This window comes from Silurus meridionalis, chromosome 18 (assembly GCF_014805685.1).
Source record: "Silurus meridionalis isolate SWU-2019-XX chromosome 18, ASM1480568v1, whole genome shotgun sequence".
Lineage (NCBI taxonomy): Eukaryota > Metazoa > Chordata > Actinopteri > Siluriformes > Siluridae > Silurus > Silurus meridionalis.
Window position 1 is genome coordinate 7,720,490 of NC_060901.1, and position 60,948 is coordinate 7,781,437.

At 36.3% G+C, this 60,948-nt stretch overlaps 2 protein-coding genes across 6 annotated transcripts; one reads left to right on the forward strand and one right to left on the reverse strand.

Annotated features, from left to right (window-relative positions):
• The first annotated feature begins 31,548 nt into the window (after window positions 1–31,548).
• ppfibp1a (PPFIA binding protein 1a) lies at window positions 31,549–52,896 on the forward strand. Of its 5 annotated transcripts, none has more exons than XM_046872772.1 (25): window positions 31,549–31,850; window positions 37,254–37,326; window positions 38,605–38,810; window positions 40,415–40,504; window positions 40,608–40,721; window positions 41,760–41,861; window positions 42,626–42,718; window positions 43,140–43,257; window positions 44,314–44,375; window positions 44,805–44,889; window positions 45,025–45,152; window positions 45,388–45,473; window positions 45,701–45,746; window positions 46,146–46,317; window positions 48,317–48,446; window positions 48,611–48,736; window positions 49,948–50,098; window positions 50,198–50,309; window positions 50,393–50,481; window positions 50,723–50,845; window positions 50,922–51,047; window positions 51,125–51,313; window positions 51,704–51,844; window positions 51,988–52,053; window positions 52,315–52,896. In XM_046872772.1, exons 2-25 carry the CDS (start codon window positions 37,263–37,265, stop codon window positions 52,393–52,395), a joined length of 2,700 nt encoding a protein of 899 aa, XP_046728728.1. In that variant the 5' UTR covers window positions 31,549–31,850; window positions 37,254–37,262; the 3' UTR covers window positions 52,396–52,896. The 5 variants fall into 5 exon arrangements, with proteins under 5 accessions (XP_046728728.1, XP_046728726.1, XP_046728727.1 ...); XM_046872770.1 differs by having other exon boundaries at window positions 31,553–31,850; window positions 41,760–41,870; XM_046872771.1 differs by having other exon boundaries at window positions 31,554–31,850; window positions 41,760–41,870; window positions 48,320–48,446.
• A 574-nt stretch (window positions 52,897–53,470) lies between these two features.
• Window positions 53,471–60,597, reverse strand: LOC124400941 (NADH-cytochrome b5 reductase 3). Its single transcript, XM_046872775.1, has 9 exons — window positions 60,434–60,597; window positions 59,940–60,065; window positions 59,781–59,853; window positions 57,887–57,993; window positions 57,298–57,427; window positions 57,008–57,091; window positions 56,452–56,537; window positions 55,567–55,666; window positions 53,471–54,317 (listed from the first exon to the last, which is right to left on the reverse strand). The coding sequence occupies exons 1-9, from the start codon at window positions 60,452–60,454 to the stop codon at window positions 54,145–54,147; spliced, it is 900 nt and encodes a 299-aa protein (XP_046728731.1). The 5' UTR covers window positions 60,455–60,597; the 3' UTR covers window positions 53,471–54,144.
• Between the last annotated feature and the right edge of the window lie 351 nt (window positions 60,598–60,948).

Sequence of the window (60,948 nt, forward strand, 5' to 3'; positions counted from 1 at the left end):
ATGCTGAGAGCCAAGAGCTGAGAGTCACACCTCACAAGGAGCAAACAGAAAGGAGACGGGTTTTCTCTCTCTCTCTCTCTCTCTCTCTCTCTCTCTCTCTCTCTCTCTCTTACATCCAGTGGTATTGGCAAGCACTCATGTGTTGTAATAAGAACTTTTCAGGCTGTTATAACATAAAATAAATTCTACTAGCTGATGAAATATACTCTGAAAACCCACCTGATGTACTTATGGTTGAAATGTCCCAAACAGCAGTAAAGAAAGAATGAAAAAATGACTAAGACATAGACAACTATTCTATGATCATTTAACACAATTACATTTTCAATTAAATTACACAGCATATATAGACAACTTTATAAAGCTACATCACCTTCTATAAACATGCAATGCAACAATTGTCACAATGTCAGCTAACTGTCAAGTTCTAACTTTACTTAAGTTTTAGAAGACACACTATTACAATGTAATTACAGTATTATTACAGTGCAATAAGAATTGATAGAGTCTCTCTCTCTCTCTCTCTCTCTCTCTCACACACACACACACACACACACACACACACACACACACACACACACACAATCATACCACTTCATACCAATTTTAGCAAAGCCAGACCATCTTCATTAGCATAAACTTGCTTAACTCCACACAGACTGTTATTACATGCTTGGGATTAATCAGCTGCCATGATGTTATAATGTTAGTGAGCCTAAAGGTTTGTTTATAAATGTTTAAGGAGCCTGAGGAATAATAGCTTAAATCAGGAATTGCCATCTTTTTTAAATGGGTATCAATGTGTTCCTTACACTACCTTTTTCTTTATTTCCAATAATTAATGAACGAACTTTTTTGATTCATGTCAAATGGAACTGTGTTTGAGCCATTGTTGCACCAGTTCTCAAAAAATATTATATGAAATAATTTCACACAGCTCAGAAAAGTGCAAATAATATGCTGAATAATATGTCTTCATGATCAAAGCAGCATGTGCTTGACACAGTCACTGTAATTTTGCCTGCAGTGTAGTTCCTTGTGTGAATAGAGTGAATGGTGTTCAGGAACAGAGGGTTCCTTCAATTTGGACCTTTACAGCACGAAAGAACACAAAGGTAGCATGAGGTGGTCCGGCACTACCCTGGGCTCAGGGATCCTAAAAAGGTTTAATTGTCTCCTTCATTGCTGAAGAGGATGGCTTAAGTGCTGAACCATTTGGCACAGAATCAAATACTGATTAGCCATCTGAGAATGGTAATTAATGTAATTAATATCCAATTATATTGATGACTGAAAACATCTGTCTGAATAGATTTGTCTTTAGCTAATGTGAATAGTGGGAAGTGTGCAATTTAGGGTTTTTCCTTGAAGCGGAGCTCATATTTAAAATTCCCTTTAGTTGAATTTACATTGATATTGAATCATAAGAGCTGTTTAAAGGAACATGAATTGTGAGTCATGCTGTACTGAGTCGTGCTCTGAGTCAGTGTATCATTTAACATCCAATTTTATGGGGCCTGATTTGCTTTAAAGTAATGCTCATCTGAGAACAGTTCATGTGGGTTGGTGATGTAAATTTCCCTCGATGGAAACTGATAAATGAAGTTATATTTAGGCAAATCCGTATGTCTCTCTTGTCTTTCTCGCGGAGTGAAAATATTTTCTCTAACATGAAAAGAAAAATCTGAAAACGCTTAATTAGTGTCATGTTATAACTTTACCGATATATTTGAGATTTGGTACCAGCTACTTCCTCCCTGTCTTCACATGAATTGCATCTATGTGGAGTTTAAGGCATAGACAACTTTCCACATTAGCCAGGGAATCAAATTAAAACCAGATCTATTACAATGAGTTGTAATCTGAAATCAAGCTTTAGTTAATCATGTTTTTTTTTGCATTGTGAATGAAATTCTAGGGAAAGTTGTACTTCTTTAACATGATTGCATGTGCTCTAATTGTTTGTTTTGAACATTAATCTTTTTGAAGTTCTATTTACTTCGGTGTTTAGTGTTCACACTTGAAATTATTGAGCTAACTTAGCTCCTGGATTAGTTAGTTAAAGATGCAATGAAGCAGCGCTGCAAGAAAACCTTTTGAGCTAATATTAGGTCTCTAGATCACTTGGTCGTCGTTTCACATTAATTCACTGTTTGGACAAGCCAGGAGAAATTCATTCCAAGCTGCTAGGACAGATTTTTATACATGTTTTCCTTGTATCTTCAGATCAAGTCTTGGCATGCTAGAGGCTTGACCAGAGTGTGGTGTAGAACAGTGTGTGAGATAATTATAATTGCTTCCAGAAAGGGGAAGGCTGGTACTTTTTTTCTTGCGTCCAATCAGAGTCTAGCTAGAGTCGAGATTTAAGCTTTAAATTTTACATTTTACAAATAATAGCAATACTTACAATAATTACAAATAATAATGTATGTAAATGATTGTAGCAAGGATATGGTCAAGTGCCAGATGTAAAAACTTTGATAAGAAGCCACAGAAAATGAGCAGGTAATCAATGGATCCACAGTGTAAATAAACACTGGCTAATTGAGAATATTCTTTATTCTGTGACATGCAGTGAAAATGCTGGAATAAAAAAGATGGTGCTAAGCTACTGACAGTTTCTCTGATATCATCCTATTGAGCCTATGCATGTGCTATTAAGTTGATGTTTTATTTTTTATGAGAATACTCTGAAAGCATGGAGAGACCAATTTGAATAAATACAGCACCTAGCAGTTTCATGTCTGCCTCCAGGGTATCAATTCCTTCACACCCACCAGGACATCACTTATATTATATATAAACAAGCAACTAAACAGGTTACAATTACATACAGATTATGAACATTTCACATTTTAATAGTTAGTTAATACTTTTTTCAAGGCAAATATCCACCATCACCTTTTGAGTGGAATTAATGTAATCTAGGATAATCCAGTAAAAACTTTTATATTACCTTACAGTTTAATTATGCCTTGATCTATATGTGTGTGTGTGTGTGTGTGTGTGTGTGTGTGTGTGTGTGTGTGTGTGCGCACACACAGGTGCTTGTGTGAGTAGGAAAGAAGTAGAAAGACAGACAGAGAGTGTGAGGGAGAGAAAGAGACTGAGAAGCAAAAACCACTAACCTTTTCATTCATGTCTACTGCACACTGCTTGCTGTTGCCTATATCTCACAGTCTAAAGGTTAATTAATTTCCCCCTCTCACTGACAGAATTTACTGGAGCACTGGTATGAATAATGCAAAGGGAGATGCAACGGGTTCAGGTGCATGCTGCTGAATGCTTACATGGACCTGACAATGTACATACTGTTCAAAGCATACTTCTCTAGTCATGTAGATAAAAAGGTTTTGATATGTACACACACACACACACACACATTTTGATTATTCTTAATTTAAAGATTACCCTGTAGATTATTTAAGAATGTCTTATTAATGTATAACTAGTTATTTCCTACCATCCTCACCACTATCTAATCCCAATCCTAAGGCTAAGCATGACTTTCACAAATACAATATGGAAAACAAATTTAAAGCGAGGCGTAATTAAAATCTTGTATACACAAGCCAACAAAAAGTAGGCCGGCAGTGGCTGTGATCACTGTCACATCTAAAAGATGAAAATCTTGCCCTTTGTGGTACGCTTAAAAGGTCAGCATAGCCAGTACTACTCCTGTACAAGGGTAAGAAAATGTCACAAACAAGCATAACAGACATTGGGCTCATGGTGTTATGTTCCTGTGTCTGCTTTCTGACTACAACCACTCACATGCTTTTGAGCTTGGTGGATTAATCTGTAGATTCGAGCAGCAGGTGATACTGTCAGATCAATCACCAACATTTTTGCAAGTTGTAGCCGGGATTCAAACTGAATAGGAAATATTATGCTTCTGCATTAACCTGCAAAAAGCGTTTAAAAAAAAGAAGCAGGGCACTGATAAAAGTGGCATGGCAAGAGCCCTAACCACCCAGTGGAAAAGCAGGAAATAAAGCGAACAGAGCAACACACACCAGGCAAATTGATTTTCTGACTCTCAACACCTGGAGCATGACGATGGTGCATCATGAGTTACATAAATGTTTTAGTGCTATGAACCAGCACAGTGGGTAAAAATCTTTTGAAAGTTTGCATCTGGAGCTATAATCCAAACTAATTCAGACTCTTCAGGCAGGGGTTTGAATGTACTTAAACAAAAAAGAACTGCATAGGTATAAATGTTAAATATATTGAAATCCAGTGCATTGACGTAAATAACTTAAAAACTTATAATATAGTTTTTATTGTATCTTTACATATATGGCCAGTCTACTGTTGTATAAATTCTGACCCATGTGTATGCAGAATGCATTTTCTATTAATGATTTTTTGAAAATGCTCACTTCTTCTAGGCTGTTTATAAAATGTATGCCTGACTATATTTGATCATTTGCGTCCCTTTCAAGAATGGATAGGCCTCTACAATCCATATATTTTGAATTAACTTACATGAAATACTTTTATACAGCAGTTGAAATAGTTACACTGTTTTATATCAGTGTTCAGAGATTCACATATAAAAATGTGTTTTTAAAATATGCATAAAAAAACAAAACAAGGCAGATGTAAGCATTTTGTGGCGTTGATCATAATTAACTTATTGATAATTAAAGGTCAGATTTTCCTTGTCCCTAATAATTTCTATTTAAGCATGTGTTCAGATTTAAAAACAGGTCATCAGATTTTGCATAAACGTGGTCCATGCCAGCTCGAGTGAACACTTTTATTAAAGCAAGATGATTGACGCTCTAAAAAGTTAAGAACTGTAAAAATCCATGCAAATATTTTGAACATTTAGTTTTCTGGTAATACCATTGCTAAAGCAATTCAAGTGGACATTTTTTTCCAAAAAGAAGTATTTCCAGTAGTGATCACACGATTGTGGATCCCATTCTAACCTTAAAAAAAAAACTTGGTTTCTTGCATGAGTAGTGGAATTTATTCTTACTGCATGAAATACCTGTCTGTGTTACAGAGCTGCATTTCTGTATAATATTGATGTTTTCTATAGCTGTGGTGTCATACTGAAAATAATTCAATTTGTAGATATTCAACCAATTACATTTGGTTCGCAAAGTTCAGTGCAACTTAAAATAAGTATATTTAAATACTCTTAATTCTATGGTATTTAAACATTAGATATTTAAGTTATATACCAGTAATAGTTTGTAATCACACATGAGTTATGACATTCAAACTAAAATCAATAATTTAAATAAACCAGGTCAAAACCAAAACATAAACCCACTCAGAAGTAAAGGCGATAGTAAAGATATTTTTACTTCAATACTATGTAATGCTACGTGTGTAATGTTTATTCGTAATGAACCTGTGTGTGTGTGTGTGTGTGTGTGTGTGTGTGTGTGTGTGTGTGTGTGTGTGTGAGATTAAATGAAATGTACAAGGTAACAAGTCATCGGATGGATTAGTTGAGTCTTGTAGATTTTTTATTTGCAGGAAATAGTATTTGTGACACAGAAGGATCAAACATGGCACAAACTATTAGTTTGAAATAAAATGTAATAATCACTCTCATTAAATAAAATTGTAGAATAACCCAAACAATTCCACCGCTGCAGTGTCAAATGTAAAATGACATCATTGCTCTGATTCTAACCTTACCAGGACCTCAGTATTATTGTAAAGACCAGACAAATTGAAAACGACCGGCCACACATTACGAGGGAAATGAAATCAAGCAGAGGAAAAGTAAGCTGTCTCTTCATGACAGGCGATATAAATGGAAAGCTGAGCCTGCGTTCCAGCATCCTTGGGCTGTTTGTGTGAAAAGCCTCTAGACGAGTGAATTCAGACTTTGACGTTCAGCTTGACAGACACCTGGCAAAGAGGAATGTCAGAGTCTCTCAATGGCCATCTATCTGTCTCACGTGTAGTGGCACTAAAATACAGCTGTCACTTAGCGCCTTGAAAAATGAGGACAATAGGATGAATGACACAGTTTGGCATTAGGAAGGATTCAATCAATGCCTCTGATCACAACATAATATTTAATAAATCACACATTTAATATCAGGGTTTAAAATACCTGCAGTGAATGTGTTCTAAACAAGCATCAGCCTCTGGGTTCACAGATTACAATGCAATAAATGGTGGATTGTGCCGTTTTGCTTTAACCATTTAAAGTACAGTTAAATGTTTGAAAATCAAATTATCGAAATGTCCCAGCTGTACCCAGCAAAATATGTTTGCATTAATGTACTCTCTTATACAAACATGTTTTTATAGGAATAGTTCCTATACAGTACAGTACACGGATTTGTACATCAGATATGTCACATAATCTAAGATTGTAGTGACCTTGTTCAATAAAGTTAAATGTGGTCTTTTTGTTATTATATATTTATTTTAATTTAATTTAGTCCTTACTACGATAAACCTGAAAGGAAAGTGTTAAAGTAAGTTTTGTTGACATGTCCTGGGACTTTGAAGTATTGATATCCATTATTGGACCAATTTAAATAACTGTCTGGCATGAAATTGTTTTTAAATGTTATGTGTCAGTATTACAATGAAAACTAGAGCAGCAGTTCAAAGAGATTATTATACATCTAACATATTAAATACAAAATAAATATCACTTTAAATATTGATAAATATTACTTTGAAAATATTCTTTAAAATGTATATGATTAATAAACATCATCTTTTTGTCTTATACCACATCTTTTGTTTATTGATTGAAGAACAGCACTGTATATTTAAAAAAAAAAAAAGAAATTAAGGTTCTGTTCTCACTTACATCATAACAGATGAAACACTCCATCACTAGAGCCTCTTTTTTTTATTAGCAAAAAAACCCCACATTTGATTGATTACCTTTAAAAGTTACAAAGCACTGACAATGGATCCTTCTGTAATAAATGCTAAACAAGCATCTCACAGAACAATGGATCATATCAGTGATTGCAAACATATTTTCAAAAATCTCACAATATGGAGCATACACTATTAAAACAAGCACATTAATTAAACCATGATGTTTATCTATTGGTAATCATTCAGATTGACTTTTGAAATAAAGTAAAAGAGCATTACATTTGGCATGAACAGCTATTCTGACACACATGCTAGTAAACATCTTAAAAAGAAAAAACTTTAAATGTTATGTACTTGCCTGTAGAAACTAGGCTGCTGAAAACACAAAAACACAGGTATGATTGCCATGTGACATGTGATCACCACACAGGTCATCACCACAAAGATGGAATCTCAGTTCATCAGTTTCTGTTAAGAAAAATAGAAATGACATAAGTATCATAGTTCTTCATAGATCGTCTGTGTGTAATGTGTGCATTCAGTTGTATGACTATTGTATTTAGAAAAAGTGCTGCATAATAACACAGAGACATGAACAAACAGTGATGTGCGAGCGCACACGTGTCTTCGCTTTCTGTTAATTAACCTTCTGTCTCCCCTCAAATCTATCCATCCGCCAGGGAGTAATCTATGGATAACCTGTCGTTGTAGCAAGCGCTCCATTGATTGGCTGCCTCAGCATTTCCTTGGCAGTAGATGCCTCTGCAAATGTTAATGAAGGCAACTGTCAACTGGGATAATGGAGTATGTTCTGAATATAATGGAGCAAAAGCTGGAAGATGTTTATGACTGTACTACCATAAATATAATCATCACAAGTATCCTCCAAGTGCTATTATATGATATTTTCCAGGATTAGATTCCTATAATTCAGCTAATGTAAATTCATTTTACTTTATATTGTCCATTTACCTGCTGTTAGCAGTGCATAGCCAGAAGCACTCATGAGCTATTAGACTAGATTGGGATCAGAGGCTAATTGTAGGTTAGCTTTCAATGGTTTGGGGGACAGTCACCGATTCACATTGCTCTACTGGTCATCTCCATTATTGTGTCAAAATGTATGAACAAAAGGAGGAGCTTTAATGTAGCAAACAAATCATATATAGAGACTCTAAGATATAGCTTGGCTATGTTTTTCCAGTATGAAGACATTTCGAAATCTCATTAATTCAACATGCAACGTTCTTTTAATATTTAAAACTATGTATTTTTACCAACATCTTTTCAGTGTGTCCTGACCTAAGGGGAGGTAAGGGAAAGGACAGAGAGGCTCTTTTTTCTTCTATAACCTGCTGGAGTCATTGCATTCCAGGCATGATTGGATTATCCAAAATGAACTCTAAAATTCATTTAATCACTCGTGCTCCAGGGCCAAGCAAAGATATGGTTGGTCAGTTCAAGGACACAGCCAAATTGTGTTTAAAGGATAAACAGAGCTTTTAATATTGTTTACCTAAATTCCAATGTGTGTAGGCTGTGTGCACACATTTCTAATGCAGCAACCAGTCTAACGAAAATATTCTGTTGAGTGTTTTAAGTCCCACTAACTACAGATAAATGTACATTTGATGGCATTGAATTTATGCAGTAATTAAGTCCTGTCATTTAGTCATCTTTAGTAACTGCTTAAACCTGGTCATGGTCACAGTGGATCTGAAACCCAATGCAGGTATTCTCCTTAAAAAGCGCAACGGTCCCTCTCAGGGCAGTTGTTTATACACTGATTCACCTGTTAATAATTAGGAAAAATATGAAATTAGCCAATCAACCTACCAGAACACGCTTAAATATAGAATTTGTATATGGTTTAGAATAGACACACCCAAACCAGGTTGATTTCAAAAGTAGTTATTAGATAAAGGAAAGACTGATAAGAAAACCAGTGACAGGAATATGCCAGCAATAAACTACATTCCCAGTTCAGCTCCTGCGTGTCAAATGGCTGGCAAATGTCAATAATAACCTTCTTTTCATAATATCTTTTCAAGTTAAACACCCATTTCCATTTTGGTCTCTGTATGTATCTTTTGTTATGCGTATGTTCCTGCTTGTTTTTGAGTCATACGTTCCCGAGTTCTCGTTTCTCTGTGTTGGTCTATTATTTTTTCAGTGGTTTAAATAAATCTGCACTCACATCCACCGCCTCCTTTTATTAGATGACAACCAGCACAAACACACCAGAGAGCAGGAGACTGTACGTCTTGTCTTAACATTACACAATGAGTATTGTGTGTATTGAAAGAAGCACATATTTGCTTTATCATCTTTGGTAAGGTCTCTTACAATAGGGATGTGTGATATTGTGACAATGTTGTGTGATAGTTCAGTGAGTGGAAATTTGATAACTGGGGAGAATGGGCGAAATATTAAATAATCTAAGCAAAAACAGTAAGAAATAATAATGTTCACAAACAAAATCATTGGCAGTTAATAATTAAACGGTATATTAAAAGATATTCAGTCTTGTTTGGTGCTTATTAAGGAACTTTCATTCCTAATCTTTTCCTAATAATCTGGAAAGAATTTTCCAGATTATAGATGGACTGTCGTAAATTTGAGTAAAGCGTCTTTTTGTAGGACAAGAAGGAATGTGAATAAAGAGTGACACAATTGCCATGTCTCTGGGTGTAAGGAATGGTATATTCTCTCTCCGCTTTCAGTCAGTGATCAACACTAGTCAATGATAGGTGTCTGTTTCCTGTATGTAAAAGGAGGCAGATAATGCTTTCTTCTCAGTGTATTACACTGCAACATAGGGCATAGGATGAAACTTGATTAGCAGGAAAGTATTAACACCCAAATTTGGGTGAGTCCCAAAACAAAGACCAAATTTTAAAATGAAGTGAATGCATTGAAATTGGATATACTGTATAAGGTAACAGGTTAAAGACCTGCATGAGATGGTTTAAGAGTGAAGGAAGGAATGTGTGAATGCAGTAGTTAAGATCAGTAAATAAGAAGGTGAAAGGCAATGGAGTGATCTGTAAGTGCTGATAAGTATTTTATTTTCCCCAACAGGGTCCAAAAAGAAACAGGAAATCAGTGAAGCTTAGTATTGTGAGCACTTAGCTGGCTCTTCTAAACACAATACAATTTTTAAAACTGGTGTAAAGATTTTAAGAAGGTTTTAGTTTTTTCAAACTGAAAATCAATTGCAGCATCATGTATGAGTCAAGTCAAGTTTATTTCTATAGCGCTTTTCACAACAGACATTGTCTCAAAGCAGCTTTACAGAAATCAACAGTCAAGGCGAATGGTGTGCATTTATCCCTGATGAGCAGCCATGGCAACTGTGACAAGGAAAAACTCCCTTAGATGTAATGAGGAAGAAACCTTGAGAGGAACCAGACTCAAAATGGGAACCCATCCTCATTTGGGTGACATCAAGAGTTTGATCATAAATCTTTCAACAATACAGAACACTGGAGAGTGAGAACTAACATGAGCACTGGAGTATAAGATTATAAGTAAATGTTATGTATGACTACTAGGCATAACACCACATGCACTTTAACATACACAAACACACAATAATTTTTTGTTCAGTTTCAGAAAGAAAGTAATTTTTTTTATATAAGGCTCAGAATAAAAAAAATAATAATCTAATTCCCATGACCACAAAGCAGCAACCAAGTCATATTAATAAAAATCACAATCACTGTTCTAGATCTCCCGACTCCTGATCACTCATCTGTTTCTGACCAAGTGACATATAAATAACCCAGACTATCACTTACTCATTGCAAAACCCCAGCATTGCACCTGCAACATTACTAAGCCTTTTAATTATTTATCATTTGTCGTGCTGATCTGTTTGTCAATCGCCTTACTATTTGATTGCTTAATGCTTTGAGTATTAACTAAAAAGGGGGAGTTGCATCATGCCAGCCTCGGTCTGCCTCATGACAGTCATAAGTGGAAATCTGATTGAAAGGGTTCAGAGAGGCTATTTTTAGCTGTGTGATTTTGAAGTCTAGTCTGTCTGTTGAAGGCAAGCAATATATTAACTAGGCTGATTGATTTCGTGACTCAAGTTTTATATGAGTTCAAGTTCACGGCTATTTTCATCACAGCTATATACATACAATACGAAATACGCAGTGAGATGAAATAATGTCTCTCCTGGAGCTGAGATACAGGATGCATGTATGACATACACCTTGCTGACAGAACACAAATAAAGTGCAACAGGAATAAGAAGCATGCAGATAGAGGGAATGGAAAACAGTGGGGATGAATAAAAAGGTAGGCAGTAGAGCATAAATACTCCAAACTCTAAACAGAATATTCAACTATTATGACTTAGTGCATGTTATTTTACCTTTAACTGGTGTAAAGAGCTCTTTACATGCTCGCTAGACATATCAATTTATTAAATGCTCTCCCAATGTATTGATGAATATAATTCATGAATATGTAAATATATTTTTATATTACATATTAGAAACATTAATATCCACCAATGAAATGGCAAGCAGGAAAACTCCACTGGCAAATAAGAAATCCACCCTGGTGGTCTTACTTTAGTTATAGAACCATGGTCACATGCATAATCTTTTATAAATAATCCAAAACAAATATACAGTATATGGAAAAAAGGTTGTGGACATTTGCTCATGACATTAGTACAGTATGTGCTTTCTGAACATCGCATTTCATCATTTAGTGTCAATTTACTGTTATTATAACCTCTAGTCTTCTGGATAGATGTTCCAATTGATTTTGAAGTTGTGGAGATTTGTGCTCAGTCACAAGAGTGTTAGTAAAGTCAGGTATTGGTGTAGGGTGTGAAAGGCCTGGGGTCTGTGTTCAGTAAAGTTGAGGTCAGACCTCTATAGCAGAATCAAGATCTACCACTCCAACCCATGCAAACCGTATCTTCATGGAACTCGTTTTGTGCAAGTTTTCGTTTTTTTTGGCCTAGTTCAAGTAAAGTGAATGTTTATTGTTACCACATCTAAAGAGATCCTATAAAATTGTATGCCTTCAACTTTGTGGTAACAATTTAGAAGTACAAATAGCTGGAATCCCAATATTTTTTTCATATAGCGTATATTTAATTAAAAGTGATCTTTAGTGGAAAATCTCTACCTGTGTTATTTACAGTGAAGATCATGCAAGCCGAAATCATCAAGGCAACACATTTTTTTGCAATAATCAAGTTGCAATTTGGGTCAATCCATTTTATACACTGTAGAACGCTTTACTTTACTTTTACAAACCCAATTAACTCATTAATTACAAAGATGCTTTATTTTTTGCACTGGCTCCAATTATTCAGGTTTTCCTTGTCTCAGGCAACAGAAAGTGTCCTACAATCATTTTGTTCAGTCTGCTTTTCTATCAGGATGATCTATAAATTCCCAGTATACAGGAGCATTTTTCCTGTAGTAAATGAGGTATTGCAACCATCAACAAGGCTAATATGGTCTTCTCTCCCAGAAGAAAAATACACACTGATGATCCCACTGATGCCAAAATGCTACCATTCTGCCTTGGAATCTGCTAAGCCTAACTCTACCTTGAAATATGCTCAGGTTTTCACCATCCCCAGACAGCTGTGGCAGCTTTTTAAATTGTTTATCTATAAAGATATTGTCTGTTGCTCAAATCACAAGAGGCAAATATCCCAAAAACAAGTGGCAAATCCTGGAGCGGCTGCTAGAACCCACTGAACAACTGGGATTTGTTCAGCCTCGAAGCAGCAAAGCAATCATCTAGCAGAGCTGCAAGTTACAGTTACAGGGGTAATAGTAACATGGTTTGGCCAAGTTTTTCACAACTGTGAATGATTTAATATTTTTTTAGTCTAACTATAAATACAGACAGTCATATATATAGTCAATGGATTATTATAGTATAATGACACTGAAACAAAATAAGCATTATTTCCATTAACAAGTTTCTACCATGAGATATGCAGTACAGTCATGTAATGGAGAAGAGGGTGAATGCAAGTGCAGACTTTATTTTAGAAAGTGGAAAACAAAACAATCAAACCTGTAAAAGTTCTCAATGTTAACACAAACCATGGATGTCTGGCAAAACGACACAAAGACTAGGAGCAAGGCTGAGAATTACACAATAACACTTGAACATAAACAAAAGCTTGAGACACACAGAACAGTAATGGCAGTTCTGGCATAACTGTGAAAGTACTATTCACTTTCCATAAAGGCCATAGGAGGTTAGAAGGAAAGATTAACCCAGGTTTTTTTTTCTTTTCAACAAATCTAAAGGGATACCATGGTGATCCTTTGTGCTTTTCACATACATCTCCATTGCATCAATATGTGCATATAATATTGCATACCATAAATAATGCATGTTTTTTGAAGTGTGAAAAAAGCTGTAGTAATAAAAATGGCTTATTGCGTTGTATTTTCAGTATTCGTTTTTCTATTCAAAAAATGCATAAATAGTCTTGGCACTATATATTTTCTGAAGTTCCACAATATTATAGAATGTGTGGTGGCAGTAAAAACTGTCACAACATCAAATAATAACGTTTTATCATTTATATTTTTGTAATTAATTCTTTTAATTGATATTTATTATAAACAGGATTTAGATATCTTTAGTCTAACACGACAACCCACAGGCCCTGATATACCCCAATAATGCACTGAAGTGTAGGCTTAATGGCTAGAATACGCAACACTTAAAAATGTGTTATGTGCTTTGATAAATGACAACAATGTACTTGCAAATCCAAGAGCAGATACCTGATGTTTTATAGATGCCATCATGCCTCGCTTACAAATCCACTCATTTACAAAAAAAAACAGATTCCCCTCCAGGCAGGATCAATAGTTACTCTGCCAGAAGCAAATCTTCCACCTGGGGCTCTAAATGTGTTGTTTTGCTATCTTTTCTTTCCTCTGCATGTTAACCATGTGTAGCAGTCATTTGAATGTATTTTTGCAGTGTGTATTTGTGTGTGTGTGTGTGTGTGTGTGTGTGTGTGTGTGTGTGTGTGTGTGTGTGTGTGTGTGTGTGTGTGTTTGTTTCTTTCTCCACTAGAGCTGTGTTGTTTATCCTTAGTAAATTGTTCTTTTAGCTACTTCTTGCATGAAAGAGAGGCTGGAAGCTTCCTTTGTTCGAGAAGTACATTGTTCACAATGTTTTTGGAACGTTAGAAAATATGTAAAGCAACATGTAAATACAGATGGTCCCCGAGTTACGATTGTTCAACTTACAATTTTTTGATCATATGATGATAGCGATATGACAAAATTATATATAATAATATAAAATTATATATAATTATATTATATATATAAAAATATTTATAGTTTCACACAGCAGGCAAACATAGCTTCGTATGCTCCGCCCTCCACTCACAAACCGGCACTCGTCCACGAGCCAGCTGGCACATACATTTATACTGTATAATTTATACAGTACATACTGTAAATTGCTCTGTTTTGCAAAATGATCAACAAACGCCATGTCTCGAGATATTTTCAACTTACGATGGGGTCAAGGGGACATTTTTATCGTTAGTCAGGGACCACCCGTCTATAAAAAAATAAATCAAACAAATGTCAGCACACAAACAGGAAAGGTCCAATGACAATGTGCTCCCAGTAGGCCACCTGGGCCTTTTTGTATGTCACCATACAACTAAATCAGTATTATTAAAAACACAAATAAAAGGCTCCTGCAATGTGTTTAGGATATCCCAAAAGAGATCTGGATCCCATTTCTTAAACATTTCAAACTGTAAACAACAGCTTTATAGTAGCTGTGTAAATATTTTACACCTTGAAACCTTACACAGCAAATAGTAAATAAAAAGAAACATTTGGCAAACTTTCTTTATCGGTTGCTACATAATAACAAGGCAAAATTCAGACGGATTGTCCCCTGAATGTTTTAGAAACAGATCTTGTTAAGCAAAAGCGAACATTATCATTTGGTTTCCAAAAAAAAAAAATAGATCAACTACATAATAAATACTAATGTTATGGAAACCTTCTGTGTTTGCTTGGAATATTGCACAAGTGTACAAATTCTAAGGACCTCCACTGGAGTAAACATCTGCTGAACTGTGCTTTTGATTTGGTTTTCTATACTCCTTTCAATCTTATCTATCTGTGTCCTTCATGGCTCCTGCTGTTCTAAGGTCAGTTTCACCTCTGCATATGTGACTAGTCTGGCCAAAATCCTGAATGGACCAGCACATCCAGCTCAGATGCAGCCCACTCTTTTCTGACCTTGAATTTGTCCATCCAGTTTTAAAGCCCTGGTCATGAACATTCTGTCAAACATGCAGCTTTGTTTCTATTAAATAGAGCAGACATTTTATAGTTGCCTTTTCTATATAAATCTTAACTTGTTTATTTAATTCTAAACCTAGAACCTAAAAAACAGTGGGTACAGCTTCATCTGGTACACGTAATAATACAACCTAGCACAACCCCCTACTGAAATACATCAATCATAGCCATCTATATTGTTGTTGTATCTTTTTGTGTAGATATTTTTAATTGACAATATAAGGCATTTTAGGTGTTTATCAAATAATCACACTATGGTCCATTGTAAAACTTCAATATTAAATACCAAAGGGTCACAATTTATTCACAGTTATACTACGCAAAGTTTAGAAAATGTTTTTAATCAAGAAAAACCCATATACCCTTAAGTCACACTGCATAAATATGAATCATAGGATTTACCTACTTCACTAAATTGTAGATTTTCTACCTATAATTTTGCTCCTTATAACTTTATCCCTAATGAGCAAGTGGCAAGTTAAACTCCCTGAGATGATGAGAGAAAGAAACGTTGAGAGGAACCAGACTCAAATGGAAATTAGATTACTAGTTGCATTAGAAAAAAAAGATAGATTTTAACCACTTGACATTTAAAGTCTGGTTATCTGAAATAACAGAATTTAGCACAGAATTAGCATTGTATACACAATGTAATCATGTTTCTTTTTTCTTAAATGCATTACATTATTGTGTGGCCATTTAGATGGATGAGTTTTCAGATTGCTTATGTGTACATACTGTGCCTGTGTTTTTATATATTATTTTAACATTTAGAAACATTTTTCTATTAATACTTTCCATTACCACCCATTTCACATTGCATCTGCCCACTCTGTGTGTATAGTTTTCTTTTACTTAATTTTGCTTCCCTTTGCAGCTTGGTTTTTGTTTGGTTTGTTTAATTTGCTGCTGCCCTTTTTTTGGGCAGGTGATTATTCCCAAATGAGCATACATGTTCTCAGAAATATGAAAGACATGACCTCACTGGTTGAAATAATGCTCGCTCATTAATATTCTGTTCTTGTTGTCAGATGTTGACATTTCCAAGGTTCCAAAAAGCCGAAGCTTATTAAACTATAATATAATGTTCCATGAACCAATGACAAATATATAGGCAATTTGTTCATATATGATCCACAATAATGATTCTGCTTGGAAAAGTGGCCATCAAAAGCTGACCATGGATCTGTAGTCATTAAGGTTTGTTTAATTGAAATTTTAGGTAGCAAACAGCACACAATTTTCCTGAAGTTCAGTGGGGAAATATAAGAAATTGACTACTGATCCAAAAGGATTTAGTGTCCACTGATATTTCATTTGAGAAGAGATGGCACTTTCAAACTGTACTTTCACTGTCATCAAAGCAAAATCCTACAGTAAGCACCGAGATGAGAAGTTTTATGTGAGGCATATTGGGACTTTTACAGAAAATGAATGGATTATTCATTGTAAAATGTAATAGTATATCTTGATATGTTTTAAATCCCTTATACCACAGCATTTTGGCAATTTGGAATGAGAAAGAATTATGTATTTTACTATTAACAATTTATAGTTATACAGTAATTAATTATTTGGATTATTCACATAAGTTAGTTCTTATTATGTTTTCTTATTTATTGATAGTGAAATTTCTCCTTACAGAACTTTTTTCCTTTGTTTCTTTATTGTAAGTTGTTGTTGTTTTTATTTTAGCTGCTCATGTTAGGGGTTGCCACAGCGGATCATCTGTCTCCATGCTTCTCTGTCCTCTACATCTGCCTCTTTCAAACCAACTACCTGCATGTCTTCCCTCACCACATTCATAAACCTCCTTCTTGGTCTTCCTCTTTTCCTCCTTTCTGGCAGCTTTTTCTACCGATATGCCCCATGTCCCTCCTCTGCACATGTCCAAACCATCTCAATCGCTCACCTTGTCTCCAAAATGTCCCTTATGTGCTGTCCCTCTAATAAACTAATTTCTAATCCTGTCCATCTTCGTTACACCCAATGAAAATCTCAACATCTTCAGCTCTGCTACCTCCAGCTCCACCTCCTGTCTTTTACTCAATGCCACTGTCTCTAAACCATACAACATCGCAGGTCTCACCACAGAACTATAAACTTTCACTCTTGCAGATACTCTTCTATCACAAATCACATTCTTTTCCACCCACTCCACCCTGCCTGCACACTTTACTTCACTTCTCTAACACACTCTCCATTACTTTGCACTGTTGACCCCAGGTAGCTGAACTCCTCCACCTTCGCCACCTCTTCTCCCTGTAACCGCACCACTCCACTGCCCTCCCTCTCATTCACACGGATGTACTCTGTCTTATTCCTACTGACTTTCATTCCGCTTTTTCCAACGCATAACTCCAGTCCCTCCAGGCTCTTCTCAACCTGCTCACTGCGCTCACCACAAATAACAATATAATCCGCAAACATCATAGTCCACGGAGACTCCTGTCTGACCTCGTCCGTCAACCTGGCCATCACCAATGCAAACAGAAAAGGGCTCAGATCCAATCCTTGATGCAGTTCAACCTCCACCTTGAACCAGTCTGTCGTTCCCTCTGCACACTTCACTGCTGTCACACTGTCCTCATACATGTCCTGCACCACCCTCAAATAATTATCTGCCACACCAGACTTCCTCATACAATACCACAATTCTTCTCTCGGCACCCTGTCGTACACGTTCTCTAAAACCACAAACACACAATGCAACTCCTTCTGACCTTTTCTATACTTCTCCATCAACATTCTCAAAGCAAATAATGCATCTTTGGTGCTCTTCCTCAGCATGAAACCATACTGTTGCTCACAGATGGTCACCTCTTCTCTCATCCTGGCTTCCAGTTCTCTTTCCCATAACTTCATGGTGTGACTGATCACCATCCAACCTTCTTTCTCTCTCATTTTCCTCATTCATCAGCTGCTCAAAATACCCCTCCACCTTCTTAACACACTTTTCACTATTCAACACATTTCCATCTGCATTCTTTATTGCTCTTTGCGCACATCCTTTCCAGCTCGGTCCCTGGCCAATCAGTACAAATTATTTTCTCCTTCCTTAGTGTCCAACTTTACATACAGCTTCTCATATGTATTTTCCTTAGGGTTAGGGTTAGCGTTAGGTTTCGCCACATCCCTTTTCACCTGCTGCCGCATCTCCTTGCACTCCTGTGTACTTTTCTCATCTCTCTGCTTAACCCAATTCTGTTTGACCTCTTCCCTGAATCTCACACTACAGTCTTCCTTCAGTTTTCACCAGCTTATTCTTTTTTCAGTCCTCACTCTCCTCCTCTTTTTTTTTTTTACCTCCATAGTCATCCTACAGACCACCATCCGATGCTGTTAGCTACACTGTCCCCTGTCAACACCAGTCTCCAATCTCCTTCAGGTTGCATCTCCTACATACAATGTATTCCACCTGTGTGCACTTTCCTTTGCTCTTATACGACACCCTATGCTCCTGCTTCTTCTTAAAATAAGTATTCACCACTGCCATTTTTTTTTCCATCCACAGCATGAAAGAACAGTTTAAAGCCCCCCTTAAATGTACCTGGCCTTACTCCCTTTCCACTTGGTCTCCTGAACAAAGAACATGTCTACCTTTCTTCTCGCCATCATATTAGCTAACTCTCTCACTTTACCAGTCATAGTACCAACATTTAAAGTACCAACTCTAACCTTCACTCTCCTCCACTTTCTCCTTTCCCTGCCGTCTCTGTAGACGTTTTCCTCCTCTCCTTCTCCTCTTTCGGCCAACAGTAGTCCAATTACCCTGTTGGCTAACAATACCTGTGGCGGTCGTTGGTAACCCGGGCCTCGACCAAACTGATCCGGTATGAAATTCTTGTTTGTGATCCACATGTTAGATTTGGCACATGTTTTACGATGGATGCCCTTCCTAACGCAACCTCCGTTTATCTGGGGTTGGGACCGGCACTAAGATTGCACTGGCTTGTGCATCCTAATTGCTGGGTTCTTTATTTTAAGTTGTTATTGCACACATTTAAACATTTTAGAACAAGCAAATTAATACAAACCTACAATATTATTTTAATTACTGATGGAATGTCTGTCAATGCTGCTATTAGAAAAAATAGCAATAGCAATTGTACTATCTGACCAATTAGATTTGTCTATTTAACAGTGTTGTGCTACACTATTAGAGCACAGTTTTACCTTTTATTTAAGGATGGTGCTTTTAGGGTTGCATGATACATACGGAAAACAAGTGTATGTAGCCATTTATTACAGCTTCTATATGTGATATCACTCTTTCTCCCAATTTAATGGCATCATAACATCAATCAGCATCAGGTTTAGTTTTTTTTTATTTACTTCTGGCATGTTGGAATCCCATAATGTTAACAATGTGACAAGTTGGGAGCTGGAAAAATAAATTAGGCTCAGTGCCTCATGTACTTGGAAGTGCTATATATAGTAAAGGGTTTAACAATGACATTTATGACAATATCTATTTTAGAAGTATGTGGAACCGACCATCACACCTCTAAGTGAGCCTGATCCAAAATGTTGGCACAATAATTGGAGCTACGATTGGCTAAATGAGCAAATCCCTACAGTCACACTGCAAAATCTTGTGGAATGCCTTTCCAGAATATATAACTGCAAAGAGAGACTAAATATGCAATTATGTATGTTCCAAACATACAAATGGTTATGATTGATCTTCCTTTTAGTCATATAGCTCATGTCTATTTTTCTGATTCTTATTAAAATGCATATTAGCTTTCCTAATCTAAGTTAAAGTTCAGTTTTGATGTGCGCTACAAAATCAGTTGTCATGATGTTCAAATGAATGTCAGCCTGGAAAATGTCACAACGCAACCTTGTGTCAAGACAAACCTATGTCGCTTGACTTGGGTGTTATGCATTTGACATTAAAAACGCTTTGTCAGCTGAAACCTATTTAAATAAACCTTTTTTTTATTATTCTTTTCTAGTCAAGTGTTGTAGTCATGTCAGCGGTCATGAAGGGATTATGCAGGTGGCATATAGCTACGTAAGTATAACCCTTAGTAACCTCTACCTAAGTAAAATGTTACGTAAAGGTGCAAGCAAAATTATTTAATTCTGTTTTAGTGTCAAACCCATCAGTAGCATCTTGACGACACTGAAACCTGACCCCTTTTGCAGTTACCCAAAGAACCTGAACTTTAATAAGACTTGCTACAGCACATTGTTCAAGAGGTGTATGTTCTTTTCTAGTGCCTAACTATTGTTTAAACCTTTCAATTATGCTTCAGTATAAATCTCTAGACTGAAACCTATATACTTGTTTAGTCATGTAATATAAGTATAAATAAATATAAGTCTCACAGAATTCATGGCCAGAGAGTTTTGGTAAACCCTTTAAACTGATTTAATGCCGATGCCCCCTACACTCAGACACAATCAGTCATGTTTGTTGACGGTGGAGTGCTAGCAAACCATATGTCCCAGGGTGACCTAATGCCTGTGTTACCCTTTGGCTCTTGCTTTTAGTTATGCTGAAATATATATACCTGCCTGAGTTCATACTTGCACTCTGAATGATGTACACTCTTTTAAACTACAGTAAAGTAAAAGTTACTCCTCTCTCTCTCTCTCTCTCTATTAACGTTGAGCCATATGTGCTCTCCAGCTGCCTGAATTGATGCTGGTGCCAGATCTTAACCACAATTGCTGTGTCTCCTCTTGCCCTTAAAAGTTGCTTGATGCTCTAATTTTACTCAGAGCTCAATATGCTCACATTTCACCCTCACCTTAGTAGTTAATATCACTTGTGTATTTTGTGTACTTTTACCTAGGTACTGCTGCTGCAAAAATAAAGACTGCATTTATCCCTTATTATAATCTTCTTATATTAAACAAACTTTAAAAATGCAATGTTTTGGCCATAAAAAAAATTGTGGTTCATTTGAAGCTTCACACACCCTTGATACTGTGGTAACACTGTGCAGGGGACATAGAGCCTATGCTATCATGTAATAAATATTAATAATTTAAAAAAAAATGAAAATGCAGTAGATTATAGCTTGTGTATCCTAACTAAGAGTTTACACAAAGTGAATAACTGCTTATAGTCAACATAATCTAAATACTAAAAAGTAACATAAAGCATATGTTTTTTTAGGAAAAGTACTGAATGGCGATACTTGAAATATATCATAAGTGATATCAAATCATCCCAGTTAAAATATCTGTTGTTTTTTGAGGACCAATATGTTGTTTCATGAAAATCATTTTTTGTTAACAAGAAATGGATGGGCCAATTCTGTCTTAATACACAAATGAAGTAATCCAAACCCACAAACATGTCACAAATGTCACAATTGTCTTGGAAAAATCCACGACTAACAATGCCTAACATCCTAACTGTAGACATTTATAACCTTTTTTTCATTGATGCATATTAAATGCACTGTGCTAAAGAAACAATGATTCGAGAGAAATGGTTTACACATATGGATGTGATCTACAGATCAAGATCAAGGATTTCCTTTAGAATATCTGTCCCTGCATAAACACTTTCACATATTCACATTTTTCTTTTTTCTTGCTGATATGCTGATGTAATACTCGTTAGCCTTGATGTATATCTGTTGTTCTATTTCTTGCTAAATCTTGCCATCTTCCATTGGCTTTTTCTGAGGTATCTTTTAAGGCTGTTATCGTTCCGTCGCTATTTCTTCAGCAAAAATATTAGCGTTGCTGTTTTCATTCATCTTATTCTGTGCTAATTTGTTTTTATGTTGCTTATTTTTAGGCATTCTAAGTTATGTTCATGTTAATAGTTCTAAGATCGTTCCTAAACAGCAGTACAGCCAAGAAGGAAAAAATAAATATGATGTGCTCAGGCAGTGTAAGTGGCTGTCAGAGAGTAGCATTAGCAGTTATTTAATCGTTTAAAGCACGATTTTCTTCACTGACTCATTTGCCTGGCTAGACTTCTGTAACATATTTCGAGATCAAGTCAGTTATGTTTCTGTTGCTTATCCTTATGTTAAAAACCAGCAAGGATCATCACAACATTATGTTTGTGATGATCAGATTAATGCTAATCTTTCAGCTTTTACTTTTTTTCTTGCTTAGAATTGTTTTTTTATGATGTCCCAGCAGTATTTCTGATGTGCTAAGAATCATTTGAACTGGCAGGTAACAGATTATCTGAGCAGGTGGTCTAATCTGCACTCTAAAATAATTATATTTATCGTGTGATCACATAAGCTTGGATAGCTGCTGCTGGATGATAATGTTAGCTACTAGGTGAAGTTAAATTCTATTAGCGTCCTTCAGACACAGCAGATGTGACCTTGCGACAAGGTTTTCTTATAATTAAGGCAATGTTACTCTTTAATTCTTTAGAGGTATTAAAGTAGATAGAATTAGTGCTACTTGCCAATTTCATCTTATTTGTTTCAAATAAGCATGTTGATTACAGCAAGGTGGTTCACAGGCTACATTCTCTTTAGTGTTATAGCTATGCTGACTGAATTTCAGTGGATTTTCAACATGAATTCAAGATATACAGTGGAATTCAGGGCGGTCTGCAATTCAGGGTATGAAATATAATATCAACATATATTGAAGACCTTATTAAAATAGTTTATTTGACATTAAAGCTAAACAATATTCTATTCAATATAAAGAATCTAGCTAATAAACAATAGTTTACATGCATTCAATTGGGGAGGGTTGCGTTAGGAAGGGCATCCAGCGTAAAACATGTGGCAAATCAAACGTGCGGAGGATCCGCTGTGGCAACCCCTAACGGGAGAAGCCGAAAGAAAGAAAGATGCATTCTGATGATAAGTGAGTAATTAAAAAAATTTTTGGATTAATAATAAAACTCTCATAATACCCCATACAGCCTAATGTACTCCAATAATGTAAAAAATAATATTTAATAATCTACCTTGTAACGTAAGTGCCACTATTCAGTATACTGCCAAATACAGAACTGCACAATCTTTATAACTATTACTGACCTGTGAATAATGTGAAGTGTAATAATATGAATCATATAAACATTTAAAAGTCATTTTTAACAAATAGTGATACTGGCTACAAAATACATTTGCAGATTTTTACTTGCATTATATAGCTTTTATAAACCATTATTAAATTTTTATAAAAATGCACACAGTGTTGTATGAAAATGTCTTCATACTAAATATAGCCAAGGTTTCATTTACTTAAGTATGCAGAATATTTTACCAGTTGTTTCTCTTGTTTGAAAAATGGAGTTACATCACATTAATATTTAACTTCTGATGTTGGTTTTTCATAACCTGTAGGCCCTATCCTGAAAAGCCCTGCAAAATACATTGCAAAATCATGGAAGACAAACAATATGTGCTGATAAAGGTGTTTTAAGTTTGATCTATTTAGTTACATCAGTAAGTGCATAATCATGGTCAGGTTCATGGTGGATCCAGAGCCTATTGTAGGGAAACATAGGTCACAATGTAGATCATTGGTGGGACACCAATATGCATACATACTGTACATTCACATATTTATTCCCAGCTAGGTGCAATGTAACATAGCCTATACATCTTCTCGAATGTTCATAAGAGGTGAGAGCACTTTCCTGGTATGACATTGAAACTCCTAAACCTTGGCTTTTTAATTCAATTTAATCTTTGTAATAGAGTGTTTTTTATGTTGGTGTGTTTGTGTCAGAAAGAGGTCGAACAATAAATAAAATATCTATTGCCAAATGCACTTGAAAAGCGGGCATGGATCCTTAGAGGATATAAATACGTAAATATTAAAAGTGCCTAAATGATGACATCCCCCATCAACTTTATACCTTCAAGATCCATATACCAGACAAGTAAAATCTATAAGCTACATTACATCACAGCAGACAAATTTTACTTCTTAGATGACTTCTTAGTTTACCAGCTGTTGTAATGTAAAATTAAATAATAAACAACAAAAAAAACAAGCAAAAAGAAAATTAATGTAAAATGTAAATCATATACTGCCATTATATACTGTAACTTACTGTATGGCTCATTTTAAAGCTTTGTTCAAGTTGTTATTCAATTACAATTTAAATGATAAACATCCTTATCAGGTACTTCTTGTTCCACATACATCTTCCAAACATGTTATATAACAGGTGAAAAAATCTAATGGAACCCTACATGAACATAGAGAGAACGTGAAAATCTGCACACCCGACCCAATCAATTCAGAAGCAAGGATCCTGGAGCTTTTTGCCTCACAACACTTTTTGCTGCACAACTTGTTTAATACTGTAAATTCTGAAGGCAGGCATGATAAAAACATACACACAAACTGGCCAAATTATTTTGAGACTCTTTTAAACTGAAAGGACTTCACATATCTGCTTGTGTTGCTTTTTAGGTGAAATGTAGCTAACTAAATCTTCTACTGTAGCTAATACAATTGATCCATTCCATGAAAAATTGAATTCAAACGAAAACAAACAGCTATGAGCAAACTGCAGTTGCTTTAAATAAAAAATGTGCTTCATCCTCTGTGTCAAGGTGACGCAGAAACGACAAGAAAGATTGGCATTGACATCCTTAACTACATAAACATGAATCATAGTTTGAGTCACTGCGCATTGTATTGTCTCAGTGCTCTGTGTAAAATTCATCCACAATTCAAGGAACCTGACCAGATAATACGCAAAACACGGATGTCAAGATTGAATATTGAAATTGATTTCCTGTCCAGCTCTTCCTTTAATGTCACTGACATATGAGGGCATTGTTTTATGTCAAACCTGTAGATGCATATGTGAGCAAATTTTGATTTACTTGGAAATATTCAAAGAGGGTTTTTATTTTTATTTCAAGGGCACTTTCGAGACTTACTATTCAGTTTGAGGGTCTTCCAACTATTTATAGCACAGAAAAGATTTTCCAATGCTTATGAATGTGTGAAGAATATATTTGGGTAGATAAACCATTACCGACCTGTTTTGCTGTGTAAATGAAGATTATAGGGAACCACAATTCTGTGATTAAAAAAGCAAACAGATATAGATGCAGTGTCTGGGTGATCTCCTACCACTTTCCTCAAAGTCATTCAAATCCTCTCGTTAAGGGCTGCTCTCTTTATTCGGTGTTTCTTAAGTGCATCTCCTAACCAATCTTTCCTGTCATGCTAGGGCTTTTTCTCCTCTTCACCACCTGCCAGTTACTAGACATAATTAAAAGATGTCCCGTGGCCTTCTGTGACATGGACACTTTTTTTGGGGTCTGCAATGGTTTCACTAAAGTGGCTTTTTTTAAGATACACTTTTCTTGGAAGCATAGATCAGAAATTGTTGCTGGAATGTCACAGTAAACCAAGTCATCAAAGAAGTCCACCCCCTTCTTTCAATCCCACACAAGAAAGCCCCAGAGTGGGGAATTGCTATTTAAGTAAACCTAACTTCTTTAGGTGGTTTAGCTGCTAATGAATGACAAAGATTACAACTCATAATTCTCATTTAATTACCACTACTATTTTTAAGTGAATAATACAAAATACATCATGCAGATGCACTGGGACACATCATCAGTCATGTTTCCTGGGGTCATTGGGTGTTTCGGGTCTTTCAACATCAGACACCCAGTCTGATCAGACTCCAGCCTGTGTCCCAGTAGCAATTGCCCACGGTTCTGCCCTCTGACCTAACATATATATATATATATATATATGTTAACTTCAAGTGTCATTTAAGTCAATAGAGCAATTTGTTTCATTAGATTAAGTTGTAACACAGTTGTTTTTAATTACTTTCCCTTGTTGACATCAAACCTATTTTTACATCAATGCCTATTGATCATGCAAGCAATATAATGGAAAATACACAACTGCAATTTTACGGTTATACAGCTATATATATATATATATATATATATATATATATATATATATATATATATATATATATATATATATATATATATATATATATATATATATATATATATATATATATATATATATATATATATATATATATATATAAAATGTACTATAATGTAATGTATAATGTACTGTATATGCATGTTAACATTGGCTAATTTACATAGAATACATTGTAATAGAAAACAATAGAAGAACAAGAAACGAAAGAAACAAGAGCAAAAAAATAAATACATAAATGAATAAATAAGTTGATCATTATTCCTGGTCATGTCCCAGAAATGATTAGCACACAGTTGATGTCAGCACAGTCACCGCTAAACATTCACAAGCACTTCTAAATTAAACATTCAGGGACATTTACAGGTGATATTTAATCCATTAATGTTAATTTTAAGTTAAAACTAGCCTGCAACCTGTGTCAGATATGCAGATATGCACGGGAAGACAGTTATTCCTCAGAAAACCCACTGAAACCTATCTACAATTTAATTAGAGTAAAAAATCAGTCACTGGCAAATGATTGGATGCATAGCTTATGTAGCGCTAGACACCTAGATAATGAGCTTATACACACTCTAGTTAGGGCAACTTGCCACCCTACTTACCAGATATAAAATGTTTAATACAGTGAACAGAGAGTTTTATTGGTATACAATGCTGTGAAATGTGTCTTTTTTTTTTTAATAGAGTACAAAAGAAGCATTTTTGCTGGCTATTGTTGCGTAAAAGAATTAAAATGTTGACTGCTATTGTCTCATCCCACAGTGCAATACCCTGAAGGCATATTGATATATCCATCTCTAAGTCAATAAAGATATTAAATTACTTAATAAGAACTTGAGGAAATCAACCGCAAGGGCCACATAAACACTGTACTTCTCTTGCCATCAATCTCTGACACACTTTTATAGACTATATATATATATATATATATATATATATATATATATATATATATATATATATATATATATATATATATATATATATATACATACACAGTATACTCCTTACTTTTCTATCATTTCATGTCCATAGTTGAAGTTGCTTGAACAGTCCAGAGAATAAAAACAAAACAATCACACTAAAATTTAAGGACAATCAGATTAAATCACTTTATGGCAAATATTAGAAGTACAAATTACTCATCCATGTATATACATATATTTTTATATATTTTACAGAGTTTATACTTTTTATTTATCTACCTTTTCTGTTTTATTTTGATCCTTAATTCTATTTTTTTTTTGTTATGCTTAAATGCTGGACAGTCATAGAACGCATTTCACTGCATGTCGTACTCTGTATGTATGTGTATGTGACAAATAAAATTGGATTGATTAGATTTGATTTAATTTGACAAGCTTCTCACCCCATCACATTTTGTTTGGATACTGTAGAATCCTCTTATATGGTTACCTGCTCTTCCACAAAGTTTCAACTTACATACTGCTCATATTACTACAGTATGTCCTCTTTTCTCTTTACAAATAAGAGCATATCTTATAAACTAGCTGCACATGAATCACTGCGATGTTGAAAACAAAGATGATTCTCTCCTTGTCCAATGCCACATAAAGTAATTTTTTTCTGATAACAACAATTGTTTAAATCTGAGCTCCAGGCAGAGTAACCTGCACATTTTTTGTGTGGAGTTACAGAGATGAATTGTCACAGGAAGGTCAGTCAACAAAGTCCTCTATTCATCTTCAATAGGCTTCCACAATAACCCACAATAGCACTTAATCTACATCCAGACTCCACTCACAGGTAAACTCTGCCTCCATCATGTGTGTTTGTGGGTTTGTTCCTATACATTTATGTTGCAAATAAAATCAGATACCTAAAAATTACAAATGCATTAATGAATTCAAAGCTTTGAAGAGTAATAAAAATTCATAGATAGACTCCTACTCACCCTATTACATATATTTGCTTTTTTGACTAAGTATCCGTATAACATCATTCAAATCTGTAATTAATTAAAAAGTACACGTGTCACATGACTGTCTTTACTAATTAGTCAATGCATGGATAGACCTATCGTACATACAATATATCTGTATATGGTATAGATTCGTAGTGTATACTCTAATTTATCATTACATATATGAATATAATCTGTATTTACATTATATGTTATTTAAGTAGAATCTGGATACTGGTGTGAATACAATGTACATTGAGTCACTCACACTGTTATAGCTACTGTACATATTCACTGCCTCAAAAAAAAAAAATATTTACAGTATACACTGAACAGACATAACATTATTACCAGCTACCGGTTATTGTGTTGGTCCTTTTGCTGCTAAAACAGTCCTGACCTGTTGGGCATTAACAACATTCTGTTGTTGGGCATTCTACAGCAATTTCAGCTACAGGAGCTCGTCTGTTGTTTCGGATCACACGGGTCAGCCTTCACTCCCCATGTTCACCAATGAGCTTTGGCCCCCCCCATAACCCTGTCGCCAGTTCACCACTGTTCCTTCCTTGGACAACTTTTTATAAAACTGACCACTGCAGACTGGGAACAACACAAAGGAGTTGCAGTTTTGGAGATGCTCTGATCCAGGCGTCTAGCCATCACAATTTGGCCCTCGTCAAACTCACTCAAATCCTTTACCCATTTTGACGTGCTTCTAACACAACTTTGAGGACAAAATGTTCACTTGCTGCCTTATTTATCCCACCCACTAACAGGTGCCATGAAGAAGTGATAGTGTTATTCATTTCACTGGTCATAAAATTATAATGCCTATAATGTATGTTTCTATATTCAATTTTATGAATTCATGCGTCCTGCATAATTGTTTTCAAAGTATATGTGACACCCATATTACCACTCTTAGTACATGATAAATTGTATGAACATAATCGATATATTTGTACATAATTGAAATGTGTGCACCAATATTGCAATTATTTTATCTAGCCTCATAAAGCTTTTTATTCTTGAATATGTTTATGAACAAATTAGTTTGCATTTGGTATTTGGATCAAATCTATTTAATTCATAACTAGAATTCATGTAAATAAATGTAAATTTGATGATGGTGCATGATTTTATTTTCATTTTTTTACCACTGTAGGTATTTGTTTTATAATCATCTACCCTATTTTAAGAACAACCCGTTCTCAAGTGGACGAAGAACCCTGCTCTTCTAGGCTTATCTATTATTCCATCAGCCTGGCACAGACCTCATTATCAGTTTACTGTTTACCAACAGAACCACGTCAAAATTAATACTAAAATATTTATTGATATACCTTTTTAACAAACCGTGGCATCAGATACAAAGACTGATTTTTCTACAACAGAAACTGTAATAGACAATGATCTATAGACAAGATGCATGTGAAGAATGTCTGGTCTAAAATTAGGTGAGTTTTTACTTGAGGATTTAGTGTCTACACAAAATAACCTGGTGCTGAGGTAAACCACTTTGCATACCAAGCACAACTCAAACCCACACATTTTTAACAAGAACATTTGTATATTAAGTTCACCTCCATTTAGTACATTAGTTAAACAGGAAAGGTCAATTGTTCCCGATAATTGAAGGCTGAAGCCACACACTAACTCCATTTATCTCAGGTATCTCCTCTGAACTTTTAAGCTGTTTCTTCAATACTCATTAACTCGTTAAAGGGTAGACAATGCTATTAACTATACTGTACAATAAGCACTTTCCAAATACAGACATGATGACATTTTAATTAGTAAATAATATCCCTGATTATCTTCAAGCGACGATTGAAGACCTACCTCTTCCTGAAACACTTAAATGAGCACTTTCCAAGTTTGCTTTGTAGAATTCAAGAGTTATATTTATATTAAGTTTGTAATCTGGTGTACCAGTGTAGATTTATTCATTGCTAGAGACTCAAAGCACTTTTATACGTCGCTCTGGATAAGGGTGTCTGCTGAATTCCGCAAATGGAAATGGAAATGTAAATATCTGGAATTATTTATGCTCACTGATAAGGACATGAGAACAGGATTAACATTACAAAGGCAGATCAGAATGTCATCTGTACAAGCGAAATCTGCTTACACTGACAATGAACATTGTCTCAAAGCAGCTTTACACAGATAATGTGGTGATTAAAAGTAAATATGTTCTTTGTAAGTAAGTTTGTCCTTGATGAGCAACTGTGGCAAGGAAAAACTCCCGAGATGGCATAAGGAAGAAACCTTGAGAGGAACCAGACTCAAGAGGGAACCCATCCTCATCTGGGTTGCACCGAATGTCCATTTGAAGCAGATATACAATGTTGCAGGGTACAGTGATGATGATCAGAAGCGAAATGTATCCTGAGTCAGTGTAGCAGACTGTTGACATTAACTACAGTCCAATTCATTCTCAAAGCGCCGTTCTTAGAAATAGGGAATGGAGGATGACAAGCAAAAGGAGAAGATGATAATGGTGATGACGGAGGGAAATCTGAGCAGAGTGAGAACAAGGAAAAGGAGGGGAAAAGCTAGCAGGAGAATAGGGACAGGAAATGAGGAACAGTTGATGGCAGCGGAAGAAGAGGTGGGGTGGGGAGGACACGAAGATTAAAAAGCAGCAGGAATAAAAGGAGGAGGTAAAGAAGAAGAAGAAGAAGAGAAGGAGGAGGGGAAGGGGTTCTATGGTCAATTGGAGAGAAAAAGAGAATGGGAATGTTAAGAAGAAATAAAAAGATGTGATAGATGAGGAGGGGAAGAAAATGTATTTGTTTAAATATTATTATTTTTTTTTTTTACTTTTAGTCAGAAACCAACGAATATACCACAAAGTTGTTCTTACTGGTCTTGAATGCAAAACAGTAATTATGTTTTTCTGCCATCTAGCGTACAAATGTGGAAGCACACAAATATCTGCCAAATAAGGGAGCAAAAGCTCATTATTTTTGCTGTCTACATCCATAACACATGTATGTGATTGTTAAAAATCCCATTGCAAAAATCATGGCAATAAATTAATAATACTTATATAAAAAAAACTAATATGAATATGGAGATAACATTCATATGGAGTATTTGTTTACCTGGAATGTCTTCTTCATCAAGGGCAAAACAATTAATTAGTTTTATTTCTTGTTTACAATTAAACTTAATAATTCAGTGGTTATTTCAGTGATCAAATTCAACCGTATATTTTAAGTCTACAAATGTAATAGGAGAACAAATTTAGTTCAACAAATCTGATTAATAAAGCAATCTTTATCGGGTGTTAGTGACAGTCTGCAGAGGGAGAGGGAGAGAATGAACCAGATACTAAACAGCACACCTGATGCCTATTTGGATTTATTTTCTGGCGACGTGTAATTCTTTATATGACCACAAGGGGTAGACATTGCGTTTTACTTAAAAATATTGTATCAAAAATAAATCATGTAGTCTCAAGATGATGTGCTGAGTTGCCTGCTAAATCTATGGACAAAAAGTAGACAAATGTATATATAATCATATATACATACACAAAAAAACATGACAAAAAGCGGTAAAAGTATAACGGACTCAAACAAAGCTGGTGTTAAATATGCGCATGCGCAGTTGGCAATTAAAACTTTAGAAACTTTCCCGAGTTGCTGCGGCGCATGCGCAGGAAGCCGGTCAGAAGTTTGGAGGACGCGCGTAGTCAGGAGCAGGCTGCTTTATTAAGTGCCCACAAAAAAGAAATAAATGAGTATGAACGACCTGAGCTGGAGGAAAGCTGACGAGACAAACGGATAAACATTGGAGAATATTTATATATAACGTAAAGTGATTCTTGGGTTCCAAGTCAAGAGGAAAAGGTGGGTCATTTCCTATGATTGAAGTTGGGAAGAATAAATGAACTTTTTGTTTCCTCCTGTTTGTATCATTTAATCAGCCATCAGTCATTTTAATTTTCCATTTTGGTCTATTTTGTGTTAAGTTTACGATGCTTTTGTAAAATGGGTTTTTTGTGCATGCAATCACAGGTTACATTACATCCTATTGGTACTTGCATTAGATATACTCTGTAAATGTAACACGCGCGCGCGGTTACATAGTTTAGTGCGTTAAGTGGAAACAGCTGTGGCGGTCCAGTGATTATATTCAGCTCCTTTAAAGCGAACGGTTTGTTTTCTGCACAACTTTTATTTCCAGGAGACATGGTTTTGGAGTAAAAGCAATACTTTGCATGCAGCTCGTGTCTAACGGTGCTAGATGATCTGTACCTGGTGGTGCGCTCGTGCTTTTAGGGGTGAAATCACTGAAACCCAGCAGGGAAGAAAAGTCTTGAGCTGCCTGACTGCTGCTTCCTTCTTACAATTGTTTCTAAAAAATGCTTACAGTTTTCTGTAAGCACACAACACCGTACAGAGATACAAGTCAAGTCAAGTTTATTTCTATAGCACTTTTCACAATAGACATTTATCCCTGATGAGCAGCCATGGAGACTGTGGCAAGGAAAACTCCCTTAGATGATATGAGGAAGAAACCTAGAGAGGAACCAGACTCAAAACCCATCCTCATTTGGGTGACATCAAGAGTGTGATTATAGTCTTTAAACCAATACAGAACACTGAAGAGTGAGAACTAACATGTGCACTGGAATGTAAGATTATGAGTAATGTCCTTCCTACAGTCTATTAGAGTAATTTGTGGTTAAAAAATTAGGAGTTACTGAGCAACTCATAAGCTCAACATTTGCGATTATCACAGATCCAACACCAGCTTCTCCATGCCAGAGCCTTTAACACTCAAGGAGGTCCAGTGTCAAAACTCCACACATGTAGTGGGATCCAATAGTCACTGGTACGTCTCTAGATGGTTCGGGATGTTTGCGGGGTCGACATCTACTTATTTAAAAGTCCACAATCTTCATGAGGTGGGACGTGACTGGGGCTGGAGCAACCTCAGGATGCCTCGGGATGGGGAGAGAAAGAGAAGCAGTGGAGAGGAATTAGCGTAGCTGCTCTTCATGATATTAGCAGCACAAGTTGATAATGTGCATGTGATCAGATGTACTGGAGCACAAGGTTATGATGTGAAGTGTGTTTAGTGTGGTGTAGTGTATGTGCATCGTTGCTGCCCTTTACCCAGTTTATTTCATACAATAAAATAGCATCTTGTCTAATCTCATGAGTTTTGAGGTTGTTTTTTAATTTAAGTCAGTTCTGTTTTATAACATTTATAACAACAAGTTATAACTTTTGCATAAGATAGAAACAGCATTACAGTTTGGGATGAAATAACATGACTAACAGGGAAAAGATTTTAGATTTTTTTTTGTAATCTCGCATAAACCAGGAGTTTTTTGGAATTAATCGGCTGTTTGAAATGCACAACCTGGTGGATTGATCAAATTGGGTCGCAAAAACCTTTGTACAAAAGTACGCACGTTCTTGACGGACGAAAACGTATTGGGTTGCTCGAAAATCTTCAACAATTAACGGTTTTCAGTTCAGTGTTCTTAGAATTCATGATGTCGTTAGCAGGAAAATAAAGCTTGGCTGTAAGGAACAGCTGCACACTGACACTAAAATAAATATTGTTTATCTGTTTTTGGTGGCTGAGGTGCATGATAAAATTATGAACCAGGAATAGCAGCGAGGGTATTAAGTTTGCGTGTTTACGACACTAGCAGATTGAACCGCAAAAAGACTGTAGTGCAGGCCACATCTCCTGGAGCCGAACCGAAGGTTGCTGTAATATGATTTAGAGTCCAGAGGGAGAGGAAGGGAGTACAATTCAATCTACATATTTCAAGAGTCACAAAAGTGAGAGGAACCACTGGAGTATGAAACCTGAGTGTAATATATTATAGGTTATATCAAATATTTAAAGAAGGGATCCAAGTGTACTCTTCAGCCTCAGCACAGATGGATCATGGATCTGAAAGGTAGTGAGTAGTTGCTAAGAAAGGGCATGATTTTATCTTTTTTTTTTAATATATATATTTATCTTCATAACATTTTTCTGAGCACCATATTCCCACCATACTATGGCTCAAGTACTCAAGATGCCCGCTCTGCTCTCATTTCATTCCAATTCTTTGTGGGGTTTTTTTTATTATTATCATTCTCCATGCATGTCAACAGTTTTGATATTGCTAGCCCAACAGCATGTGCCACTTTGCCTGCTGTTAATGGCTTCCTTTTCCTGGCACTTTTTGGTTTCTGTGAATATTTTGGATGCCTCCAACGTACCATTTAATTTCATGTTTTTTTTTCCTCTGCATCCTACATTTATGCTAACAGCTTTTAACCATGCTGCACTGCTGTGGCCCATATGGAGTGGATTAGATTATATGCTTAATACACACCTACGTTAATTACACAAAGCTTTTAAGCACCACCTAAAACCAGTTTTAGACTTTTAGAAAACAGAATTGTTACTCAGGCATCGCTGATGTGCAAATAGGCTCGGCTTTTGAAAGACTGCCGTAAACTTTACAACGGCTTAATATGAATTGACCTGTAATATCTATTAGATTGTAGACTAATGGAACACTATTTGATATTGTTTGTTACATGATTCCACATAAAAGGCAGAAATCGTCCTTTAGCCCACTTATCTGATCATTAACAGAAAGACTGTTTTGTATACACCTTTAGGCTAACTCGTATATTTTCTGTATAAATATTTAGGGCAGCAGTGACTAAAAGAATGTGTATTCCTGACCTTCCCAAACCTACTCTGAACTACTATTTAAATTGAAACCATTTTTTATTTATTTACATTATCCATGTTGGGTAGTGAAACAGAAACAGATCGCTATGTATTGCATTGCTTTAGTGTGGCAGTAGTGCATGTTTGTTGTACGCAAGATTAATGGTGCACTATTTGGGGAATAATGTATTAAACTGTTAAGGGCGTTTGGAAAACCATTCAATCATGCACTAAATGGTCAATTTGGAACAGAGTGGGACACTGTGTTAGTTGTTAATGCACACCGCAGCACAGCCATAATAGGAAATGCAGATACACAGACAAAGATCAAATACGTCATTAGGCCAGGCTCATCCTGTCTGACCTCAGCTTCTGTTTGGGATCCTCATATTTCTTCCCAGGAACTTCCTTTGTTCTTATGTTTTGTTCTGTGTGTGTGATGCTCGGTAGCATTCCTGCTTACTCACTGTTTCACTCACGAGAAATAAAGACTTTTATTTTCTTGATTTATATTTTAATCGATACCTGCATTTCTTTGCGATATCTGTAGTGTCTGTCTTTATAGTGTATCTAAATAAGAAATTGTTTAGGCATTATCAATAATAGACTTTTGTCTGTAATTTACAACAGGTCTTCTTACACTTTTAAAGAAAACATTTGGGAATGCTGGGATTATTATTATTTTTTTGCACAGTGAGTGAACCCTCTTGCACTATGGTTGGGTGTAAGGTCAATCTGGAAAAGAGCCACTCCCATCAGGATAGATGTTATTTATTATTTATTTTTTTGTAAGGAGTAAAGGTTAGGTGTTCGTTCTGAACAGCACTCGATTGATTTACAATGACACAAAGCTCCAAACCATGACCGTATAATACCCCAAAAGCATAACCAATAATTTGTCGCTTTTTATTATTCCAAGTAAAAAACATTAAATATAATGAATTTATACAGTCAGTCAGAAACATCAGTCAGTTTATGGTCTGTCTGTGTGTCTCTCTCTCTCTCTCTCTCTCGCTCTCTCTATACATACATACATACATACATACATACATATATATATAAAATACACACACACTATACAGGAGGCTCAAGTGTTAGCTATTTCTGTGCTTCGTGCCACATATGTAACACATCTGCAGTTTTGTTAAACCTCTAGCTCAGCATGTACATGTTGATGTCTGTGACACAGAGCAGCGTGGGGAAATGGAGAGAGAGTGGATTGTTTTGGGTTTTTTTTGTTTTTAAGCTGCCCTCCTTCTGACCCATTAACACATCTGGCCAATGTCAAACTATGTAAATAAACCAGAAGCAGATCTACCTTTGTACTCTTTTGGGACCACAGGCTCTGAGCCAAGTGAGGCAGTCAGAATCCCATAGCGAGGAAATGGGATATTCTATTATTGTAGTTGTATAGAGTTTAAAACTGCGTCGCTGCTAGGGTTGTGCGCTATGTATGTTTATATGAAGTGGGGGGCCTACATGCGCAGTGTGTGATTTGTAAGGTATGTGAGCAAGAGCACATCTGGAGGAGTTTTCCAGGAATCCCAAAGGGAAGGGGGGAGGTCTCAGTATTAGAAGAGAAGGTCGTAAGAGTGTCAGAGAAAATGGTGCATGGTACAGAGCTTAATCAGACCCCTAATCAGTGAGAGACTCCAGTTTTAGCTTCTCTGAACTGGGAAGGATCCCTGTGTTCTCTTTACCTCTTGGAAAGGTGCTTGTAATTTGTGCCTTAATAATGTCAAAGTTATTACTGGAAAGTATTGTTGCAAGCCAGAGATCACTCAGCATCTGAGATGACTCGTTTTCAATTAAATAATTTTTCCATTGCACACTTTCTTGGAGAGCTGGAAGGCTCATTTAGAAAGTCCTCAAGCATAAGTGTCTTTCTTAGTTACACTTTAAACTTGTTTGATTCTTAAGGAAAAAGCCTTTCAGAGAAGTATGCAAGTCCCTTGGTCCTTTTTAATTCAAGCTGACATTATCAAAACAGCCTGAAGCTATTCTATTTGAAAACCGTCTTTGTTTTTCCCCCACGACCACAAAGTTGAAAGGTATCCACAAGTGTACTGTTCTGGCAACCGACCGGAAAACTGAAAAAGTTGACAACACCTGAAGTAAATAGCAGAGGGAAAGCCACAGTGCTTGTGAGAGAAACCTTCACCCAAAACCCTATGTCTGGATATTGAATACAACTTTATCTGTTCTGTAGCTTATTCTTGTGCCTTCAGCTTCATTTACCCTGAAATAACACGTTACATTAAAACTGTGTTGAAGGAAACAGACAAATGAGATGATGGCCAAAAACGTCGCTCCTTGCACATTTTGCATATGCATAATTTACTAATTTTGCACCATTTGATTGATGTGATTTAAAAATTTAAAAAACATCCTGGTTTCAGTATGAAGTTAAGAGAAGCCGATATGTACTCTTTATTCATTTGCACAAATCAAGATGAGTAAAAGTTATTTAAAAGAACCCTATATATTTTTGCAAAAGCTCTTCCACCATTGTGTTTCAAATTTGGTCATTTCTGATGGCTTTTGCATTCACTGTGCAGGTTTTCAGGATGATGTCAGACGCCAGTGAGATGTTGGCAGCAGCTTTGGAGCAGATGGATGGAATCATTGCAGGTATGCTACTGTAGAGATTCAGCAGTTAGCTGGGGAAATAAAACCATGTACAGTGTTGTGTTTAATTAACCCACCCCATACCCCCTGCTTGAACCACATCTACTGTAACAATTTGGAACTGAACTGGAGTTGATTGGATTAGAGGTCATGAGACTATGCAACATAGCCCTTATATTGAATTTGTATTTTAACAGTATTCAACCACCTTAATATAAAACCTACAAATGAGTTACTATAACTAATCACTTAATAGAATAAAATTGACCTGTTCTTAAAAGTCCAGAGTTTGATTAGATAACATGCCTAAACAAACCGCACCATGGAGAACAAACAAATCTAGGACAAAGTTCTGTGAAATTAGCCAGGGATTGGTTTGATAAAAGAAAAATTCCCAACTTTAAACATTCCATGGAGCACTAATAAATCTGTTATTAAAAACTGGTAAGGAATATGGCACATCAATGACTCTTGACATTCATCCACCAATATACAATAACTGTGTAAAGAGGAGATTAGTCTGTAAATCAACTAAGCATGACTATTTTTATTAATGTTTTAACATTACACCATCTTCAGAGGTTGAATACTTATGCAGTGCACTGTAGATGCATGCAGCAAGTAACCTTCGTATTTGCTCCATTGTTATGCACCATTTTGAGTTAATGATCCCTCAGTTATGTATTACCGTATGACATCCCACTCAGTGTGGAAAATCCGAGAGCAAATAAGCCCTCTGCATCATGGTCTTGCAAATGACTTATCTCCGAAACAACTGAAGCGGTGCAGTCATGATTTTAGTGGTCTGGCACTAAAACCTACTGTCCAGGCTTTAATGGCTGACTGTGGGACTTGATGTAGATTTTTCCACTGGCTAAGCACTGAGGAAATATGTTACTTTATATTCTTTCTGGCTGCACAATACTGTCCATCTCTGGGAACATCGGCAAGGCTGCAGGAAGAATTAAGATATTAGCTGTTAAAATTAGAGCTGTGCTGTGCGTTTGCTCTCCACTGGCTCCTGTAATTGCAGTCTTGATGTGCCAAAGTGTAAATCATTTAGCCTAATGGACCATAATGACCATAACTGTGTTTACAGTTTCGTTTGATTGATTTTACCTGGTCAGAATTTGGTTTAAAATATATACTTTATCCTAATGCACAAATAACTTTGTTATGATTTTCATGAAAATGAGTTTATATGATGGAAAGTTTGACTCGAAAACTATTTGCCGTTGTTATTTGAACGTTTCTTTTGATGTGCTTAATTTCGCCCCATAGGCTCCAAGGCCATAAACTTCTCCAATGGTCTGTTCGACTGCCAGTCTCCCAGCTCGCCCTTGCTAGGCAGCCTGCGTGCAGTCCACCTACTAGAGGATCTGCGGGGGGCACTGGAGCTGATGGATGCAGATGAACGAGAGAACCTGCGTAGCCATGTGCCCGATAACACTGCAGAGAGCTTGGTGGAGTGGCTGCAAGCCAGACTGGTAAATAGGACATGGATTGTTTTGTCATAGGATTCTAGGATAGGCTTTGCAGGATATGGAAAAGTAGTTTAATAAAAGTTCACATATCACTTGAACAATTTAGGACTGTATTTATTTATGTACAAATACAGCATGCATACTGTTTCTGGATTCCATTTTTAAGCAGATGCCAAAATAGACATCACTGTGAGGCCTTGTGTCAGCCTTCTCAGATTTAGATGTTATTTTGGCCAAATTTCAAAGCAACACTGCCTGTATGAAAAATACAACTGTAATTATTTATGTAAGCCGACACAACCGCATAGCTACGGGGTTATATTTAGGGTTATATTATATTTAAGTCTAGGTTAAAAAAAGAAAAAGCCAGTAAGTTAATCAGAAAATTCGGTAAAGTACTAAGTAGCACCAGCAGTTAGTTAAATGCTGTGGCCTACATATGTTACTCAGATGTGGACACGTACACGTTTGCTGTTATTTGCTTGCAGTTAAAGGTTGCACCTGCATAATCTGCAGCTTGGAGCATTCACTTGTATATTTTGCATTATAACAATTAATCTGTGATCACTTCATACAGCTACATCACTATTTTGTATCATTTACAAACTCCATTTTGACAAAGAAAAATCTGAACTAAACATCGAAATGAGTTCACCCAGAAGATTATTTTCCTATTGTTTTAAACGTACTGAAGTATTATAAATGCAGACTGCTGTAATTGTATTTGTGCGCCTCTTTATTAGGGACTTAACTTTGGGGTCACAATGGATCTGGAGCCTCCTCCTTACTAAAATATCAGACAGCACTATGCACATACATGCATACATTTACAATTCTAGGTGGATTAGTATAGTCAAAGCACCATTGAAAGGTGGAACAAATCGGGGTACTCAAGAGGTAACCAACACAGAGAGACTGTGTGCTATATATTTCTGCTTGAGCTTGTATTAAATTACTCGCCTTTAAATGCTTTGAACTGCACAAACTAATGAGGGCATAGTTAAAAAATCTTTTATCCATTTTTAACTCTGATGTTTGGGAAGAATTTCTAATATTGTATGCATCACTGTGGTATAATGCACTCCATGGACTTGTGGAATCTCTTGTATTTGTCTAGTGTTTTAGCACTAGAATCCGAAATACTTTATTGCTGTCTGACCTGCATGTAACCTGCTTGTTGTTAATACTAATACTGATGCAGGTTAACTATTTAAATGCCCTTGGATACTGTCTGACTATAGCATTGCTGCTGTTTCTTCCAAATAAGTTCAATTACTTCTCATAGTGCTGTATGAAAATCTTGAAAGAGACTATATATACAAAAATGTGGGTTTTTGTTTGTTTTTTTGTTTTACCTTTACATGGCAACTGCATTATATCTTATAATATTTTTAGTGTGCTTGTTTCTTTTAAAACTCTACTTATTAAGAAAGCAGGTGAAATATGTGAAAGATCTTATTGGCAAAAAATTGGCAGGAATATGTACCGTATAGCTTTCATCCTGCATAGAACATATCGCATTTCCAAGTTTCTGCTCATCAGAATCACCTTGTTTTGTATCCCTGCTTTTTAATGTAACTGTGTGGAAAAAATTCTTGTGTTTGCAGACTAACGGTCATGGATTTGCAGCAAAGGATTTGGCATATCAGGAGCGACTGTCTCGGCTAGAGAATGACAAGGAATGTCTGGTGCTGCAGGTATGCAAGATACAGAAATATGTTTTCAGTTCCTTTATAAACGTCTAATGGGTTTTGTTGATTCTTGTTCTGTGGTTGTTTCGTTACATTTTCTTTTCCTCAGGTGAGTGTTCTGACAGACCAGGTGGAGGTGCAGGGAGAAAAGATCAGGGACCTAGAGATGTGCCTTGAGGAACACCAGATGAAACTTAATGCCACAGAAGAATTACTACAGCAGGTGTGTTGAGTGTACATGATCATTACACAGCAAAAATATTCTAAGTATTAAATGTGGACAAGATTTAAAAGATAATTATAGTGTATTTTCTTTTAAAGGAAAATCAACTTTAGGGTGATGAAAGGGAAATCAACACTTTGCATTGATTATTTACCTTACTAAATGTTGTGTTGTGCTTTATTCCTTGCTTAAATTGTTTAACTGCATAGCTTCATATCTTCATTTAGACATTATTTAGAGAGCCAGTATCAGTCACCTGAACTAGGATTATTTCAGAACGAAATCTATAGACCAGACATGCCCAAACTAGGGCCCACAGGCAAAACGTTGACTCATGGTGACCTTTGATTTGGCATTTACCATGTCATATATATGGGATGGTGGTGGGGGAAGTGGGAATACTATTTAACACAGATCTTCACTTCTAATTTAGCTTTTTTTTTATAGCTGCAAAAACTTTAGCAGTACCTCCCTCTGATGCAATTAAACAAGTGTAAACTGACCTGACTTTATCAGAAAGTTAGCTGCAGCCCAGTTTGGAAAAACCTTTGAAAATTAAGGATCTAGGATAAAGATCGTGTCTCTTACTAGCGATAACGGATATTACAAGCATGTTGCTGTATTGCTTATAGGTTGAATAACTGTATTAGACATTGAACTTTTTTTTCCTACAGGTGTTTATTGTACTATAAGTATCTAAGTGTAGTGTTTTCTATTGATTAATTTCTTTCTAAATATAAGACTTTAATTTTAATATAATACAGTTTGTTATACTGCATCATTACAATCAGCCCACAGTCCCAAAGTTTTTTGCCCTTGGAAACATTTTGCTTAACAGGAACCCATTCTCTTAATTTCTATTGTATGCCTTTATTCTCAAAAAGTGTACTGCTAAGTGTATTGAATGGTATGTTTTTCATAACAGCTTTGATTTATGTGTACATCAATGGATTGATATGAAAATGAATAATTGAACTCATTTTAAACAGGAGTTTTCACACTTGAACAACTGTTCCATTAATCTAACATGGTTTTTAGGAGTTGCTGAGCAGGAGCACGTTAGAGACCCAGAAACTGGAGCTGTTGACTGAGATCTCCAGTCTGAAACTAAAGCTTACAACTGCAGATCATGAGAGCAAGGAAAGTGAGGTAACAGAGGTGCAGCCACTGCATCATCTAAAAATTATATTTAAATGTCTTCTGCTGGGTTTACACAATGCACATTTTCAATCTTGTGCCGTTAGCTGTTGCCTGTTCTTTTAAGACACAGGTTTAGGTTTCTTAGTGTAATTTACTGATGAATAATGTCGTAATTTTACTAATAATGTCGTTGAAGTAGTAATTTAACACACGCCCAAGCATTAACTTAAATATATAGTCTTTAATAATTCATTAACAGCAGAACATGCTCACTTTTCAACATACCATTAAGATTTAATAAACTTAGATTAGGCCATTATGCTGCTTTTTCTATAAAGCCATGTGTAACCACTTAAAACCTTAACTCTGTCCGGCTATTGAGCTCTCAAGCCATTTCCTGCCATAAAGCTCAGACTGAGACTATGCTACTGCTATTCACTGTCTAAGACAAACAGGATTTGAGCTCAAAATTGTAGATTTAATATATTGTAAACTCAGACAGGACTGGAGAGAATGGAGGTCTAAATACCAGACAAAGGAAATATGGGTCTTGTTTAAGGCGTGTTTGTATGAATTTTTAACAGCAGCTTTATATCTTTTATATATTTTTTATATCAGAATGTGGTGTAATGAAAGGTGAAATGCCCTTTTCCCTCTCTAGCAGCATCCGTTTTCTTCCCACAACTCTGCTTATGTGCATTCTTAACTTTTTACTATTCTGATAAGCCTCTCTCTCTCCCGCTCTCTCTCTCTCCCCCCCCCAGGCCTTTTATCAGGAGCTGAGTGAAATGCGCTTCAGAGCTGCTACTGCAGAGAAAGAGAGAATGCAGCAGGAAGGAAGCCTAAAATCAACCAGAGTATGAACTTTATATAATTATTTTATTACACATAAATTATTCAAAAACAGTGAGACTAGTACTCATCGTTGCAATCTCCTTTTGTCCCACTCTCATTTTTAACCTGTAATTGCAGTAATCTGTCTTTCTGGTTGATCAGACTATACATATACACACTTGTACATGGTTGTTTTATATAGGACACATACTTTTGTTCATTATAATCAATAGGTTGTATTGGGTTAAAGGTGAAGCACATACATATAAGAGAAATACACTCATGTATTCTTATTATAGTTTTTTTTTTATATCTATTCTTGGGGTTCAACATTTTAACAGTCAGCATAAAATCTATCCAAAAAGCCCATGTACATTACTGGTAATAATTTATTTGTGTTGGTTACAGTTTACACATTGTGAACATGTGGTTCTTATTTGTCAGGAAGAACTGGTGGCACTGCAGAAGCAGCTAGAGGAGCAAGAGCAGGATCTGAGGAAATTGAAAAAACTAGCTGGAGCTGAGGCCGTAACCTCCGATGGAAGCCAGAGCAATGTGAAAGGTCTGTGTTGCAATTTCTTTTGGTCGACCAAAATAGTCTTTCCTGAGGGAATTCCCTCCTCAGTATGTATGCTCTTACTACTTTGGGTAATTAAGGGTTTTTATTTTCCCCATGGGTAGGAAGGCATGATCAGATTTCTATATAGTAGAAAAGACAATTTCCCCCCTGTATGAGTACTAAATTAAATTATTAATATCTAATGCCATTTTGGTCTATTTAACAATTTGCTAAATCAGTCATTTGACTTTGTGTTGATCATAGTAAACAAAATGAGCAGGTGTTGATAATTCAGTGGCTTGCCAAGTTGTACAACAGAAACATGATTTGTTCCGTCATCACGAGTTCCCAATTGTGAATCCTGGTAATGTCACAGTCATCCAGGGGCCAAGCGAGCCAGTCACAGTAGACCGTGTTGAGCATATGTAAGCTCTTGTATGTGGATTAGTATGGATAGCATTTTCTGTTTCATCAGTGTCTCAGAGAAGTGGTAGTCAAGATATTCGACTTCTGATCGGAAGATCGAGTTCAAATCCCACCACCGCTAAGATGCCCCTGCTAGACCCTTGAGCAAGTCCCTTAAAAGCAAACTGCTCAATTGTATAAAATCGCTCTGGATAAGGGTGTCTACCAAAAGTTTAAAGGCATCCAGTAGCATTTGTCTCTGAAAGAAATTTCCAAGTTCCTTTTTAGAAAGCTGTCAACCATCCAGACATCCCTTGAAAAACACTTTCTAGAATGCATATAGGTCGGTTCATGTCCTACGTGTTTAGACAAGAGTTCTACAGCTGGAGAAATTGTTGCACCACAGATGACACCACCTGCATTCTTAAATAATCTAGCAAACTTGTTTGTTCCACTACCAACAGCGCTTCTGTACAATTAGGGATATATATGCGGTTTGTATAGCACTGGAAACAACTTGGTAGTTTCTGAAGTGACTGCTATATTAATATTAGGGATCTCAATTATAATGAATCACACTTCAACTTAATTCCTTCAGCATGAAGTCAGATATTTGTTTAGTGTTAATATCTGATGCATCGTGTTTTATTCCAGATCTGGAAGTGCAAAAAATGAAGCAGACTGTTGAGTCTTTAATGGCATGTAACAATGAAAAGGTAAATAAAATACACACACACACGTGGGAACTTAGTTGTATTTGTATGGTGATGGTAAACACTAACCTTAGTGCCTAGTACTTTTTGACAATGGTAATTTGTAAGCATTATAGAAATAAACATGAAATTGATTGAATGCTATACAGTACTTCTAATGAAGGGTGGGCAATATGGGAATGTATCCCAATTAACAAGTTTTTATCTGACCTTTTAGGCAACAAAATAATGCGTTATTTATTTTAATTATATTTGTTTTAAAAATAATAAACTAATAGTATTAAAATGTGTAGAATTAGAAAGTTTCTGTATTGAAAATTATCCTTAGGCATAATTTCTTATTAAATCAAATTGTATAATACCTTCCCTTCTTTTTCTCTGCAAAAAAATATATATATACATTCAATATTCATGTGTTGGTATTTTGCCCAGGACCGTAAGATTGAAGAATTGCAGCAGTCCCTGTTAAACTGTGGGAAAATCCAGGACATGGTGATGCTGGTAAAGGAAAGGAAAGGTAAGAGATTAGCCATGTTGAACAGAAGACAGTATGCTTACAAACTTGTAGTCTTGTCCTGGATTTAGGTTTGAATCCATCTTCGTGCATAATTTTCCGTTTCTGTTTTGTAAAATAATAATAAAAAAAAAAAAGATTGCGTGCTTTCAGACAGAGATGATGAAGAGGACACTAGGACAGGACAAAGTGAAAGTTCAGCCAAATTTGCAACCACAACAGTTACTGAGACTCTTTCCCCCACAGGCACGGAGCAGACTGATGAGGTATGGAATATAATATCTCAAAGCCACTAACACACAAACCCAAACACTTCTGTGTACACAGGATGTCCCCCAGGCTTCAACATTCATATCCAGCTCTATTGTCTTTTCTTCTTGGGAATATTCTCTTCACTGCAAACTGCATTGGAAAAAATGATAAGAAAATAATCCACACAATCTTTTTAAGTGTTACTTTACTTTTACATTTTTCTTTCTCCCTGTTTTGGTTATCCCACAGCCTCAGGTGATTCCATGCACTGAGTTTATCTCCGAGTCTGAACACAAATCAGCAGCTGATGCAGATCCATGCCTCCCTACACCCAGGTCTGATCCCTTCCTAAAGCCCCTCATTTGCCTGAATTCTCCTCAAGAGACTTTACTTAGACCAGGCAGTAGATGGAATTTGGATTTACTGTGGATATACTGTGCACAAAATGTTAGAAATTTTAGATTAATGTATGCACAGCTGTAGCTTTTCTAAATCTTACATTTTCAATACTATCTTTTTATTCCGAATTCTGCTTGTGTGTAATGTGTGTTTTTGTTTACAGTTTCTCTGAGAGGCTTGGAGCAGAAAATTTGTCTAGCGGAGATGAGGTTTGTGTGTATTACTCTGTGGACGTGTGTGTGTGTGTGTCTATCTGTGCTTGTCTCTCTGAGTTAGTTTTAATCAGCAGGACTGAGTATTTTTAGATGACAGGAATGTCCATGTTTTGAATGTCAAAGGATTGTCTTTAGCGCCCCCTGTTTGTGTTTAAAAAAAAAAAAAAAAAGGAAAAAACTGATCATGTTTCTTGCCATTCATTTAAGAGCAGTTAAGTTACAGACTTTCTTTCCAGTAGACTGTGTGAAAGATCAACAGCCTGATAAATTCGATAACGCATGGATCTGGGTATAATAAGATCTTGTATGCCATCAGCATCGTTCATGTTAATTAAAACAGAAAGACTAATCATTTTTGAATGATGATACTAATAATAATGTCCTGTCTTTCAGGCTGAGTCTAGTGAAAGTGCAGATAAGATGATGAGCTCTCCCACAGTGTCCCCCTCTCAGCTCAGCCCAGGCGGGAGTGAACGTTTCGGCAGCAAAAAAATACGCTCCTCGTTTGGACGGGGCTTCTTCAAGATTCGGGGTGGAAAGAGAACAACCAGCTCTCCTGATTTAGGTTTGCTCTGATTTTGTAGTTTATAGGTCATAGTTCATTAAATGTGCAGTAATTTTATGGTCCTGGCTTGTGTGAGATGATGAGAAATCTACAGCCCGGAGTGCGGGTGACCACAGGTTAGGTGCAGTACAGTTTATAACGTGTCTGCAGAATGTTGGTCCTAATGTAAAGGCTTATTGCAATCAGTAGCCTGTAGTTTGGACTGGAAGACTAAAAGCATTAATACCGCTCAGGAAATTGGCAGGTAATTAGGAGCATATGATGCTAAACACAAGGACATGAAAAAAGTACACAGTAAAATGTGAGAGGAGTAAAAATATTTTAACATCTGCTGTGGCGACCTCTAATGGGAGAAGCCGAAAGAAAGTTTAGTTTAGGCATAAAGAGAATCATACACAGTGGCGACAACTACAGATGTTTTGTACAGCTGATGTAAATATATCTGGAGGCTGTAGAAATCCTTTAGTGAAAGCGAACTTGGTCCCCTGTATCACATGGTCACTACCTTTTTATATTGTAGATCGAGTAATCACTTTGATTTGCATGTAAAAAAAAAAAAAAAAATCAGTTGGATTGCATGGAAAATCAGCTTTAGATAAAGACATCAAAACAAAAGATAGCATTTTAAAAAAATATGTTTATTAATTTGCTGTCAGTGCACCACAACACTAACTGGTTCTCATGTCATAAGATGTTAAATTATATCAGAGGTGTAAAGAGTACCTGAAAATCATACTTAAAATTATATTATATATACCGTACAGCAGAACAGAACGTACTCCAGTACAAGTTGTTGCCAATTTCAGTATGATTTGAGTAAGTCTTAGAGTATCTGATTTTAACAGGACTGTAGTCTTTTTTTTTTTTTTTTTTTTATACTAAGCCTAGGTTCGAAGATGCACTAATTCTCAACAGGACTCTTGTTAGTGAAAAGCTAAAACAGTTGATTTGAGGTTTTTTTTATATATATATATATATATATATATATATATATATATATATATATATATATATATATATATATATATATATATATATATACAAATCAAATTGTACACAGCAGCTTCTTCAGAGTTCCAGAATGAAACAAAGACCAAACAAGTTGGTCAAAAAAAAAAAGACAAAGTAGTGAAGCACGCTTTCAAAAAGGTATCTCAATTAACACATAAAATTACAGTATCATGTCACAAATAGAAGAACTATTAGAATTCAATTGACAAATAAAAATGAAAAATTATTTTAGATAAAGTAAAAACCAAATATTAAATTTCTTATTTCTTTGATACTCAGTAAAACCAGAAAGTAGCCAAAATTCTTACTTAGTAATCAAGTACATTTTACTTGAATACTTTACACCACTGAATTTATATTTATTAACAGCAGCACTGATGTCAGATATCAGACAACTTTATCAGTGCATTTATTAAACTGTTTGTTTTTATAGTAACTTGCACAAACTTGTATGGCGGACTTGACAAACACATTTTTAGAAATGTGTGAGGACTTTTCTGTGAGGAGTTGGTGAACATATGTGTGTGAAAGGAGTTTCCAGTGATGTAAAGCTGTAATGTTCGATTGTCATAGAAAAGTGCAGTTTCTAGTTAACTTGATTTGTTTATTGGGGGGAGGGGAGATAAGAAGTTGAATGGTTGACTGTTTACAGCTGCTTTTCTTCACACAAGTGAACTTTCATTCTTTCGATGAAGTTAAATATATTTAGAAATGGCCTAAATGACTGTTCTTTAAGAAATAAACTCTAATTATTGGCCAAACAGAATGAATTATGTTATAGGGGATAATAGTGATTTCATATCTCATACCACGCTATCACTAAATATTTTCCTATAGCAACACATCCTCATGTTTTATTCATTCCATACAAGAAATTTATTTTGATTTCCAATCTGCTTTGCATGAGTACTTGCATGAAAATAAAAGAAAAGCAAAAATAGAAAGCTAAACTTTGTAAACCCATGTGCCTTATTGGGGTATGTTCTAGCAGCTGAGACAGAGAGGAAAAGGACTGAGCACTTGGATCTAGCAGGAGCTCCATCTCTCGAGCCAAAAGAGCATGCAGTCTCACCTGAGGGCAAGAAGAAATCTAAGGGATTCCGCAAGTTCTTGGGAATGTGAGTCTTCTTTATTCTCACTGCTTGTTTGTGGCCAGAAGCTTCAGACATTGTGATGTCTTATATGTGTTTATATAAAAGTTCAATTTGCATTTGCAATAAGTATTAACATCTTATTCTTGCAAAAATCACCTAAATACAAGTATTTTAATCCTTTCTTCTAGGATGAGGAGAAGCCAGTCTACCTCGTCTAACCTGGACGATGAGTCTGAGTTCAAGAGGGGCGGTCTTAGAGCCACAGCCGGGCCTAGACTTGGTTGGTCACGTGACTCGCCGCGCAGCAATAACAAGTTAGTTGGTTATATTTTACAAGCATGTATGACTTTCTAAATTGCAATTTATCCAGGATTATTAGGCCCATCTAAAAAAAAATTTGTTTTTGATCAGAATCATGTGTAATTTTAAAGTTTCTACAAACTTTATTTTACAAACTCCTAGATATTAGTTCATGATTATGTGGTGATGCCTTTGAATGCCAGATTAACAATGTTAGAGACACTTGTAGAAGATTTTGAACTGTCTGCTATGCTGATATTTAGTTTTCTTAAAATTGTTGCAATGAATAGAGTGAGCTTCCTTTGGTCATTCAGACTAGAGATTTTCAGCTGTTTAAATTGAGAGACGGACCATGTCTAAAAACACACCAATGTTCCTATTTTGAGAATCTTACAGGTTTATTACGAAGGATTATCAGCAATACCTTGAGTTAAAAGTAACATTTTAGAAAATATTTAAAATAAGTAACTTTTTTTTTTTTTTTTTTTTTTTTTTAACATTTAGTAAATCCCCTTTTTTGCTTCAAGAACAGTGTTCACTCGAGCTGGCATGGAATTTGTATAAAAACTTACGATCTATTTTAGATCGACTGAACACATTGTTTAATAGATTAGGCTTGAGGAAAAAATCTGACCTTTTGTGCAAAACTTGTGACATGTACAATATAACACATTTGCTCACATTTACACAGGGGCAGAGGCTTGACATCCCTTACGATGATGTAACGGTGATGGGAAACAGTGTTGAGACACAGGGCATGACACGAAGCCCTGGCAGCAGAACCTTTCTGATAAAAATCCATTGTTAGTAATGTCTGTGATCAGTAGGCTTTAGTTGAAGAGCAGCATAACAAGATTGTGCAATTGTACAGACTGAGCAAAGCTCGTTTATCGATGTGAAACCTTGTGCGATATTGCCGATTATCATTTTGACATTGGTCACAGTTTGTAAAAGATTTTTATTACTGCTTCAAATGGAACTCTTTTAGTCAGATTAAAGAACTGGTTTTTAAACATCACATTCATTGTGAACAGTGTTTAAGCAATACTTTTGCTGCATACTTCTTAACAAATACTTTTTTTTTCCTAATGATATGAAGTTTAGAGAAATATTTCAGCTCGGGGAAAGGCATGTTATTTGCCAGAGTGTAAAATTGTAAGTGTTTTGGATGGTACCAATAATTTTGAAGTTGTCTACATTATATCTCTTTTGTGTCTGTTTATAGTGAGCTAGAAACCCCATTCGCAAGCTGGAGTACAGAGCAGGTGTGTGAGTGGCTGCAGGAGCAGGATTTGGGCTTGTACATGGGTCAGGCTCAGCAGTGGGTCAGCTCCGGGCAAACACTATTAAACGCTTCACAAAATGACCTTGAAAAGGTAAAGGCAGCAAAAAAAAAAATTCTAATAAATACAAATAAATAGTAGTGGTACTGTAAATAATTAGTGCTTAATGTACATGGCGTGTGTGTGTTGTAGGAGCTGGGCATTAGGCATCCTCTTCACAGAAAGAAGCTGTTGCTGGCGCTTCAGGCGCTGAGCTCAGAGGAGGGTGACTCTAAAAGCAAACTGGACTTTAACTGGGTTAATCGTGAGTCACTGATACAAAGCAACAGTCAATATAATCAATGAAAGCAAAAAGAGTGAATCACTGACTGTTTCTGTCTGGTTAAGGCTGGCTTGATGACATCGGTCTGCCTCAGTACAAAGCCCAGTTTGAAGAGGGCCGTGTGGATGCACGCATGCTTCACTACATGACTGTGGTATGTAGGGTTGAAAACCAAAAGGAAGTGAATAATGGAGTCATACTCGCACAAAAATGGACAGCTGTAAAGTTTCAATTCCTCCTTACGCGAATTACGTCTACATAACACACACATGCTCTTCACACATTGTCCTATGTTTCACTCTCTCATCACTGGGCTTTAACTCTTTATTAATGTATGCTTGATTATTGAATATGACACAAACATGAAAATTTACACTGCGATCAATTTGTGTTAGGATGATTTGCTGGGTCTGAAAGTGGGCAGCGTGCTCCACCATCTCAGTATCAAAAGGGCTATTCAGGTGCTGCGCATCAACAACTACGAGCCCAACTGCCTCCGACGCAGACCATCTGATGAGGTTCTACTCGTTCCTCCACATATACAGCACTTTTCGGTCTTGTATGTGTTTTTTAATACTAAGATTCTGTGCTTAGAATAACATCACGCCAGAAGAGGTGTGCCAGTGGACCAATCACAGAGTGATGGAGTGGCTGCGCTCTGTAGACCTGGCAGAGTACGCGCCGAACCTCAGAGGAAGCGGAGTGCACGGAGGACTGATGGTACGGAAAGAAAATGATTGAGTTAAAATGAGCAAAGCATAGTTCTAGCTTTCAGGTTTTGTGTTCAATCACCTCAGGTTCTGGAGCCTCGGTTCAGTGTTGAGACAATGGCTCTCCTCCTGAACATCCCGCCAAATAAAACGCTCCTGAGGCGTCACCTGGCCACACACTTTCACCTACTGATCGGTGCTGAAGCAGAGAGACTCAAGCAGGAGTGTCTCGAGCACCCTGACTACACGTTGCTCACCGCCACAGCGAAAGTAAAGGTAGAAAAGACATCATTTATATAGTATTTGTCAGAAATTCAGAATTGTGTAACCCCTTTTCAATTTGATAACTTTGATTCTGCAGGTATTGAAAGACCATTTTTACCTAAATTATCCATATCATTTAAAACCGCTAATCAGTTTAAGCTTTAAGATTATTTTTGTTTCATTTCATTAAATATAAAACATTTATACTCAATGTCAATAGTAGTTATTGCCGAACTATTCCTTTAATGGAACTAATGACATAAACTTGTATAAATGTAAAGGTTAAAATATCTTTACTGAGCAATCACACTGAAAGTGGAGCCGTCCTTCAGTGGAAGTAGAGGTGGGCCTGAAGTAATTTATTTATTTATTTATTTATTTATTTATATCTGTCCTGTCTAGCCGAGACGTCTGTCCTTCGGGGGTTTTGGAACATTGAGGCGAAAGCGGCAGGAGGACAGTGAAGAATTTCTTTGCCCTCTGGACGTGCAGAAAGCCCAGAACAATGGAGAACAGTGCATCAGTGAGGACAAACTGGAGCAGGTGCTTCATCTTTTTACCCAAAACTGTTAATACAGTTTACCTAATGGTCTTAAATTTAAATGTGATATAGTTTTAGGATTATATTTGTCTCTGTGCACAAATGCCACTGCCTCGTAATTGTTATAATGTCTCCGTGCTGGTAGATGGAGGACTCGGAAGGCGCAGTAAAACAGATAGGAGCCTTTTCTGACGGGATCAACAACCTCACTGTAAGATTTCCAAATACAGATTTCAATAGCAGGATAGACAGCTGACATTATTGCAAATGTTGAGTGCAAAGGTTTGCATACCAAATATACAAAATTCATGACGAAATCTCCTGTGAAGACTCGGGTAGTCACAGACACACACTCGCCTTGGCAATTCAGAAAGCAATGGAAATGCAAACTTTTGCAATTCAGTGTGCATCAGACATTTAACTTTTCTTTCTAACAAGTTTCTTTCTGATTTGGATTTTGTGTGTTATGTAGAGCATACTGAAAAAGGACGAGCTATTCAGGGAGATGCCATCTCATTCTCCTGATGCCACTTACACTGACTCCAGCACATGATCCTAAAGAATCAGCCTCGGTTCCTTTACTGTGATTTTTTTTTTTTACTACGAAACAGCTCCACGCAGCTCCACCCTTTTTCCCTGTGATGGTATTACGTTTGCGTCTGACAATCCAAAGCAATTGACAAGTGTGAAATGTTTATTTATTCTCCTTTTTTACTGTCTCCAGCATAACGTTTTCAGAGTTCATGAGAAAGCATACCAAAGACTGTAAATGACCAAAAATATTTTTAATCTGGTTTTAGTTGGATTACATCCTTATTCTTATATTGTTTAAATGTATACATTGACTGCTGCATATAATTGCATGCATTAGTTTGTACTAAAATTAGACACTTACTGCCTGGGGGTACATTTGGGTATTGAGATATAATATTCTCATTTAAAAGGATTTAGTCTGCACATCAGTGTTGTTGTTTTTTTTGTTTTTAACCAATAATGTCCATGTGCTGTATGGTTTTATGAATTGAACTAAATAAAATTCTGTGAATCTTCTTAATCTGTTACTTACGCATGATTTATATGTAGCTGATGCATGTTTTTACCCTTCTGTATATTTATTGGTCATTAAAGCACTTTTGTTGTTTTATCCCCAAAAACCTTGCAACATTCTGTAAATTGTAAATGAAAATGTATTAACACATTTCAGTAAGAAGATTGAAGCTAATCAGCTTCTTAATATCACCAGCCTAAAACCTATAAGCAAAAAGATACAGCAGGAAAAGAGTAAACAGGAAACACTTTTTTTTTTTTTTTTTTTTACTTTCTTTTTACTATTAATTTTTCCCATACACAATCACACCATTTTATTATTCGGCATAATAAAATGTCTATTTTCTTTTCTTTTCTTTTTGTAAATAAAGCTTCTTCACTGCTTTCTTTTAATATTTAGGACATGCAAACTTTTTGTAACCTGACAGTCAGGAAGGAACTACAACTCGTTTATATGCCATTGACTCGTTCTGATATAAAGTAGATAAGTGCTGGCAAAAAATACTGTTGTTTTTTTGTTTGTTTTCACAAAAAAACCTTTAAAACGGACCATGAAAAGCTGAAGAAGGAAAATACGTTCATTGGTGGATGCATTTCGTTTATTCATCAAACTCGATACAGTACAATCTGATGCGATATAGAACACGAGCTTAACTATGGCAGGTGACGCTTAACATTTTTTCACTAAGGTGGATTATTATGCCATTTATTAACCATTTACTGCAGGTCGGCAGTTTAAATAATACAAATATGCAGCTTTTAAAGCTTTCGATTACATTGAATTGATTAAAGCTCGCAGTGACTGATCTTTTGCTTTGACATTTAGATTTTTTTTTTTACACATGGCAGCTAATGTACTGTACTGTGTTCTAAGCACTGTGTGGTAATAAGGCACTTTCTAAAACAATTCAATACATCACATTAAATGAAAAAGTAACTTCAAAAGTTGCAATTCAATTTTAAGGATATTTAACAAATATCACAAAATATGTGGCAGAATAAAAATAAAACAAATCTATATTCTAGTTGCAATTTCTTTCTTTTTAAATTAAGCTTTTGCTCAAGAATATTCAATGTGACAAAACGGCACAAACGCAAATAACAAAATGCATAATATTGAAAGGACTAATAATTGCATAACAACACACGTGTTTACTTGGAGACACTATGACGATTGTGAAAGCTGGCTGCTGCTTTAAGCACTGGAGCTGCTTGCGTATGTGTCAGGATTAGTATGGGTGTGTGTGTGGTTTTTCTAGAAGATGAAACGCCTGCTTGGGGAATGGCCCACTTTGTCCAGGTTGGGGTTGCAGGCAAACTGGATCATGGGTGGAGGGCCACACATGAGGATGAGTGTGTCATCAGCAGGGGGAGGAAGGTGGTTCTGCACCATCTGCTCATTGATAAACCCCTGGCTGTACTCCCAGTCTGTCAGATAAATGACAAGAACAGTGGTTGCTGATTTATTCAGTAAAATGGTCCCTTATATACCACAGAGCTGTTCATTCTTGCTTCTCATTGGTTAGCTTAACAAGTATAGATTTTTTTTTTGCCATAACTGCAGCTCCAACAGTAATCCAAGACTATTTATATAGCTGGTTTCTATAAATGTGCTCTTTGTAATGTGAGCATTTATATAATCAATCAGGCCTTGTGGGGATGTGGTAGCCCAGTGGAGAAAATGGACTACTTGGAAATATCTTGTCCTGCACAGTTGAGTGTTCTCCCTGCTCGAACACTTCCATCACGAATCAAGGGTTTTAAAAGCAGGGAAAACATTAACATATGTTGGACAGGTTGTTCTCTAAAACCAAAACTCGAATTTGGGAACTTAAAAACAACCAGGTCGACTGGCAAAACACGTGTGTAGCTCTGCACACATTAATACATCAGAGTTAGACTTTTTATGCCTATGGAGGAAGAGAAATAGATTTGGTCACAGACAAACTTAAAAATACATTTTGAAGAAAAGCTACACATTGTGAGGAGAGGTCAGCCAACCCCAAAGCTAGCTAACTTGTCTCAGTCTAGGAAAGGGTTTGTTCTCCACTTCCAGACCAGTAAATACGAGTGGTACCACTGGATTACAGCCTCTGAGGAGCAGTGGAAATTATGAGTCTGCATCTCTCAAATTCTAATGTTTTTGTCGTTATTATAAATATTAATCCTAAACTGCTTCAGATGATGTAGGTGCACAGTTGTGGTGATAGTGTAGAGGTTTGGAGTCTTAACTGGGTTTCTTGCTTTAGTAAAATGGTTTTAACCCTCTATATGTGAAATGTCTCTCTCTATATTGCGTTTTTGTATTGTATTGAAGGTTCCTATAATCGCGACGTGATAGTGGTGGTATTAAGAGGTGGATTAAGTCGGGTACGTCCTCAGGAAGGCCCAGGTACCAAATGCACGGCCCGCCACTGCATTTCGCAATACTAAAATTAATTATAAATGCTAAATAACTCATTCTGTTTTTCTGTAAAAAGCATTACTGTCGAATTTTACTCAGTTTACTCCGTTTTCATACACATTATCTCATTTCCACACTAACCCAGCTATTAGAGTTGCACAAGCCAGCGCACTCTTAGTGCTGGTCCCAAGGCTGGATAAATGGAGAGGGTTGTCTCATTTCCACACTGATATTTTCAGTGAATAATAAAAAAACAAACCAGGTTGTACTCACCCTCAGGAACCTTGTCGAGGGTGTACCACAGTTTGAATCGTTCTGGGTAATTAGCCTGGATTTCCTCCAGGTCTGTGCGCAGTAGGATGTCTTTTTCTGTCTGTTTGGACAATAAAGAAAAAGTTTTTTTTTTTTCTAGTGATTGGGCTTTTTTCCCCCTCAGACATCAACCTTAGTTACCATATTTTCCAGACTATAAGCCCCTACTTTTTTCCCCCCACGCTTTGAACCCTGCGGCTTAAACAATGTAGACGCTAATTTATGGATTTTTCCTGGGTTTTTCCCGGTTTCACAAGATTCAAAGCCAAAAAACTGAGACCCATAAGATTAGACCAATGAAATTGCAGAACGGGTTCAGGTGAACCAATGAAACTCTTTATATTAAATCAGACGCTTCCACTGAATCAGACCGCACCACATCATAAATATGGATACGGTTCCTCTGACGTTTGACCTGCTGCTCACTCACTAACTCCAGTTGCAACAAAAATCATATGAGCACAGACAGGTTTCCAAAACTCTTGCTTTTTTTATTTTTCTTGGCAACAGCGTTACGGGTTTAGTCAAAGAAACTTAGAAATGAGCATCAGAAAATAATAAAGACATATTCCTCGGTCTTGTACACATGCAGTAATATCGGAAAAATGCGGCGGCAGGCTATTCCCAAAATACCGCTCTGCTCTTAAAGGAGCGAAAACATATTTCACCCGTTACACCGTGTAACAGACATTGTCGTTCGTTAAAGCCTGTCGTTATAGACAGGTGCGGCTTATTTATGTTTAAAATAAAAATCTTTGTTAAATTCAGTGGGTGCGGCTTATATATGGGTGCGCTTTATAGTCTGGGAATTACTGTAATTTATTAATAGGGCTGACAGGAACTCACCTGGTTAGCAAAGAGCAAGTGACAAATGGTCTTGTCTTTAGGATCCTTCATTATTGCCCGAATGATCTGCAGCATAGGAGTGATACCTGCAGAGAGTCAAAGCATAAGCTTGGGGGAAAAAAAAATCCTTCTAATACTGTAGCATTTTAATTATAGCAACAGATTTGCATGCTCGATGCTGCAAATATTCAAAGACTGGTCATGCATATCCATATCAAATCTGCACAAGCTTTCTGTAGTTGAGTAAAGAGAAGTACTTTTTGACTGTCTATGTACATTTAAATAATTTATTTACAGAAAGACAGTTGAGTAACAAAAAACAAACAGTTAGACGTGTGCTGGAGCAGGAAAGTAATTAACCCCTGGTTGCTGAGGTTCCTTACATGATTTATCTCCTGTACTTTCCTGTCATGATTTACTCCTTATATAGCATACATAAATTATTGCAATGAAAGTTTGTTTTAAATAGCGCTCAAATTATTGTATGAATTTAGATATTCAAATTATTTATAAATTTAGTGCGAGTGGTGTGTGTGTGTGTGTGAAGGTGGATTACCTGTCCCTCCAGCGATCATCCCCAGATGTTTTGCAATCTTAACCTCTGGAGGTGCCTTCTTCTCAGGTTTGATATCAAACACTCCTGAAATCAGTAATTATTTACAATAAACACACCAAAACAGACAGCAGAGAATTCATTCAGCTCCTTCAATTACAAAATGAAAGGTATGTTGTGTCCTGTTATGTATATATTTAAATCGATCATTTAATAACAATCTAACCTTAATTCCATTATACACATCTTTATTCCCATGCTTGAACTGTGCAGTGCTCAGAGAAACTGCTCACCTTGGCCTTTGTAAACAAGCAGTCCACTCGGCCCCCTGAAGTCAATTGTGTCACCGATGCGAAGACTGTCCAGGTACTGAGACATCTTTCCACCTTCAGGAAACTTTGGATGAGTGTTTTTGTAGTAAATCTGAAAGAAAAAAATAAATAAATAAATTGCACACACACAGACTAATGTAGTATTTTACAGAACATGCGTATTAATAAGTGCAACTCTGATTGATCTCTTAAAATCTTTACTAAACATGTCTATAGGTGATTATTTTCCCTGTACACCCTTCTCATTAAGTTTGCAACAGGTTACGCCACAAATCTGACTGTGTATCTTTTCATTTCCTGGCACTCCCCAAAGTACACAGAAACTGAAACAGGACATTGAAGATTTCGTCAACTTAAAGAGAGATAGAAAAACCAACAGGCTGGTGCAGGAACAGTTGCTTTAACACCAAAAAACATTTGTTTCACACATTCCATGACATTAAACACAAATATTACGGATATATTTAATATCAGTTTTAGCAATCAGATCTATAAAAAAATAGACTTTCTAAAATTGCTTTAAACTCTTCTGCATTTGATGAAAACAAACCTTGACCACCAGGTCCACGAAACCTTTATCGTCATCACTCGACACTGGAGTGTAGGGCCTCACCACCAGGGCACCATCTATTCTAGCGGACAGGTATATGTGTTGGCCTGCAAACAGAAAAGAATGAACATGTGCATATTTATGAGTTTGGGTATTTAAACCTGTCGAATGTTTCTTTTGTTTATATGCAACAAACTAGGTAACATAGCAGTAGGAAGATTTGCAATAATTATTGTATGAATAACAGCTTTAGACAAACTTAGCATCTGGACAGTTTGTTTCTTGAAACATTCTTTAGAATACACTGCCAAGCCTCTATTAAAACTTGCCAAAGGTGTTTTCACTAGTTGGAGATTTCTTTCTGACCTTGTGATCCAGTTTATCCCAGAGCAGTTCAATAGGATTTAGGTGCAGTGACTGGGCAGGTCATTCCATGATAGATAGACAACGCTTCAGCCAACTGTTTGCTCTATAAATAATTTCAGAGCTTGGACATATGCTTCAAATCATTGTCTTTTTGTATGGTGAAATTGGTTCAAATTCCAGCTAAATTGCATGGTGTTGAAGTATGGAATAGTAGCCATTTTAGTTCAATATTCCTTTTGCCTGGAATAGGTCTCCAACCGTCCTGGCTCCAAAACAACAACAAACATTTATGCTTCCACCTCCATGTCTGACTGAGTGTGAGGCCGTCTGCTAACATTTTCTCTCCTTCTCTTCATCTGACATAAGTTCTACTAGTAGAGCCAAAAATGTCTTATTTTGCCATTCACTTTCCAATTCTCAAATGTTTTTGCCTTTTACTTAGTTGCATATACACCAAAAGTGCATACAGTACCATGTCTCAAAAACAATAATAGACAAGATGTTTCCAAGCTTTTTGAAAGGCTATGCTTATTCATGATGTGATCTACTATGTATAATAATGTCATGAAGGCACTGATACTAGACCGATCTTGGATCAGACGATTTCTGACGAATGCAGTTTCCAACAATTCAGAAGTCTCAGTGCCTTACCTGGATACTGTACATGTGCACCTAAAAACTGGCGATTTAATCACAATGGTGATACTGTGCTCATCCTAGGCCTGCTCAAAATGAAGATCTTTTCAAAACACTTGACAACTCTTCCATAAGTGTCATAATGAGCATGTATGCTGCATCTGTAATGATGCATGTGTAATGAAATGACATTAATAAAAATAGACTGAACGACATTCAACAAAATGATCATTAAGAGTATTCTGAGCAGCTGAATCACTGCCTGCTTTGGGAATTGCACCTTTTTGGATTGCAAGACCAGACAGAAAATGGTGAGGACTACTGAAAAGATCATCATGATTTCTCTACCCTTTATCATGGACATTTACCCAACACGCTGCATGAGCAAAGTCACCAGATTTGTGGCCGATCTCACACTCTCGCACACACGCACACACACACACACACTACTCTCCTGCTATTGGGGAAAAATGTATTCAAGCCCTCAGTGTGTAACGGTTTCTTTTCGCAAGCCATTTGACAACTCAATACAAACAGACTGGACTGACACACGAACAAACACACACATGAACAAACTCTAACTGTTAGTAGAAAATTGCTGTATTGCACAAAATGCTGTGAAAACAATTGTGTTTATTATTATGCACCATCACAAGTCTTGTGCACTGGTCATTGGTGCAATGTCACTGTGTCTACCATCTCACTGTCTTCTCGCACCAGCCTTTGCACTTTATGCAGTGCCAGTTCATTTTGTGTAGGTCTGTGATCCTTTGTGTTAATTTATGTTGTCTGACGTAGCACCTTGTTGCTGGGAGAACGTTGTTTGTGTCACTATTTACTCTACTGTATATGGTTGGAATGACACAAGCCCACATGACTGAACTTGACTTACCCACAGGAAGACCCAACACGTGCTCTGGGGACCTCAGGGCAAAGCGAAACTTTCTGGTGTCATGGCTTATGATCTAAAAGTAATAAAACGAGTGTTAAATATATTGATATTAGTGGGGGGGGGAAGAAAGTGTAAACTGGTTCATTTTACAGAACTGACCTCTTTATCTATAAGACGCAGGGGATATTTCTCGTTGGGATCCTCCAGGGTTATAGCAAGTTTTCTTTTCAAACCCAGAAGCCTCATGATCAGTCCAATGATGCTTTCATAGGTACCGCGAATAAGCTGTAGACATTAGGGCAAAGACATGTTTTGCAGAACAGCTGCACTAAGGCCTTGCTTCTGAACATAGCTGGATGAATAATCCCCCAAAAATGTGCAAGCAGCAAAACTGCAAAAACAAACTCATCACCGTGCTAAACAAAGCTCCTGCGCTTACAGTATCTATAGAAACCTCACATATTGTGGTAAACACACACTCGATCTATCCATTACGGTTGTTAATTAAGCAGTGCAAAACATAATTGAAACAGAATTTATAAACACAGAGCAGGCAACAAAAAACTTTCCACCCAGCAAGAAAAAAACACAGCTAACGACCAAACCCAGCTAGCTACAGCCCTATTATAATCATTAAACAAGATCATACATACACCAAAGATGTAAGACAGCATCTTCTCTTCTAGTCGAGATATATATATATGATATTAAAATGAATTTTGTGCAATATGAAGTCTTCGCACTGACTGACGCACTATTACACTGCAACTATCAAGCAGAAAGGTCTCCGTCACAACCCTCCTTAACGCTTCCGGGTTCTTCTGTAAAAACGCGCCCTCCATATTCCAATAACCAATCACGTAGTAGAACGGCTAAATATGGGCGGGCAATATGGTTTTCTTAACTTCTATTGGCTAGATTTGACATTTTGTAAACTTGATTGGCAGCTTGATCATCCAAGTTCCTGCATCGATGGAGAATGAGTGTGTAAAAGGTAAACATGATGCATCCCTGCATAACAAACGTTTTTTTATTATTATTATTTTTTTTTTTTTATACATTAAAGTTTGCTTTTCCGTAGAAAACCTTTTTTTTTTTAAGCGCTTCAGCTCTTTACACCACATAGTGTAAAACTCCTCAAAATTTATCATGATCAACATAATTTTTT

Coding starts and splice junctions, on each gene's coding strand:
- ppfibp1a (XM_046872770.1), top strand. CDS start 37,263: ATGATGTCAGACGCCAGTGAGATGTTGGCAGCAGCTTTGGAGCAGATG. Junction 40,722..41,759: donor CAGAAGAATTACTACAGCAG/GTGTGTTGAGTG, acceptor CATGGTTTTTAG/GAGTTGCTGAGCAGGAGCAC. Junction 46,318..48,316: donor AACCAGCTCTCCTGATTTAG/GTTTGCTCTGAT, acceptor GGTATGTTCTAG/CAGCTGAGACAGAGAGGAAA.
- LOC124400941 (XM_046872775.1), bottom strand. CDS start 60,454: ATGCTGTCTTACATCTTTGGT. Junction 57,994..59,780: donor CGTGTTGGGTCTTCCTGTGG/GTAAGTCAAGTT, acceptor TTCTGTTTGCAG/GCCAACACATATACCTGTCC. Junction 56,538..57,007: donor GATGATCGCTGGAGGGACAG/GTAATCCACCTT, acceptor GACTCTCTGCAG/GTATCACTCCTATGCTGCAG.